Source organism: Sipha flava, unplaced genomic scaffold, assembly GCF_003268045.1.
Source record: "Sipha flava isolate LNK unplaced genomic scaffold, YSA_version1 104_pilon_pilon, whole genome shotgun sequence".
In the NCBI taxonomy this organism is placed as follows: Eukaryota; Metazoa; Arthropoda; class Insecta; order Hemiptera; family Aphididae; genus Sipha; species Sipha flava.
Genome location: NW_020271718.1, coordinates 1,751,202 through 1,814,557, shown reverse-complemented (window position 1 = coordinate 1,814,557; position 63,356 = coordinate 1,751,202). Strand labels below are relative to the sequence as shown.

At 29.1% G+C, this 63,356-nt stretch overlaps 5 protein-coding genes across 10 annotated transcripts; 2 read left to right on the top strand and 3 right to left on the bottom strand.

Moving 5' to 3' along the window:
• Window positions 1–5,280: 5,280 nt before the first annotated feature.
• LOC112683425 (G-protein coupled receptor Mth2-like) lies at window positions 5,281–25,148 on the top strand. Its single transcript, XM_025554475.1, has 7 exons — window positions 5,281–5,618; window positions 9,451–9,889; window positions 19,289–19,781; window positions 20,403–20,481; window positions 21,028–21,200; window positions 24,288–24,438; window positions 24,685–25,148. Exons 2-7 carry the CDS (start codon window positions 9,569–9,571, stop codon window positions 25,061–25,063), a joined length of 1,596 nt encoding a protein of 531 aa, XP_025410260.1. The 5' UTR covers window positions 5,281–5,618; window positions 9,451–9,568; the 3' UTR covers window positions 25,064–25,148.
• Window positions 25,149–26,023: 875 nt separating this feature from the next.
• Window positions 26,024–38,146, bottom strand: LOC112683322 (cysteine dioxygenase type 1). The gene is made up of 4 exons (XM_025554315.1): window positions 38,016–38,146; window positions 32,017–32,718; window positions 27,462–27,631; window positions 26,024–26,167 (listed from the first exon to the last, which is right to left on the bottom strand). The coding sequence occupies exons 2-4, from the start codon at window positions 32,675–32,677 to the stop codon at window positions 26,129–26,131; spliced, it is 870 nt and encodes a 289-aa protein (XP_025410100.1). The 5' UTR covers window positions 32,678–32,718; window positions 38,016–38,146; the 3' UTR covers window positions 26,024–26,128.
• Window positions 38,147–42,281: 4,135 nt separating this feature from the next.
• LOC112682782 lies at window positions 42,282–44,859 on the bottom strand. The gene is made up of 3 exons (XM_025553512.1): window positions 44,549–44,859; window positions 43,968–44,100; window positions 42,282–43,164 (listed from the first exon to the last, which is right to left on the bottom strand). Exons 1-3 carry the CDS (start codon window positions 44,679–44,681, stop codon window positions 42,843–42,845), a joined length of 588 nt encoding a protein of 195 aa, XP_025409297.1. The 5' UTR covers window positions 44,682–44,859; the 3' UTR covers window positions 42,282–42,842.
• A 105-nt stretch (window positions 44,860–44,964) lies between these two features.
• LOC112682774 (endoplasmic reticulum resident protein 29) lies at window positions 44,965–46,215 on the top strand. Its single transcript, XM_025553501.1, has 3 exons — window positions 44,965–45,195; window positions 45,428–45,603; window positions 45,679–46,215. Exons 1-3 carry the CDS (start codon window positions 45,091–45,093, stop codon window positions 46,142–46,144), a joined length of 747 nt encoding a protein of 248 aa, XP_025409286.1. The 5' UTR covers window positions 44,965–45,090; the 3' UTR covers window positions 46,145–46,215.
• Window positions 46,216–46,481: 266 nt separating this feature from the next.
• On the bottom strand, window positions 46,482–53,798 carry LOC112682750 (ubiquitin-protein ligase E3A). Of its 6 annotated transcripts, none has more exons than XM_025553474.1 (14): window positions 53,132–53,798; window positions 51,119–51,602; window positions 50,924–51,037; window positions 50,010–50,236; window positions 49,755–49,944; window positions 49,339–49,688; window positions 48,392–48,589; window positions 48,017–48,331; window positions 47,799–47,943; window positions 47,519–47,733; window positions 47,289–47,456; window positions 47,065–47,220; window positions 46,787–47,004; window positions 46,482–46,722 (listed from the first exon to the last, which is right to left on the bottom strand). In XM_025553474.1, exons 1-14 carry the CDS (start codon window positions 53,288–53,290, stop codon window positions 46,602–46,604), a joined length of 3,060 nt encoding a protein of 1,019 aa, XP_025409259.1. In that variant the 5' UTR covers window positions 53,291–53,798; the 3' UTR covers window positions 46,482–46,601. The 6 variants fall into 6 exon arrangements, with proteins under 6 accessions (XP_025409259.1, XP_025409250.1, XP_025409240.1 ...); XM_025553465.1 differs by having other exon boundaries at window positions 50,924–51,602; window positions 53,132–53,274; window positions 53,331–53,798; XM_025553455.1 differs by having other exon boundaries at window positions 50,924–51,602; window positions 53,132–53,274; window positions 53,346–53,798.
• Window positions 53,799–63,356: the final 9,558 nt, after the last annotated feature.

Sequence of the window (63,356 nt, the reverse complement as noted above, 5' to 3'; positions counted from 1 at the left end):
TTTTTGTATAAATAATAATAAATTAACCTATTATAATTATTTAATATGTGATTCAATAAATTTGTTATTCTTGTATACCTAGTATGTAAATTTTTCAGATTATGAGTGTAGCGAAAAATGAATTGATTTCATTATCATGCGTTTTTTCTACAAATACACCTATTGCTAAAGAAATTTAGGTTGGGGAGAGGGCGTTTTTTTTTCTTACCTGGGGCGCAAAATTCCTAAATGCGTTTCTGTTTATGGGCCATCTTAGCATAGAGGTTGGGAACCACTGTTCTATTGAATACATTTAACACTTTTCTTTTTATTAATATTGATTATATTTTTCTTAATAATACAAATCAATTTTGTAACCATGCTATAGGTATTTAATAATATAATCAAAGTATGAATATAATAATTTTTGCCATAGCCGGTTGGTTAAATAATTGCCTAAGACGGTTTACAAAGCATAATATATAATAGTGAATAGTATCATAATAAATTATTATAATACAAGGATAATGATATGTTAAATCCAAATATCTATGTTGGTTTATAAAATGCAATGATACAAATACACTGGGCTTTAATTACGAACAATACCTATTATACATTTGCCAAAGACAATGAATACAATGAAGACAGAAAATAATAATAAATAGTTATAAGAAAAATGACACGTTTATCTATTATTAATATTGTCCCTTAAGATGTAACACCTCGTATCTCATTTTTTTCAAATTTTTAGAAGAGCAACTGGTTTAAATAAATTTTATTTGACTTCCATTGATATTTTTATTTTTATTATAATCACGGAGATATATTTTAATTTTAGAAAATGTATGCACTGATTTTAATCAGTCGATTCTACACGATTTTTTGAATAAAACAGTGTTGCTAACTCAATTTGACCAAAATGTAAGATTTGTAGTGCTGCATTTTAAGTGGCGGTATATAATTATCCAATTAGCTGACTTTACCGATACGAGATATATATTTTATAAACAAATACAAATTAGAATATTACAATAATCTCGACCGGTGCAACAATAATGAATTACAATGCGTGGACCATATAGGACTCACCAGTGGCGTATACAGAAAATATTTTCGGGAGGGGCTACCATGGACAGAGTTAAATTGCCACTGCTATCTAAGACTTACTAACAAGACACTTGTACTTATCTACATTTCATTTACAGAATGTCCCAAAACTATTTGACAAAAGCAACAAGGGCGTATTTGAGTTGAGGCCATGGGGGGGGGGGGGGGAACTAATTTTTCTTCAATACAAACTTAAAAATAATTCACAGTTCATTATCTACAGCTCATGTTTCTGTTATAATGGCAACAAATTATAATGATGGACTAGTAATTTATATTCTTAATTATTTATAAATTACATTTTTTAAATAAATCAATGTATAATATTCAAAAAAAATACGAACCATGGGGGGGGGGTGAATGCTCTCTTTGACCCTCCCCTCAAAAACGCTCATGAAGGACAATAAAAATTGTCTCAACTGATCACATTATTTACGTATTTGACTACAGGTAGTCCACGTGATCATAAGTATTATAATAATTGATATTGAGTAAGGTTTTATGTAAAAAACATAAAAATCGTATGAAGATTGCGTTTATAAACAATAATCAATGTACCCAGAGGTGCTGAGTTTCTAAAAATATGTTCAGTCAAAAAATATTAATATCAAGGTTAAATTTTGTAATTTATTTATTTATTTGTTTACCTTTATTAACGAGCCCTATACAAAAATTTCAATAATTAATACAAATAAGACACGTGTATAAGTTAATAATGGTAATAATAATAATAAAAGCGTATAATATTAGTAGTAATGCCTAATTTTTTCAGTTTTGATAAATGATCCTCACATTAGACAACTGCATTGTACGGTCTAAAAGATTATTTCTACCATAATTGGTAGTGTTCACAGAAATACGATATCTAGTAGTACAAGAAGGAACTTTGAAATTGATCAACGAAAGAAGTGAGGGAGCATCAATACAACCTTCTACCAATGTTTTTAAGAACTTTCATTTAGCGTTAATTCTTTTGTAATGAAGCTTTTATACGGTTTGGCAACCACATTTCGGTCCTTATTAAGCGGCTCTATCGTACATTTTCAGAAGATGTCTGGCCAAAGCCCGACCTCAGTATAGGGTTTGGCGCCAATGACGCAACGCGTGATTGTGATAAGTCACATGTACGTGCAAGCAAGTTTATTAGCTAGATTGTATTCGCACAAGTCGGTCGTTCATTTGCGCGTGACTTTAATTGCTTATGAGCAGCGAGTAAATTCGCCTAATGTAAACGAGGTTTTAGAGACGTGTAGGAACTTAAAAAACCTTCTTAGAAATATTTTATTTATAATGGACTATTGTTAGTATTTGAGCGGTCAATAAAACAAAATTGTGAAGTTTAAATTACCTTTTTATAAAATGTTGTGTTTTTTAACGTTTTTTTTTTTTTGCTATTTATTTATGTTTAGTATATTAAAATACGTAAAATTGTGAGGTTATAATGAAATATTATACAATTAAGTTTGTTGATTTGAGTTATTGAATTTATAACATTTATCATTTATTTCGATATAATTAAATTAATTGATTTGTCACGACTTCGTCCGTGATCGGTTTTTTATTTTGCCTTTGGACGATGATTTGTAGAATTCTTTAATGTGATTCACAAGTAAATATAAAAAATGGTAAAATTATATTTTTATTAAAAAATTAATACAGATACAAAAAGAATATTAATTAATCTGTTGATACCAAAGATATAATAGAAATTTTATAAAACTTCTGAGTATATAACGTTTTTTGTTCTATCTCATATTGAAATCAAAATCATTAGATGATTTGGGTCTTCATTTCGAGAAAATCCCACGTATAATTGTCCATGTGAAAATCATAACCTGAACGAAGATTTACTCCTACGTACCTAAATGTTTGATCTTGAGTTTTGTTAATCGTAATTGCAAAAAAAAAAAAATTAACAAGTAATTGAAGCCGTTTGAATAAAAACGGCAAGTACAAGGTTTTGTAATAATGTAGGCGATTTAGACTTGTTTCTCTAACCATGAATATTCAAGAGTAAAATTGCACGCAGAAAACAGTTTTTGTTCGATTTTGGTTATTTTACTGTACAATATTAATGTGATAACCATCTTCACTTCTAATATACATTAACGGATATAGCAGTGATGTTTTATGTAGATTATAAGATCTATTCAATTTGGAAACTCGATGCAAATGTCCACCCCGACCGTGCAGAACTATGTCTCTGGGACCTTTATCTTTATTAACTAATAATACAGCTACTTCATCGGTTGTAGGTGCATTATATTGACCACTGTGTTCTTCTTGAGAAATTCGATCAGCGTGAATAATTAACTTAAAGTTTTGCAACTCAATAAAGGAACTTGACTCTAGATTAGATCTGAAACAAATGATCTATGAAAAACTGTTTGCAATGATTCAATGACACCTCTTTTTAAATTTGGAATCTTACTTGTTCTATTAGATATTTGATCCGACTCTGATATAAAATATATTTGTAAAAATTTAGCATAATTTCCAATTTCGGGTAATAAACTACCTATCAAATGGTGCACTTGACCCTGAATTTTAAAAGTGGGTATGAAGTTCCCTTCAGATATTTCGTTTGCTTCAAATAATGTCTTTTGAAACAGAGTATACATTCGAGTAGCATTTTACAAACAAAAGTGGTACTAAAACCTTTAGCAGACTATCAGGTAAACAGTAAAAAATTTCAACCAAATCGGTTCAGTAGTTTTTTTGGTTAGCGGAGTCGTAGAAAACCCCTTACAATTTTATATAGTAAGTAGAGAATTTGTTGGCTACATAAAAAAAAAAAGCCAGTTCTATTAACGAACAACGTAATCAGTTACTAGTTTAGTGATCGTAAATGTGCACGTAAATATTTGACAGATTTTGACGACATAGGTACTTATCTATGTTTTTATGGTAATACTTTAATCTGTGAAATATTTTGGGCCATTCATAGTAATTGTTTATGGAATATCTAAACGTGCGATAGTTAATATTTATTAAGATTTGAGCTGTTATTGAATAAATTTAAAAAAAACTCTTACCATTTTCTTGCCACGACTCAGCTGTTATAAAAAAATATTTGTATTAAAATGAATCTAGAAAATTTCAGTGATCTATAGTCCACGGTTATTGTGATCATTTTAACGGAGATAAAAATACTTTGGAAGGAGTTGTTTAATGTTTAGAAATCTATTACAATTCTGAGTATTTCTTTCAATTTTTTTGTTTGTCAAATTTCATCAAAAAATATAAGAGCGTTAAACTTTTTACTGTGGATAATAATTTATTAATTATTTACTATTATTTGCACCCATAATTTGACATGAAAAAAAAGTTCACTTGAAATAAAATTTAGTTGGTACAATCACACGATAAAATAAAATATTTTTTAATAACTTTTTTTTAACCATGTAATAGGCGTATACAGAATCAATTTTGTTTACATATTAAAGTGCTTCCTCCATTGTTTATATTCTTATTTCAAGTACAATGTCAATACTAGATATATTATAGAACCATGTCTTAGAGCGTTATTGATTCGACTATTTTATTTTTCTTTATTACTATTATAGTATTAATATAATATTTCTTAAAATTAAATTTATTAAATTGATTTAAGATATATTAAAATAAGAAATAAAATGTTTTTTTTGTTTAGTACAACTTTCGTTCCATGAATGTTAAATAGAATCCGATAGGATTATACTGTGGCTTTTTAAAATACTTGTTTTATTATTTTTTTCCAATTAAAGAATCTATATCGTTTTCGAGCAATAATTACTTTGATTATTGAATTTCACTGTGGAGCTTACCTGAGTATTATTTAAGTTATGTTTTCTTCGTCAACAAATTTAAAATTTAATCAATACCGAGACAAGTATAAAATGTTAGAAATTCAAAGAATTTCTTTAGATAATAATTCTCAAATTCTCAATAATTTTAAAAATATAATATTATTAGAGTGAACTTTACTACATAACTACCTACGTAAAATTACAAAAATAATCGCTATCGATGGGTTTCCAATAAAAAAAATTGGACTCTTAACAGAACACTTTGAGTGATGTTTTGCAGGCGTCCTTGATCGATCAACAGAAACGGATCGTACACGCCATCGTCGGGCACTTGTCATTGTCCGGTAGCGAATGAAGTATCACGGCGGGTTCTTCGGTCCACACGCACACTTTCTATAATTATAAAACATTTTTAAAACGATGCGCATTCTACTGTCGATGGGGTACGTAACTCTGTCGTCAGTTTGGAATCTCGCCTCGTGTCGTCGTGTCGCGGTCCGCGCTCGAGCTTAATTGTACTGTAAACACCTGATCGCGATTGTATAGTTACCGCGTGCGATGGCGCAGTCTAGCCGGTCACTACAGACTTCCGAATAATGATTTTAACGTTTCCTCACCAATCGATATTCCCGACGACAACCGTTTTCTGGTCGAAATAATTTTTAGAAATCGAATGAACTAAAGTCCGACCGTTTTTTGAATAATTGGCTTCCAAAGTCTTAATCATTATTGCATATGGCGGTAAGAAAACCTTATTATATGAGATAAATAGATATGAATGAATACCTTTCTCAATACAATGAGAAACTAGATTTCTCGAATTTAAAAGTTAATTAAGGTTACGGTTACTTTGGATGCGAGTTCTGACAAAAATGTATTCTGACGAGTTTTGACGGATTCGTCAGAACAAACGCCTGTTTTACATTGACTGCGACGAATACATCAGAACATACACGACTTCGTCAGAAACAGTTGATCGTTCAAATAAGTTTGATTTTTTCGTGCGACCTGTATCTGTATTCGATGTTTTCGTGTGTTGAATTTCGAGTGATTTGATTAATTAATTTGGCTAATTTGATCAATGATTATGATCAATTGATCATTCTTGTGTACGATAACAGGATTTTTTAGGATATGAGTGACAAAAATTACCATAACAAAGATATTTCTCGTCAAAAGTGGGAAAAAGTCTCTATAAAACTCGATCCCAGCATTTAGTAAAACACTAACTGTTGTAAATTAGCAACACTAACTTTTCCGGAATTTCCCTCAATTTTTGAAATAATATTTGAAACCCTCATTTGTCGTCTATTCTCGAAAATAATTGGTTAACAAGTTCTGTTTTCCAACATTTAACAGTGGTAACCTCATTAACGAAATTTCAAGAAAAATCGATTTCGTCCATATTTGCTGGACAGCAGATACGTACTCACTATTAGAATATCAAAAATGCGCACAGTATAACCGCCTTGATCTGACGAGAATTTCGGACGTACTCGCTAGAAAACATTTTCGTCATAACACACATTAATTCGATGTTCCGCACTCGTGATGTTTGCATTATCATTATTATTATTTTATTAAAAATCAAACCAAATATTTTATTGTTTTTGTTGTGAAAAGTGTTAATACAATTTCCTAAGTACTTTTTAACAAAAATATCACAATCTGACTGGTGTCCAAAAACCCTAGACAAGATTTTTGTAAGCATTTAAATTATTAAAACCCATGTTGGTACGTAAGACATATATCTTACAATCTGTGTTCAGTTACGTAACAACACCTTATTAAAATGAATACTAAATCAACTAAAATTATCTCTCCGATTAAATTTATAAGCTAAAACACCGTACAAAAAAAAAAAAAAATTAATAATAGCTAGTCGAGTGAACCTGATATGAATGATGTTTTCAATTACGACTGGACTGAGGTTGTTCCTTCCAAATCTCATAAACGTTTAAATTCCAATAAAAAAAAAAAACGTTATCAAAAGCAACTAAAACCATAACTAACACGCAATCTTCCATTCGTAATTTATTCAGTATTCTATCACAAAACGAAGACACGGAAATGGAAACTAATGAAGTAAACGAAATCGTCAAAAATTACCTCCACTAATATTTATTAGAACAAAAATCCAAAATTATCAAGAATTTTGTGAGAAAATAAAAAATATAAAACAACCGGTAGACGATTTAACTTGCAAAAGCTCTAACGATTCATTTTTTCATAACCTCGCTACTAAACCACTTAAATAATAATTTAAAAAAACCTTGAAGAACTCTCCAGTGACCACTCCTCAATTCTACTTTATTTAGGTTGTAAATCAGAAAACATTAACAATACTCTACACTTTGGACAGATTAATTTTAATATATTTCAAAAAAATTAGACGAACTTATTTCATTGAAAGTTCGATTAAAATTTCAAGAGGTTATAGAAAGCGCTTTATGAATTATATAGCAATAACGAACTAAACCTACTCACCACAAATTATAAATATACCAATAAAACCACACCAATATATTTATTTACCGCAGAATTTAAAAGAATTAATTAACAAAAAACGTCAAGCAAGAAAAATAATAATAAAAAAAAATAAATAATTTGGCAACAAACCCATTACTCAGACCATAAACACGAATTTAACAAAATTACAAATAAATTAAAAAAAAGAACTACAAACCAAATGCCAATCAATTACATTCATCACTTACACCAGTCGATGGTTCCTTATGGAAAACAATAAAAAACAAAACCAAAATAAAAGACATAGTTTCCTTTTTAATAAACCCTAACATCCTTTTAGCCATAACCGATAATGAAAAAGCAAATTGATTCAGTAACCACATATTCAAAATCTTCCAATCACATTCAGATATAAGCGCTAACATAAAAACACACATAGAAAATTTTCAAACTTTTTCGACAGTCTGCTACCTATGTCACTACCAGCAAAACCAAATACACCACAAGAAATAAAATAAAATATTACAAAACTATGCAACAACAAATCTCCAGGGTACGATATAATTAATAACAAAATACTCAAAAAAATAACAAACAAACCATCCTTCTTCTAACTCACATATGCAATGCAATGCTCATGTTAGAGCATTAGTTAGTCATATATTTCCCTAGTAGGTATGGAAATTCTCAACAATAATATTAATTCCCAAGCCAGAAAAACCAAAGCATTTAGTAACTTCATACCGTCCTATAAGTTTACTACCGCTGTTAGGCCTAACACACACGGACCACTTTTGTGCGTTTTTTTTGTGGTTGACGTGTGGTTGTGCGGTCGCTGGAACAACCACTTTTGAACCACTTTTTTGTGGTCGTTAGAAGTCCGAACCGACGTTAATATAACCACACCACAACCACAAATGTGGCGTACATATTGAACACAAAATACGTGAGCATGTACTACTGAACAACAACTGAACCAACTCAACTACTCGACAAATTTCATAACACTAGTCATAAAATAATATTGATAATAATATATGTATAGATTATACAGATACCTATCAATGATAGTTCTATAAATATAAAATAATAATGATTAATAATTATTAGTGCAGGTGACAAGTGGTCGGAAAGTGGTTGATGTGTCGTAACAAGTGTGTTACGCTCAACCACCGACGGACCACTATTTTTTGGGTGATACATGCGACACGATGAGACTGCCGTCGGAAAGTGGTCCGAAAGTGGTCCGTCTGTGTTCGACTGTGTTTTTCATATTAACTTACACGTAATTAATATATCACCCACGAACGACCACCGTTTTGTGGTTGTGGTGTGGTTTTAAAATGGCCCGTGTGTGTTTAGCCTTAGTGTAACGTTTCGAAAAATTACTTCTTATATGAATAACCCCTATTATCAATGAAAAAAATATAATTTCAATTAATCTATTTGGATTCCGATCATATCATTCAATAGTTCACCAAATTCATAGAATCACCAAAAAAATATTGTTTTCATTAAAAAAAAAAGAACATTATATAGGTGTATTCCTAGATATCGCGCAGGCATTCGATCATGTCTGGTACGACGGACTGTTATATATGTTATATATATACTTTTTTGTTTTGTTTTACGCGAAGAAAATTATCTGTGATGTAGCGTGTTTACCTATATTTTTTTCGCTAATAAAAATGGATTTAAATTTATTTACGTAACAAATTGTAAAATTATAAGTGTTTTGTGCTTATACTCGAAGGTCTCGATTGAAAACGCGAAAATGAAAATAATACGACTAAAATACGTGAATATACGTATACACGTGAATAATTACATGTACACACACGGAGTTTTCAAGTACACGTTTTTATATTTTCGAACGTTAATTATATGGGAATACTTGAAATCGTGTACTGATGACTAGAGTCTAGTTGATCCGTAAAGAACGATTGAAATAAGTTGTCGAAAAAACGAAAACGGTACATCATAGATAGTGTTCTCGTCTTTTAAAAGAAAGAAAAAAAGAGTCGTAATCGAATGCATTTCGTCCCGTGCAACAACATGCTTTTTCTGCCTAAAAATCGCAAATAAATGATCGACTGGTTCACAGATCCACATCCGCGCACCGTAGCCCACGTCACCGATCGAACATCGATCGAAGCATCAAGGCACCCGCGGGCATATTTTTGAGTACGTCGTGTCGTCCGCGCGCGGCATAGTTGCCGACGATGTGTCGCAGAACAGCGTTCGCGTGGCCAACGGCGTTGCTACTGTTGCTGGGGCTGTCCTTCGCGGCCACGGACGATAAGTGCCCGATGAACCTGAGCCAACCAGCACCGGAAGGCGCTCGCGTTGAAGACGGCCTGCTGCACGCCGGGCAACCGGAACGGACGTACGAGCCGTTCCAGTACCGGGCGACGACGGATGGCGACGGATACCGGTTGTGCACGTGCGAACTGAAGCAGTGCCTGGTCAAGTGCTGCGAGCCGGGCGAGGCGTTCATCGAGAATAAGTGCACGCCTTTCGACGAACTCCGTGGAGATATCAGGGTATTACGCGCGCACCTTGTCGCGGTGAAACTCGTCCAGGGGTGGGAGGGAGGCAGGGCGCATCGTGCATAAACGTGAACACGTTGATCTCTAAATAACGCTTTAACTATTTAAATTAAGTGCGTAGGCATATCTTCTCAGAGTTGTGTTGTAAACGGGGCCCTACGGTTTACGTCTAAGAGTAAGCGGCACGTATTTTGACCGATGTTGATCAGGTTAAATGTAATTTACCTATTCAAAAATATTTGGTAAAAAATGAATAACATTTGGTGTAGCAAAAATAAGATTCAATTTTCTAAATTTTCGTCCAAAAACTAATTATGATAATATAACAGCTATAGTTGACTACCAAAGTACAAACCATAAGTAATCGAAGCTATTTGAGAAAAATATCCGAGATTCAAAGAAAACATATTCATTGGTACTAATACACGACAATATTAAATGTTATGTTTATTTAATAATTTATACATTATAATCTATTAAATATACCTATACGTTTTGTTAAGATAGGGCCCAAAAGTATTGAAGGCACCCCTGAATCACAGGTTTGCGTACACCCAAAATGCGAGCTACTAGGAAATCCGTTAATGATAATACTAGCCTCTATCCTACATTTTCAAAATGTTATTCTTTTTTTTTTTTTAAGCCAGGAATGTTGAGTACTCCCTCTTGCACCCCCTTGCGGCGCTTATGGTCCTGTGTGTTAACAGTACGCATATTGGTAGTACATAATAATGAGGGCTTAACATCATCCAATTGTCATCATTACTTCAGCCAGTCGCGTGGTGGAGCTATATATATATATATATATATATTCGGCAACGATATGTTGCGGATTTAACAAGATCAACAGTTTCATAATAATATATATTATAATAAAAACATATATTACAAAAAAGTATGTAAAATTAAAATTATTTTCAAAATAAATTATTTTCTAAGATCATACAAAAAAAGGTTCTTCGATCCAATTTAAGTTATAGCTAGGTGTTTTTGGTTTCATGTTAATTGGGTAACACTACGCGTTGCAGAGGTCTTATACTAAGTGATATATATTTTATTTATGTTGTCGTTTTGACGATAGAAAGAAAATAAAACTGTTAGTAGAGTTTAAATAATCAATTTATTATAATGGTGAAAATGTGAAGAAAAAAATAGTTAGAGAACTGTGGATCAGCCTATTTCAAGAGGCCATTTTTTAGAACTGAAAGTGGATTATAAATGTATTCCTCGAAACAAAAAAAACAATATGATCATATAATATTTGTTTTTTTAGTTTATTCATAATTATAATTGTAAACATTTATCTTATTTTATGGAATCCGTCATGAGATCTGGCATAAAGATATTTTATTTTACTATATAATTCTATATAATCAAACCAGCAGTATCATTTGGGGGGAGGGTCGAAACTGAATTTGTCAGTTTAGTTTTAACTTCAATTTATAGTCAACACACTTAAAAAAAGAGGCCAATTTTGTCAAATAACAAATACATATCATTACCTATATATATTTATAATATCATTTAACAAATATTAATTGTGGATCAGCTGAACTCCTGAACCACTCCGAAATCCACCTCCGGACTAAAGCAACCACGCTAACATGAAAAATTATAGTAATAATCTTACAGAATTAAATTAAAATTATATTATTCTTATCTTAATCATGAAATATTGTTAACGCGATTTAGTAGAACTAGTTATAACCACTATACTTTTATACATTTTTGTTCTTTTGATCAAAATCGAACAAATATAAATACTTTGAACAATAATCTTTTATGTAACAATATTATCGAATTATCATTGTATTATTAACGGTCACATACACGAACACAATGATAATTCAATAATATTGACTTTGGAAAAATATAAAAACAAAAATAAATTAATATTTGTTGTAGAGTTCGAGCGTATTGATAAAAAAATGTTTTAAGTAGGTATTTATTGAATCTCACTCCAATATTATGTTGTTTATGGACTTATTGTAAATTTTTTTTCCAGAGGCCCAATCATGAGCTAAACCGAAACTGAGTACATACCTATTTACGTTGGCATTCGCACAGAATCATACAATTAATTTAAATACAATTTAAATATGATTTATTACTGCTTTTAAATGTATATAAATAAATATGACCAGTAGAACTAAGAGCAAGTGGTTTATTTGTATTGATTCATCAAAACTATAAAAAAATTGACAATTATAATATTATATAATAATGCAATAATTTTCAAACTGTTCACCATTTTATTTTACCCCTCTTGATTCTTTAATTGTAGGTTCATACATAGTTCATAATTTGAATCTTTCAGAATGTTTTTTTATAAACATGAGCGATATAAAAAATAAATGTTACCTTATTTCTATTAATTTAAGTAAAGCTTTTGTAATTAGATTGACAACATTCATTTTTTAAAAATATTTTAAAAGATGTATAAAACTATTATATTATATTATATTTGAAAATATGTACAAAATAAAGTTTTAAATCTAGAACGAAAAATTGTAAAAATGTGCTTTGTTTTACTATTACAGACTACAGTACTACAAATTAATACGTGTTTGTGGTCAATAAAAATTATAAATTATATAATTAAGTTATTATTTATTCCTCAACAACCTATTTTTTCGATATTACCTATTATTGAATAACGATTTATCTTTAATACAAAAATAAATGTACCTATATTAAACAACATTGAATATAATAATTAATATATCAGGTATTTCAAATGCCTATTTTCTCGTTTTCTAGTAAATAGTTAGTAGTAGTTAAGTAGATTAGGCGTCCCCCATTAATACGTTAGGACACATTAGGTAGGTAAGATCGAATCCCGGCGACAGACTACATTAGTGCGATAAAAGTTTTCTTTTTATTTAATTTTATAGTAGATTTAGCTCTTTAAATATCATATTACAATGTTGTAGTAATATCGCTTTGAAATTACATTCCTTCTCATGTTATTTTTGGTAATATTACTTTGATGTTATTTTAAAACATCTCTACCATATTGCCTGAATGACAGCGATTATGAGCATTAGCAATCACATACATATTTCAACCGTGTTAATACAACTTAAAATGTGATGTTACATGTTCCTATGGAACATCGCTTGAGTATCTACGGAATATGACATTGCGCAATGGGATCTCTACCAAAGCAGAAACCAGTATGACTGGCGAATTACTGTTAATCACGGACACACAGCACATAACGATAATATTTATTTATAAATTATAAACATGAATTTTTTTTTAAAAACATTTTTAGCGTTATTATTTAAGGTGAATACATTTGACACAACGTAAATTTTTACTAGTGTAGACGCGGCTTATTAAACATTTTATCATTTTAATAATCATAACACGTCATAACATCAATAATTTTGTTTAGATAGTTTAGGTTTACAATGGTCATTATCATGTCTTCTATATGCGTGGCTAACATTGTAGAATTCTTAATAGTTCTGATTTACAACAATTGATATTTGACTTTCCATCGATCATCATGCATTCATTATACGCTCATTTCACATTCATGCGTTATGCATACGTAATAGTAATATACTCGTATATGAGTAGGAGTGTATCAACTAAATATTTATGTTAATCAGTGATAGATGTAAACATTTTAATATTCAGACTTTTATGTTTACCAAACTATTTTTTCTTCTCATTTTCACCATTATAAATAATAAATTGTTTATTAAAACTCTACTAACAGTTTTATTTTCTTTCTATCGTCAAAACGACTAGAAAAAAAGTCTTCTTTTGGAGAAAATGAAACTTGAAATTATGTGGTATATTGACACAAAATGAAAAATAAACAATTTGCATTAACTGCTCGCGTCAATGTTTTGAGACCTCTTCGAGTAACCTAACTTTCGCGTACGTCAAAAATTGGCATAGGAACTGTTCACATTAATTACACTAGTAATTACAATGGTAAAGTGGTTTTTTTTTTAAACTGCTATGCCCTTTAAAAGCAAAATATTTTTCAACCACCATTAAAAAAAAAAAATAAAAAATATGCTGAGCTTGAAAACAATATACAGAATAATAATAATAATAATAAAATTCAACAATATACAAAATAATCACAGATAATCAAATGCATGTTGACCTGGCTAATAGGCAGGGGCGGATTTGCAATTATTTTTGGCCCAGGAAATATGAAACAAACCGACCCATGAACCACAAATTAAACTATTTTACCCCTCCCCCCTCCCAAAAATGTTTTGCATAAATTTCAAAAATTGTTTAGTTTCACTCCTAAATTAGTAAAATTTACAATAACTTTACTATAATTATAGCAATAATAGTTTTGGGTAAGTCACATATATAATCAGTTCCAACTTGAACTTGAATTTTGATCTTAATGCATCTTTAAATATATATTTATTTTTTTAATGATTTTTATTTATTTTATAAAATAAAACTATTTTTTGGTAATTATATAATAATATAGAGCGGCCCAAAAAGGACCGGTCAATCTGGAAGATTCCTGATTTCCCGATAGGCCAATCCACCCCTGCTAATAGGTATTCAAATTATATTACATTATATTATATTATTTTATAGATAAAAAGATGAAACCAGGCACGTACAAAAAATAAAACTTCGGGGGGGGGGGGTATAAAATATAGCAATACAAACTGTACAGCAATATAATAAAACAATTTATCCTTCCTTACTCATTATTTTTTAATGTGACAACTATTATGCTAAATATCCAAATTTTATGCGTCATTTGTTCAGAAGTATGTATTAAGAAATAATAATAATAATAATAATAATAATAAATAAAACTTAAAATAATAGCATGTGTTATGAATCGAACAGATATTTATTTGATTATTATGCACATAAAATTACATAGGTATATTATACTATTATGTAGATAGAAGAAAAAAAAATCAAATAATTTATAAAGTTTATATTAAAAAATTAATAACTTAAGTAAAAAATCTCATTTTCGTGGTAATCTAGCAAATCTATCGACATTTTTTTAAATTTAAATCAAAATTTCGTTATTTGTTTAGTAGGGCCAATCCAGTAAGTCTAATTTCTCCCATATTGTTTCGTAAGTATGTTTTAAATCTTCGTAGAGTTGAAAATGACCGTTCAGTAGTAGCAGTTGTAACAGGTAATGTGGCCAAAATAATCAAAAGACTATGAATGTTTGGGAAAAAATTATAAGAAATTGCAGATAAAGTAGTCAACGATGTAGCTGGACGGTCTCTCTCTGATACATTTTTCCATTTAACTAGCCATATTTTAATTTTCGCGTCAAATGTTTCATAATTAGGTAAAATATCTTTATAAAAAAGCACAATCTCTTGAAAATATTTTACATCAGTTGTATTTTTAAGAAAATTTGGAATAAGTGATTGTAATTTAGTCATAACATGATGATGATTAATAAATTTATCTTGCAATTGACAAATAAAATGATCGATAAAAGGTAAAAATATTGATCTTTTATAATATTGTTCCGGAGAATGGGCTGAAATATTGTTACGTGCAGTTTGCAGACCTACAGTTCTTGGTACCGCAATAATTCCTTCCAATTCCTTCAATCTTTTGAATTAGAAAATATTTGTTTAAACTCATCATCGGCATTTTTTCGTATTTCTTTAAATATTTGACAAACATCTGTTACTCGCTCATAACAATATGACAAATCAATATTAACTTTTTGTAGTGCTATAGATAATGGTAAATTAAAGAAAAAAGCTTCTCAATCATATGTAAAGCTATGATAGAAACTGAGTTATTAATAGAATTTGAAAGCTGAAAAGCTGTACGTGATGTTTCTATATTTTAACACTCTTCTAATTTTTTTAAAGCATAATAAATAGCTTTATATAATTCTTTAAATCGAATTAAACTTTCATGTCGATCCACGCATTGCGTTTCACACATTTTTATTAAAGTTTTTTTTTCGACTTTGTGGGATATATTCATTAATACATTCAGTCAGTGTTTTTGTTCTTTGTGATGAAGCTCGGAAAAATGTTATTATTAAAGATACAGTTCCAATACAGTTTAAAAGATACGATTTAACATGAACTTCCTCAGCCAAATTCAAAAGAATGAGAAGCACAATGTACATAAAGCGCATGTGGGACAGCCTCTAAAATATAAAAAAAAAAATTAGAAAACTATATATGTTATTTAGTGTTTATAAATACATACTATATTCATTTAATTTAAAATTTAAAAATTGTAAAAAAGGTCACTCTTTAAATTAATTGCTTCTTATACAATAAAAAAAGAAGAAAATATACAGAACTTAAAAATAATATGATATAAATCAGCGTTTCTCAAACTATGGGTCGCGAGTAAATTTTTGGGGGGTCGCTAGAAGTTTTTTTAATTATACAGATTGTAAGAAACAAGCACATTCATCACATATGCCTAATTATTAATTAAGTATTATATTATATTATATATATTATATTATATTATATTATTATTATTATAAATATATTATTGTAATTATTATTATTATTATTATTATTATTATAAAGTAGTAAATAAGTAATAAAATAGAAAAAATTTGTTTTTTGAAATTATTTTTATTGATTCTGTAAATGTAAAACTATGGTCGTGATAGATTTTTGGAAGAAAATTTGGGTCGCGGTCCTAAAAAGATTGAGAACCACTGATATAAATTATATTTTACTTGTGATATATTGCTGAACGCCTATGAATTGCCCACTCAATGATGCCGCGCCATCATAACCTTTTCCTACAAGAAACTTTTTTCAAGTCCGAATTTCTCTAGCAACTGAAGTATAGAATTAGATAATCCTTTACATATTGTGAACAATTGAAAATTCAAGAAAATCTTCCATAATACAGTTTCACATACCGTCAACATATTGGACACAAAAAGATATTTGTTCTAATCAAGATACGTCTTGTGTTTCGTCTACTAAAATAGAAAAATATTTTGCATATCTGATATTTTTTAATATATTTCCTTGTATTAAATTACCACAAATAGTAACGATTTCATTTTGAACATTAGGACTCGTATAAGATACAAAAGAAGTAGCGTTTTTTAAATGTTTGTCTAAAATAAAATCAGCCAATGATTTAAATCTTAATAAAGATTTAAAATTCCCGTCATTTGTTTCTATATTTTCATCATATATTTTTCCACTGTCATTATTACCCCTTAAAGCAATATTTTGTTTTCCACATAAAATTATTGTTTGAATTATTGGACGAAGAATGGCTCGATTTTCAATAACCTGTTTTTTTCGTGAAGTATCTATCTCATTTGCAATATTACTTTTTTTGTTTTCCATTACTTTAATAAATTCTTCAGAGCAAATGATTGAAAGCTTATGATATTCAGGTGTTGAATGGTGATTAAAACATTTAATGGCATCCTTCCATTTTGTAAAAGGTTTTATAATCAAAGCACCTAATTTTTTATGGGTCCCTTCACCAACAGTGTTATTGGCAAATATTACACAGTATTTACACAAGGCACCTTGCACTTTTTGGGAGTAAACAATCTAAGGAAAACGATTTAACCAATTTATTTAAAATTTCAGCAGCCTTTGTTCTTCAATGGGGAATTGGTAATTTTTGGGTGGTATCCATGTATTTTTTAATAAATCATATTTTTTTGCATCATTTATATTATTAGAAGTTGATAAAAATAATCCAATATCTTGAGAATAATTTTTTAACAATTCATTGTCTATATTTGTATCAAGTTGGGTCTGCAAAGCATCAACTTCGTTACATCAACTTCGGTTGCGATATTTTAAATATAACTCGATTTACTTTCAGTTTCTTCGTTGTTTTTAATTTTTTTTACACCAAAATTGAATAATGATGGTTGATCACTATTTCTTTTCATTATAAAAAAAAAAAATAAGTCAAATGTGTAATAATTAATAAATTTAGTTATTTAATCACTTTTCATAAAATACAACTCTCAAAAATAACCATCACACTATTGTACTCACAGATTATAACTGTTCAAATACCGAACACAGACTAAAACTGAACGATCGTTTATCATAGATATCATTTGAATAGGAATTTTTGGTGACCGATCGAGTACGGAAAATAAGATTATTGACAAAATGTGAGTTTACTAGGTACATTATATATATCGTAATGATACGGTTCTCACATGTGCGTATTTCTCAGTAATCACCTCAAATATCATTTGATCAATATTGAGTATCAATATTTAACCTAATCTAACCGGCTATGACCTATCAAGAGAACTCTGGTCAACGTTAAACCGAGTTAGAACCGAACAGGGCAAATGTGGCTACAATTTACATAGATGGGGTATGTCAGAGTCACCGTTCTGTGAATGCGGTGAGGAACAGACTGTACGCCACATCGTGGACACGTGCTCAAGAACTAGGTTCGAGGGAGGCATCGAAAAACTCCACAGGGCAGAACCAGAAGCGATCACCTGGATGAAAAACTTAAAATTGCGCCTTTAGATCAAGATATACTGAACTCGTCACTGTCACATCCAGTAATCGTAGTTCGACCACCTTGTTCATTGTCTCATCTTGTATTTATTAATTTTCTAAACTTGTGCAATTACTCATTCATTTCTATTTTTACCTAATTTTACCTAATTTTACCTATGTTATTGTGTTATTAATCTATTTCATTTATTCCATATACTTTTACTTTTAGTTACCTATTTATATACTTATATGCTATTAGCCGAAATTACGTCATAAGCAATAATAATAATAATAATCACCTCAATCATTCAACCATAATATAATATATAAACTTGTATTTCATACCCGACTAATAAACAAAGAAAACATTCAACAGCAAGTAATAAAAATATTTTATAATAATAGGTGTATAATTTGACTTAATTTTCAAAGAAATTATTTCGGGGGGGGACCCCCCTGTATACATGCCTGGAAGAAACTACATTGTTTGAAAAAAATTACCTATAAGTCATGGCGTGAAGCTCAGTATAATAGCTGTGTAGCTGTATTTCAGTTTTTATTTTTCTTTAGTTTTAATGTATATATATTATTTTTTGAGATTAAAACCACTCTACCACCCTAGATTTGATCAGCGCCTCTCTACCACCCATAACAAGTTCACCGCTCCTCAGAACTTCTTCATCACCCACGTTTAGAAACATTGCACTTAGTATTGATGCTAATGCCGCGATTAAAAAAAACCACATCTAATTTCCAATATAATGTTATTATTAACGTTATTATAACAAAGCACATCACATATCTTATGAAAACGTGTATTTACAATTATCATCATAAATAATTATTCATACTACATAAGTTATAATAATTATTTTTAACTTCTATAAAAATAAAATATTTCTTAAATTAATAAGTACTCGTGTTTTAGGTACCTAAAGGAATAATTGGAAACAAGACAGCTGAAGCGTCCGAAGCACATGATATAAACCAATTCCACATGCTTTATCAAATGCCACAATGCGATCAAATGTATTCTTTATTTCCATATCATGAAAATGATGATAGTTTCGAAATATCCCTAAACGGGCAGTTATTGCAAGAGGCAAATATTGATACATATGACCATTTTTGTTTCGAATTAATGCAGTTTGACTCAGGTTTTCAGTATGTAGCCATTGTGTGTTCACCTAATAACAACAATTCGAGTAATGGTTTAAAACCAATTATTAATGGTGCATTGATAATATCAATACCATTTTTGTTTATGACGTTACTCGTGTATGCATTTACCAAGAAATTACGAGATCTGCATGGAAAATGTATCATAGGTCATGTATTATCACTTTTAATAGCTTACATCAGCATAATAATTGGCAAACTGAAAACCATAGGAATTGATGACAAAGTTTGCGTTATTATAGGCAAGTAACTATAAATGTATTTTTTCAGAATTCACAAGAGATTTCGATGTTAATAATGTTGTAAGAGTATGTTATAAACAAATTATAATATTAACTAACGGAATTCCTAAATAAAAAACATTTTAACGATAAAATATATTTTTGAATATATCGATTTCCTAAGACTTCCATCACACTTTTTACAGAAATTAAACTATATCTTTAAACATTATTATGTATTGAGTGTATCTGGTCAAAAATATTATTTAACCTGAAATTTAGATTGGACATGATGTTAAACATTAACATTACGAATACTATCAAAATACCAATATTTCCTAGTGATTATGTAATGATGATTATTATACATCTATTTAAGGAAATTAATTAATGGATAAAACTACTTTTTTTATATGAACTATAGTTAACACTTATGTGAATCAGAAAAAATTACTTTATACAATTTATTTAAAGATATACAATATATTATGTATATATCACTATAAAGTTCAACAATAAAATAAACTATTTTATACATTGATATGAATTTTAGTAATATGTGATTAAGAAATTCTATGAAATGTTAAAATTACTTTTAGCTTTAAGCTATGTGAAATTAAATAAAATTATTTTTTGTTTCAGCTTACATTACTCAATTCTTTACTTTAGCAAGTTTTTTCTGGTTAAATTTAATGTGTTTTGATTTATGGTATATTTTTAGGTAGGTACAAACAATTAACTTTGGTACATAAAATAATTTAAGTACTGAATACTTTTGCTCTTCGTAAAAGATTAATGTTGGTTAAACATTACAAAACTTATTAAAGATCAGATTTACAATTTTAACATTTTTTTTACGCAAATACACAGGTTAAAATAAAACATTTTACACTATATAATATTTAAAAAAAAGGTTTGTAATGCTTGTTATTTGTTTATTTGGATATTGTTGAAAAATATAAAAGGATAAAACAGTGACAATTCTAACTATTTTTATCTGTTTTATAAGTCAATTAGTAAAAGATTATGCCTTAAATTTGATTAATTTATTTATAAATAAATATTAGTGCATGTATTACAAATATTATTTATAGTTATATTTTCGTGGAAAAAAAGGAAACAAAATAATATTTTTAATGAGCCTGGGCAAATTGTTTAGAATTTTAGTATTTTTATTGCACTGTAACTTATTAGAGTTAAAGTAGTGTTATTTATTAAATAAGTGTGTTCTTCAAATGTTTAAAATAATTATATGTATTTTCAACAGGTACGGCAAAAAATTAAAAAATGAACCAAAAATGATAAAAATATACTGCCTATATGCATGGGGATGTTCCAGTTTAATTTCAATAGTTACATATGTAGCAGATAAATGGCCTAAATTGATGACATTTTTACCTACTCCTAAAATTGGAGGGTTCAATTGTGGAATTAGTGATTGTGAGAATTAACATTAATAGCAGTTATTTGTTTAATGTTAATAAAATATTCAATTTTTTTGTACAGTCAAATAAAATATGATAGAATATTAACAATATTTTACAGCTTTGAATATTCTAGAATATTCAAATTTATTTTGATTATTTAGGTTAGCGTAATTGAGAAAAGTAGCAATGTGATGTTAAATATTTATGAGCTAAATAGAATCATTGGGGGTTTTATAAAAAAACTTTTTACAACCATTTTAAACTTTTAAAATATTATTTGTAAAATTCAATCACGAGCTTAATAATAAAATCACGTATTTTAATTGCAGTTCAAAACTCATTTAAAAATATTTTTTTCAAGAGGCATGTTTATGGGTGTGTCCTATATAGCCATATCTGATAAATAATCACCTCACAGATTTTTCAGATAATAATTGGATTGGAATTATTGGTTATTAATCGGATAAGAAAAATGCAATTTATTCGTTTTCCAATAGTTTGATTATTTTTAAATATCTTGTCAATTACATCGTAATCATCGTATGTAGTGCAATTCATTATAGGATTTGTCGTATTACGTGAGACAGTGGGACACGATGTTATCGTTAAGTATTACTACTTAAATTGTTTTACATATTTGTGTTATCAGGAAATTGTTCAGAACAGAATGACAATTTTATTCTGCTTATTTTGTAATTTTTAGTACTATTTATAGCGCTTATTTTGGTGTTTCACAGGCCTGTAAGCTTAAAGCAGAGGTCTTCAACCCGCGGCCCGCCTTGCCATAATATGCGGTCCGCGATCACATTTTAAATATTTTCACGTTAAAAATAAAGTAAAAAAAATTGTAATTAAAAAATAATGTTCATCTATTTATGTTTTAATAATAATAATTTGTAATTTTAAATATATCCAATTAATTTTAAAATTGTAAGAATAAAACTGAATTTTTTTATAAAATACATGTTTTTACATACGAATGCCCGCAATGTTTAAAAAAAATAATATGTGGCCCGCAGCATAAAAAGGTTGAAGACCCCTGGCTTAAAGTATAAATTCCAGCATATATAATTGGTTTTGTGAATCATTACATTTTAGTTAGGAATAAAATTGATAATTATAAATGTTGACATTTTCGTATAAAATTCAAAAATATTTCGTTTAGAAACGTTTTTCGAATGAAATTTTTTTTACTTTATTCAATCAAATATAATTTTTATATTAAATATTATAATGATAGAATATTTCCATGGTGTTTATTACATTACATTTACCTGTTTCTTGGCTATTTCTTACCAATCATAATACTTTTGCGTTATAGATTTGTCAGAATAATTTATTTTTATCAAATTCTCTTGAATATTTATTATACGTTTTTTATTTTACTGTAGCACTTCATACATCAGTACACTATATTGTAAATTCTCGACTAAACCTTTCTTATCTATTCAATTGGTCCTGGTCAGTGTTGGGCGTAATCATAGGCGTGCGCACGAGGCGAGCCGGGCGAGACCCAGCTCGACTAGAATTTGTTTGGGGTATAGTAAAATTTAAAGTATCCATACTAAAATATCTATATATATTTTAATATATTCGTGGAAATCAATAAATTGTATTTATATTATTTGATTTTAAAGAATTTAAAGTTTTACTTTTAACTTCAAAAATATATGTCTAAAAATTAGCAATATAATACTTGATTCTGTGTATAGATATAAATACTACATTGTTTTTAATTTACAACAGAATCTACTATATTGAAGTATTAGAAAAAATTAGGAGCACTGTCTAAAAATTAAGGCACTAAGTGTATCCAGGCTCGATCGGAAGTTGAAGTCTGCGCACGCCTATAAGCGTAATCGATTAATTTACGATTAAATTCTATAATTATTCGTTTAATCATTTTTTAAAGTAATAAGTAATTATACACTTGTCTAATCATTAACGCCAAAAATATCGCATAACTACAATCTTGTATTAGATTATCTTTATATATATATATATATATAAAAAACAGGCCTTTTTTACGTTCCAATTCTGTGACTACACCATTTAACATTTTTCTAACTCTTTTTTTCATAGAGTTATTCCAAATACTTTTTTGAGTGTTACCACATCGCCCGATTTTTTATATTATCTGTCGGAGGGGAAGGAGAGAGGGAATTGGAAAAATGTTGAATAATGTCGCCATAAAATCGGAATAATACAATCATTCTCCTTCCAAAACCAAAAAAAATAAAAATCAGGGGACGTGGTGACATGCAAGCGAGTATTTAGCACAACCCTGCAAAAACGAAAATCAGAAAAATGTTAAATAATGTCATAAAAAATTAGAACACAAAAAAGTCCTGTTATTTTATATATATATATATATATATATATATATAAGGATAAGGATTACAGAATCATTTTTAATAATAATATTTGTATAGGATCATTAGAATCATTTGTAAATATTATTATTATTTTTATTACTTATAATTCCTACTAATTCTAAATCCCTTTCCTTAAAGGGGTAATCTCCACTCATCCAACCTATTATTAACTTCTTCCAGATTTTCTTCTACCAAAACTATATCATCAGCAAACATCATACACTATGATATATTAAGCTGTATTACTTTTACTCCTACATTAAAATCTTCTGTTACAACCACATAAACACTCTTGATAACAGTCCTTGATCCTTCATAAATATCTTGAATGAAATTTATATACATTTTTGAGACTTTTTTCTCTCATTAATGTCCACTTTAAAATAAAACTATTGTGATTATTGATTACATTAATTTATCTTATGATTAAGAACTAAAATTTGTAATTGTAATCTTTAGTCATTAATCATATTACGATTTGCCTAACACTGATCCTAGTAATGTAGGAACAAAATTACCCTCAAGTTTCAAAAATTATTTATTAAATTATTAACGCGTGGATTTATCTGAACGACGTCTATTCAACTTGCACTATTAATTTTGTATGATTAAAGACTTTTAGTATTATTATCTAATTAAAAATTATTTTTTAAGAATTTTGAAATGTATGACAACTATTATTATTCAGGCAGTAAAAATAATTTAATCAAAATATTTATATTTAGCAGAGAAAGCGGTGGATATGTATTTCTACGGACCGATTGGTGTTATTTTATTTGTTAATGCATTAGTATTCATACATATTGCATTACACATTGCATTGTACATGGGGAAGAGACCAGAATCCTATAGAAATCTTACTAATTATAAAAAGAAGTATGTACCTACCTATAATGAACATTAATTATAAAATAAATATAATAACAATCTCTGTATAAAATGTACGTGGATGAAACGTCATTAGTTTTGGAAGTTAAAAAACGTGTTGAACAAAAATGTTGGATAAGAATTTAATAATGAACTTAGTATTATTGTTAAATTTAAACTATATACTAATATACTTATTAACTATTTAATTAAAAATTGTTTTCGAACTCTATTTTTAATTTTGAAATATTACAGAATGATTTTGTGCTTGGAATTATTTACTGTGATGGGACTGAATTGGACAGCAGAAATTATATCTTGGAAATTTCCAGATAAGCTGCAAAGTGTATGGTTCATCACGGATGTTGGGAATGCATTGCAAGGAGTGCTCATTTTTGTAATCTTCGTTTGCAGAAAACGTGTTTTAAAAATGTTTAACCTACAATGTTGTCCGAGATTAAGACTTTTTGAATCATCTAGTCCTGCTCCAAGACAACCTAATCCCGTTAACGACGTAACATCAAATCCCACTGTTATTTGTCAATTGTTAGACATTAATCCGACTAACGAAAATCAGAAAATAAACCAACAAAACCCGAATAGTCATCTATTGAACAGTTGTAATTCTGAATAAGTGCACAAAATGCTTTATTGAATAGTTATTTAAAATTAGTAGGTATTAATTTTTTATCAACATCAACAATAAACTTTAAACTTCACGAGCAGTTATTTTATTTTTCGGAATGGATTTTATAAGATTTTATAATTTTTTAAATAACAAATACAATATGTGCTTATCAGTCTTATAATACTAATATGCAAATAAGTTCAAAGATTATATTATATATGCTATATTAAATAAAATATAAATTTTTTAGTAAAGATTATTATGAATTCCTACACAGTTTATTATTATAATAATGATTAAAAATAAAGAGTTTCAAAATAATACGTGAGCCTCGGCTTGAGTAGGATTAAAATGTCGATTTCTGAATTAGAAACTGAAGCTGGAACCACCATCTGTACTTGTTTTAATCATCGACGAAACCCCGTAGCCCCAACCACCAAAATAAAAAATAAAATTTATAGAATTAAAAGATATATAGAATTTATAGAAATAATTTTAATATGAATAATTTTAAATAAAAATATAATTTAATTTTTTAAAATAATAATTCTAATAACCATTGGCTACGGTTCCGTTTACCCACTATACGAAATTCATATCTAGGTGACTTGAAGTTATTTGCTTTAGCGTGCATTTTAGATTAATTTAGTTCTAACATAACATTTCAATGATTAAGATTCAATAACAAAACTAAAAGGAAATTCGTACAATTACCCTCTTAAAGTACCAACTAGACAGCATTTCTTGTCAGAAATTTTTTAAAATTTTGAAGTTCAAAGCAATCCTGGTCAAAAGAATGTACATAGACATAAAAAAAAAACACACCGTAATTTCTTGTTTGATTAAAAATCTAAATATAGAGTATTATTATCATTATAATATAGTACTTACAATTATTAAATATTAATTATACGTACTTAATGTATTATAATATAATTAAGAAACAAATTTATTTCAGTTTAGTAAAATATATTAAAATATAGGATAATTAAGTATAACAAAATATTTATCGTTTAATAGTAATTTTACTAAGGCAAAACACGTATACTCGTATGACTTCACTGTTCACATTTAGTTATCATCTGGCATATGTTCTTCCAACACCCGTTTCTGAAAAAAAAACAATAGTATTAAAAACCGTATTAATATATACCTAATCAATAAATTACAATGTACACTTGTATAAAAAATATAAAAATGTTTGCAGTTATAATTGCCTAAAAAATTAAATGCTCTTTAAGGTATCGACTTCATTAGAAGTTAATACGCTGTATATATTTAATATCTTATATGTGAGAAAAAAAAATTCTATATTCGTAGAAGTTTTACATTTTACAATACTGTTGGTCTCAATTTCTCACATTTGTTCGTATAATATATCTTTTAATCTTATTTATGACTAAAATAAAGTCATTCAATTCTTTGGTCTATATCATCTTCCAATATAATTCATATTTTTTTCAAGACCATAATTTTAAACGAGATGACGAATCTATATATGAGGAAATGTACTCGTAACATGGAGTATGATGTTTTTAAACGATTTAAGACTAGTAAGATAGAGTCAAGACTCATAAAAGTAAAATATGAGCGACTAGAAGAGTAGATAACAACGCTTGAGAATATATGATTATAAAGATGAGGATAAAATAAAATTGTTTTGATTTTAAAAATGAATTGCTTAACTAGTTTAATTTAAAAAGTATTTGATATTATAAAAATTATTTTAACACTAGTAATCAAAACTTTTATACTTTACAGCACTGCATGTTCTACATCTCGTGTGTAATAAGTTTTCGAAATAATTTGAAATTAATGACTACAGGGTGTCAATGTTTGTTGATAATTCTTATGGTTTGTTTATGGTGAAAATATAGTTTTATTTCTTTTTGTTTTTAATTCTATTAAACTATAAAAAAAATTTAATTGACTAGTATTGCTTAATATAAACAAACCTTACAATTACAAACGGAAATACTTGATCCGTTTATATTTATAAATAGATGCATTGAATTTCTTTATTTATCTTATTTCATAGTTGATTATATTAATTTACTATATAAGTATTAAAAAAATAAAAATAAATATATTTTTTTTAACACAGCGAGGCATTATCAGGCAATATTGAATTTCAAAGAACCTTTAAACTTATTTTAAATTCATCGTTTAACTGCTATGAAGTGTACGCAGGCATATTAAATAAAAATGCGTATTTTATCAATAGCTTTGCCCTTTTGTACAAAATTGATGCTCGGTTTTGTCCCAGCAAAGACAAATGTCTTGAACTGTCCAGAATTTATGATGGAATACACATACGTATACTTTTTGTTAAAATATTACATATATATGTAAGGCGTAATATAATATACACGGTTATTCATGAACAGTATTTTGTATGTTATACCTTAGAAACCTTTTCGCCATAAATTGACCAAAACGTTGATTTGGCTTTCATCTCGTGACCCGTTTGCTGGTTGAACGTGGAGCACTCTTCGAACGGCGGACAATACAAGTGTAAACTTACGGCCTTGTCAGTATGACTGTCATTTTCCACGCGATGTAATCCCATCGAATCTAGAAAACATGAGGCAGTCGATCAAATTCCAATAAAACTGTACAACATAGCATATCTTTGTATACTATTATTATGTCTCAGTGTTGCATGCTCGTGTTTACAATGAACAATTATTCAGATCGAATGTTGAACTAGCAGAATTTCAAATATACATTTTTACCCAATGAAATTATGAGTGATGATCTATCGAAACAAATATCTATAACTAACGTCCTCATTTGTGTTAAATCGAAGTTTATTTTCGATTTTCTAACCGACCAAGTCGATAGAATAGAATTATAGAATATAGGGACTGATTACAAGCACAAGCCAGTGTTATATTGTAATACGATTTAATAACTATACTAAATTGAAAAACATCGAAATGATTATGGTTACAAAAATCAGCGTTTAATTATTATTATACACCAAAATTGAAAAACAAAGTACCGAGTTCAACGCAATTTAGTACTTCTATATTTTTTCATTCTTATTATTAAACAGGTTATAACTTTTGTCACATATTTAAGCGATTATTGTTGTTGAGTATAACAATCAGAATAGATAACAAATAATACTTAAAGCGTATTGATCGTCATGATTTTGGCACGTGTAAAAATATGTATGTGAATTTGTGTTATGTGTAAAACAATTTGTTAGCCTTAGGGTAATGCTTCTTTTTTCAAATGTAATCTAAGAATCAGAATATAAAATAAAAATAATCAAGTTTCGTTAATTTTAAGCTTAAACCAAAATAATTTATTAATCTATTCCCGAAAACAATTTTGATAGCAATATTTTGTACCTGTTATTCGACTTCTTTCGTGTTATCATACTCAATTCCATCCGAATACTATCTAGATTTTCTTCTTTCTCTGATCCTTTATACATTTATTTTCAGGAAACCTCTCACTACATCCGTCTCATTTCTCTTTGTAACATTTCCGAATCATTTCAATCTATTCTTTTTCATTTTTCTTACGATTGTTATTTACCCCAAACTATCTTTTAGTACTAATTTCTTATTCTTTCCATTTAAGTCACTCCACATATATCTTATACCAGTATCATATCTTCTAAGCTCATCCTAGATTTCGTTTTCTTGTCTACTGCCCAACATTATAATTCATACTAATTACCTGCATTAAAACTGTTTTATAAAACGTAGGTATTAATGGATTACATGAATTCAATTATATTTTATGCTGTTCACCGTTATTATACTTTACATATGTGATATAGTATTAACATTAAACCATAACATATTATAGTATAATGTTCACCATATTATGGTATAATGCTTAATAAGACGTAAAAAACCAGTTTTCACAAACAATTCTACGAAGATCAACAAAATTCAATTTATTGAATTTCATTTGAAAATTTAAAGATTAAAAATATCTCCAAATCGATTTTGAAAAATTATTTGAAGTAAAACTGTGACATTAATATTGTTAGTGATGTTTTATATACGTAATTTGTTAAGATTTTTACAAAAATTATAGGTAAATCAATAACGGTCCAGAAAAAAGAACAGGATTAATATTTTGTAAGTATACACATTTTTTTTATTGCCTTATTATTAAATAAATAATAATTTTTGTCGCCTATTTAAGCAATTATTGTTGCTGAGTATTCCGATTAGAACCGATAACAAAAAATACTTAATGTGTATTGATTGTCATGATTTTCGCACGTGTAAAAGTATGTAGGTATGTGAATGTGCATTACGCGTAAAACAAGTTGTTCGAGTGTTAGAGTCATGCTATTTATATTTTTATATTGTTCAAATTGATTTTAAAAATCATAGTATAGAATAAAAATAGTTTTGTTGATTTTAACCTTAACCGAAAAAATGTATAGGTATATAAAATCGTCTTATAAAACGTACGTTTCAATAGATTATATTGAATTTAATGATATTCGATGATGTTAACTGTTAAGTATATTATGCACTTGTATTTATAGATATTACTATATTTGGTATTATTTGTGTATTACAGAAATAATATTTAAGTCACAACCTATTAGTACAAACTGATAAAATTAAAATTAAGAACTTCTGTGAACTTAAGCCTTGGAAAAATTGTTGATAATATCGTTTATAGCAAGGAGTTACGGTGCTCATACTCCATGGAAAATAAGGCTGAATTGATCGCTCGATGGAAATTTATTATAAAATCATTCATTTGTGCAGGGACATTAGAAAATACATTAGTACGCAGTTGCATCGATTATTATTATAAATAATATTATTCAATGATAGTGGGTAGGAAGAAGAAAACTTTGATTTACGTATACAGTACTCGAATTGGAGGAGGGGTGCGCAGATGAACGGATTCATCTACTATTTTTTTTTCTTGTGCACCCCGTCTATATTTTTTCACTGGAACAAGAGGATGCCACGAATGTTCACTTTAACTAATGTCCAAAATAATTTTTATTAAAATGTGGATTTCAATTTACGTAAATTTTATAACGAATATTACGATTAACACATCGAAGATGGACATAGGTTTTATTGTTAAAACGTAGCAGACGATGGACTCGTTTAATAACATCAAAAAATATTATTTTTTTCCGTTTATTAACACGTTGAGCTCCGCTAGTACTATCACTTATCAGTGTCTAGCCTATGGTAGCCGAAATAACGTTCGGTCGACTAGTGACTACGCAGCACGGTTGTAAATAGAATCGTGCTATGCAGACACGGAGTACGCGTTGTCCTGGCGACCGGCGCTTAGCAATATACAAATATATGTATGTATAATTGGCTGAAAATTAATTCGAATGTGTGGTAAATATAATCGTATTTACGCTCAGTACCTATATAGGTGCACGGGAAAATATATTTACATAATAAAAGATTATATGGTAGTTATGATAAGCAATGGAATCTTCATTTCAGGAAAAATATAAATAGTATTGTCCAAGTACGCCCATGTTGGAGGGGGCAAGGGAGGGACATGTCCCCCCTGAAAAATGTCAAAAATAATGGAAAATTGTTTATTATGATCAGAAAATATTTATTTAAACAGAACTTAAAAATTTAATTTAATATATGAAAATCTATAATTGATTTATGAAAAATATATTTATTTAATTTGGAAAATCAGGTTATCAGCTATAAATAACAGTACGCTTTTTTGTTTCTATTTTATGGATAATTATCAAATCTTAAAATATTGTATATCTCCAGAAATACGGTAATATATGTGTGTATGTACAACCATAATATTTATATAATATTTGTAAATTAATATTTTAATAAATATAACTAATGTTTTAAGTGTCGAATTTATATTATTAATTAAATAAAAATTTCAATAAATTACTTTTATGGTAAATTGGTTAAATAATAATTATTTTATAGTCTTCCAGTTTGATACATATAATGTAATAGTATAATGTAAAATTGTAAACTCTTTCCTATATCATGGGTCATTCCTATTTATGAATAGATTGATAAATTAAAATGCCCCCCCCCCTCCTTGAGAGTTTTCTTATAGGTGCTCTTGGTAATGTGTGGTATATACAGAGATAATTTGGTATTATCGATATTAATATTGTGAATTTAAATATTCGTGTAGCTGAAAAGTGGTATTCAAAATATTTGTAAGGTTTGTAGTTGGGGGATGAAGCCCTCTAGGAGTTTGTGTTAAATAATTGCGCACTTGGAACACAGTTTTTAAATTGTATGACTGAGCTCCTCTATTTTATTTTTTTCAATTCGACAACTACGTAAACAAGTTATTTGTTCGACGTTTTCTAGTTAGTTTAACTATAACATTTTCTACTTGTGAAATATTCCTATGTATTAAAAGTATTTAATAATATTTAAAGCAATGGTAAATTAACTACCTGTTAGCATTATAATTATTTTTTTGTGGTCAAAATTTAAAAAAAAAACTATATTATATAGATGGTTATCAGTACACAATTTAGGACCTTATCGGCATTCGCCGAATAAGTAATCTGATTGTTAGAGTAAGTGAACTGCACAAAAAAAAAGTCTCGTCGGTCACATCCTATGAAAATTTCGTTTCGAGTATTTCTGAAACGTGTGTTTCATTGTGTTAAAAAGGAAATCATTACATTTCGTATACAATTACGATGAGATAAAATGAAGAATATAATATCAATGGGTTCGTGAAGGATTAGTCAAAACGACTTTACTACCTGTCATGGTACAAATTGACCGCAGGAGACACATTTTAACAATAGACAGCGTACAAAGTGACGGGGTGGCGAGTGCACAGGCCGATCGTGTAGGTGCCACCTTCCCCTTGGGGATGACACCACTACGGGTTGTTCGAAACAACCGTATCGAACCGCGAAACAGGTTAGGTATGTTACGCCACGCAGGTATTGCAACAATGAAATTATAAGGTAAAACCACACTAACCGTTAATGTGACAAACGCTGTCAGTTTCCAGTACCGTTCGTCCTAACTCACACATAGGCTGAAGCTGCTGGTCGTAGTCGTAATCGTGTTCGTGGTCGCGTTCGGCCGTCGAAGACTTTTCGGGCCACGCGAACCGCACCTCAGTCAAGTTGCCTGCGAGCACTTTCATGATGCAGTCTGACTGGGGGTGGTTGTGTATGGACGACCCGTGGGCCTCGCCCCAGCACAGCACCATCAGGTTGAACTTTCCGTTGCCCGCGTCCACCAGGTTCCTAGTGTACCGAAACTTGTTGAACTTCGCGTACTTGAGCCACTCGGCCGGGTCGCTCTTGTACGACTCCATCAGATACTGCACGTACTCGACGTTGACGCGGTCCTCCGCGAACACCCTGTGCAGCTCATCCACCAGATCGCTCAGCCGGAACTTGGTCGCATTCCCGCCGCCACCACACCCCACCGGCCGATACACGTTGGTGGGCAGGTTCCGGTCCACGCAATATCCCTTTATGGCGCTCACGGCCGAACCGCAGTCGTCTGCGTCCCGCGGTCGCAGCCGATCGCACTGCGACACCTTCGCGGGCCACGGGAGACGCGCATTCGTCACCGTCCCGTCCCCGTCCCCGGCCGTCGCGTCCTTCCTTTTGGTGCACGGGCGTTCCATGGTCTAGTGCGCAATACTGTAACTGCGGTGCACGGACGTCCCTGCAACGGTCGAATTTTCACGTGAACGTTCCGATAATATTCGCAGAAAATGTCCGAATTTATTATATCTGGCGTATCACGTTTCGGTATACCACTCGACACGATCGCGCGTCCGAGCCACGCGCGCGGTGGCACCGGTTGCGATGTTTCACGTGTACTACACGCCGTGTGACGACAACGATATCGCACGTGTACGGCACGTTCTTGCGACGACCATGGCGATAATATGATAGTGTAGTAACAGTGCTAAGATGATGATGATAATAATAGTGGTGGTGCAGTATATCGGCCGCGCGTGCACTTCGCTGCGGCGGCGTAGCGGTTGTTATCGGATCGGCGGCAAAGCGCACTAGTTTTTATATCACGTTCGTTCTGTACCGCCCTGTGGGTCATTTTTCAGATGACCATCCCCTCTCCCGTACTGGTTCGACCCCCTCCCTTGATAGTTGTGGGAATCGTTGGACGCGCGAACTGCAGCAAAAACGTGATGGACGCTAGTGTTAACGGGTTGGATGATACACAATTAGGAACGCGATTTCGGTGAAAAATCCGTTCATGATGAACCACCCGCGAAAAAATACAATTTCAGAAACTCGTGGGCTGTCGCATAGACAAGGAAGGATTAAAGAGGTTAAGCCCCCCCCCTCCGAAATGCAGGAAAGTTATTAATGTTTTTTATTTAGAGTAAAAGTAGTTTATAGATAATAAAATATAAAAAAATGTACAACCTAAAACTTCCTCCAAAATATTTTTTGTGCACGCACCTGTTCGTAGGGTCCATTGCCCTTCTCACTATAATGTTTTACAAAGATATAGATTTAAAACCGTTTCGATGGTTGAGCAATTACTAATAAAATATTTATTATTGTTGATAAGAAAATCATGTACCCTACCAAAGCTCGTTAATTATATTCATTATTTTGACTCTAGTGAATAATCATAAAACATAAATAATATGGGATGAATAGTAGTGGGTGTACAAATAGTCAAAATTGTAAAATTTTTCATACATGCCTACAACGGGCGTCAGTGCCGAGTCAGTGGGACAGTGTCGCAGTAGTAATGCGCGAATCGGTCAAATACTTACGTATGTCTGCACTGTTCGAATTGGAAAGGTATAATAGAAAAGGGACGTCGAAAATATTGCACATTTGCAATTTTTTTTATTCGGAAAGAAATTCAAAACCTTATCCCATTAGTGAATAGGTTAACCAACATTTTTCAAAAGTTTTTGGGATATACAGTGATTCTCAAAAACGGCGGTATAAATAATGGATGGACCTAAATTTAGACATTGAATTCCTTTTGGCACTCCTGCTACAAAAAAATTTAAGAACGTGTGATAAATTATATTTTGTTAATCGCAGATTTGGGTTAGAATAATTATCCCCGCTCGCATTGCGAAAATACTCCACCCAAAGAAAAACATAAAAATTTCTCGTAATGTGTAGTTGTACACCCATACGCGAGTGTGTTTTCTTGTTTTTTAACGCGCGTATAATTAACGTGATCAATAACATTTATAATAAAACTAGTTGCAAGCTTTCACCCGGATATTTCTGCAATTTTGCCGTATAATTCAACACCACTTTCAAGCCGAGCATGCTCTTTAAATACTATAATAAGCGCGACCGTTAAATGGAAATTCATTTCTTCGTCTCAAATTGTTATTATTGAAGAGGTTTTTTTTTTTTATAAACGATAAAGTATATATTTCTGTAGCGCACTGGATGCAAACGGCATAGAAAATCACCTCACATCATAAATGTGTACAAATCATATCAAAAAATAGGTCGTGTGTTTCGTTGTTCGAGTTAATGATTGGGTGCCCATGTAGTACTCACAATAATATAGTCTTTAAATAATTGTTTAACGAAAATTATAATTTTATATAACGTTTATAAATGATTATTTACGTTTATTATTTATAACATTTATAAACATTTAAAAGTGTTTACAACATAATATTATATTGATGCGTTATTATTTATAGATAGTATATTCAAGTCAACGATCCTTTTTGTGTGCGATCAGATAAATTTAATTTATTGAGACGTAATATTTAATACTTAAAATCTCCTTCTTTGCACACAAACTAAACATTTAGATCTTGCAATTATACTTTGTAAACTGTATTGCATTTGCATAGAATTATAGAACTTGAGAGGGGCTAAAGCTTCTTTATATATTTTAAACATACGGTGTCAACGTTTTTCTCCTCACGATCATAATTTGTTTATAAATTAAAATTAACAACACATTTAAATTTTACATACTGTGAATTATGAATGAAATTAATTGTTATCATTGAGACGGTTTTAAGTAGGGGGAAGTATTGAATTCACACTGATAAAGGTCTAAGTCCCCTCTCTATGTTGTAATGCGATGTGCTTTTTTTGAATTCATGTTTAGTACTCGTATTTTCCTGGAATGTGAAAGTATAAAATGATTTTGTGAATTTGATACAGGTACTGAATGAAATTAAAATACATTTTTATTAATACAAAATACATAAATATAATACAATTATAACACCCAAGTGTTATAATTATCATATCGTGCATGTTCTAAAGTCATGAAATATAAATTGATTATTACTTGAAGTTTGCTAACCTATAAATGAACCATTTTAATCTGCAAAAGTCTACATCTTATCTTCTCATCTCAAGAAGCAATAATTATTGCCAGCAAATTTTTATGAATACACATACCTATACACTGAGTGTCCTACGAAGATATGGTTTTGCTCGGTTTTATTAGCAATGTTTATGTCTTCGCAGGACACTCTGTTTAACATGGGCATCATGATAATAAAGGTACTATTATAGCCTAGGTATCCAGTTAACGAGAATGGCTACATTTTTATATGTCTCGACCTTTATTGATCTCTATTATTAAAAATATATTTTATTAAAAATAAACACAATCGACAAAGATAAAAACTATTTAACAAGTAAACCGGCACACTTTTAAAATGTTAACAATATTTTATTTTATAAAAACATACTTTGTTGATTATTTTGACTTACCTATAATAAAAACATGATGCATACAAAATATTAGTAAATAAATATAAATTATATATAAATGTATGAAACATAAATATTGGTCTACCTATGTGTGTTATAATTATTAAATTTATTGCACATTTGATTTAAAAAACATATATGTTTTGAAATCCATAAATGAACAAATGGAATAATTACATAATGTTGGTATTAAATAATATGCTTTTGATTAATAAGACTACAAATGTAAAATGACCTAATCGTATAAAATTCAAACAGAAGCTTCTGTAACATAATATGATGCACGTTGCTCGGACTACCAGTATTCAACCCAAAGTGAAATATTGCACTAAAAATCAACCTGACGTTCTATTAAACAAAATGGTTTCTGGCATTCATATTTAAAATAAACAAGTATATTACACCTGTTGGTTGCCAGCGTGTTATTAAACGCATTTTATCATACATCCCGCACGTGGAATGATCAAGATGAAACACTTCCCAGAGTGTTGTATGCAATAATCATTATTACTTTTTCAGTACAGTATTTTTTAATCACTTTAGTTTTCTTATTTTATACACCTTTATATTAGCAAACATATACATTTTTTTTTTTTATTAATTTCGAAAAAAAACCGTCAACTATGGCCATTGGTTACAATTAGATTAATTACAAAAACGAATAAATATATCCATATGAAGAGTACTACATTAACAGAGAACAGTAGGAAGAAATTAATTGTATGTTAGTAATAAGTGTCTTAGAGCTATGTTTGGAGGTTTGAAGATTTTAGGAAAATTATCACAAACATATAAATTATATAATAATAGAAATAGTAGTAAAGTAATATTTAATCTTATCTGCGCGGCCTTTGAGCGCTGGATCGACTTTTTAAGATTGCTATTATTAGTCGTAAGTATATTTTGTTACTGAGCCTTACATTTACTAATTAGATGATATTATTGTAAAAATGATAGTCACGTAGTTCTTCTAATAAGGGCAATAATAAAATAAGCAACAAAATGGTGTCGGCGTGAATGTTCGTCTTACGTCATTATAAATATAAATTGTATAGGTAGTTGGATAACGCAATTTAACAATAACATTTTATAAATTGTATACAATTGTCTCGTAAATATACGTAATAATTATTTATTATATTATTTAATCTATATTTTGTAATTTTTATTTATAAAATTAAATATAATTTACCTACAAAAGCAACATAGTACAAATATAATACATTGTTAAACTTATGCGACATTATATAAATAAAATAAAATGAATGAAGTTCATATTTTGTGAAATAAAAAACAAATTGTTTATTTGTATAAATACATTCTACTATTATATTTTCTAAAAAAATATTTAAGAAATATAATAAATATTAGATGTAGGTTATGTTATTGCTGGAAATTGTTGAATGCTTTCAAGTCTGGGTTCATATATACCTGTACATAAGAACTGAATCACCGGGATAAGAGAATATTGAAAATATTGGTTTTTCATACGTCTTTAAAAGAACTCTCTAGTATAGTCATTTTTATATAAAAATAAATACCCACTATAAAGATGTACAATATGATTGAATTAGTTTTATACTTTTTGAGTTTTCATATGTTTAAAAATATACCTCATTTTTTATGTCTTCGTTTTTTTAATGATTGATAAATAATACCTCTATGGTTTACACTCTATAACTGTTATAGAGAATAAATTATAGAACTATGAGGTAAACAAAATTCCTCAATAATAAAAAAATATTATTATTATTATTATTCATTTATAATTTTTTAGATACTATTATATGGTTCTTAAAATTTGAGTTGAATACAAGTTATGAGCCACTGTCATTGGTAGAAATACAAATTTTATCTACAACAGTGTGAATGTTTAAATCCTTGTAAATTTACTGTCAATTCTACTAATTAATTATTATAAATATATCAACATTAAATCAGTTTATATTATAATTATTATTTTCTGCTTGGAAATAAATATATTATAAAAAAGTCATGAGAACAAAATCTATACATTTGCAAAAAAATTTTAAATCAATAATATCATTCTAAATATTGTAGGTACTAAATAAAATATATTATATTTTCCCGTGCAGTGTATGTCATCGACCAATTCTCATAAGCATAGAATAACTATCAAAAATATTATCGATTTATCTCTTATACATTTTTATTACTAGTCGACACAAATAAAAACATAATTATTTAATAAAATTATTGTTGCTAGAAGTAAGATCAGTAAAAATTATAAATTAAAAATAAAATTACCTTTAAAATTGTTATATACGAATGGAACTTCTGCGTTTATTGAATATACGAGAATACCGTTGAGTTCTACAATTTAAATTCTTGGTTAACCTTATTCGTTTGATTGCTTACGCGTAACTACACACTCGTATTCATATAATTGTATGGTCATTCATTCCGATCATGTTTTTATCAAATCTGTAAACCAATTTTATGATACTAATTACGAGTACCTTATGATTAATTTCAAGTATCAAATACGTCACTATAAAACTTGGTTATTTGTTTAACCAATAATATGTTCATAAAAAATCTTACGTAATATCATTGCAGATTTATTTGAATATTGAAAAAATGCTCAATAATAACATAATTGTTTTAAAATACATTTGCATACAATAAATTAGAATTAAATTCTAGGAACCTACCCAATCTCTTCAAAAGCGTAGTTGAGTCTTTTGAAATAACTGTCGAAGTATAATAGCCAAATAGCCAAGTTTCTGACATTTCTAAGATAAAAGAAAAAAATATTTTTTAACATTACCTATAGGCTTTCATCTACGCTTATCTTATAATTACTATTCTTAACACATTCAGAAAAAAAACTGTTTGACTGAAATATAAAATATTTATATTATTAATTGATGTTTGAGTTGAAAGTATAAAGCGATAAATATGTGATTAAATTAGTAAGAGACCGGTGTACCAATTTAACCCGAAAGAATTATTTTTCTTTTAATTATTTTTTACCGAAAAGTCTATAGATGAGATCTATTAACATTTTTTTTATGGGTCTAGGACATTTATTATTCCTTCTGTGTATGCAACTGATGACTAGGAATATTGGGAATTTTAAGGAGTGGTGCGAACATGATAAATCACTTACAAACCAGATACACTTAGATACCAGGAGACAGTTGCAAATTTCGGAAACCTCTTTTTCGGACGAAATATTGGTTTGCAAATGTCTACGACTGGCTTGCTAATCGTTGCTAATTGGCTGCTAAATGATGGCCAAAGAAAAATTTCAAAATGTATTTTTATGTTATGGGTGAGGCTGGGGACACGTGTTTCCAGGCCCACCCATGGTTTTTTGCGTTTTATGATAAAACTAAAGCCTTGTTAATTGTTGCTGATTGATTGCTAAATACTAACATGAAGAAAATGTAAATCTTTTTATTGGATGGGGTTGGCGACACGTACGTTCATATTCACTTTAAATCGGAATAGCCAGGTGTACCTATATTGTTGTTCGTGGTATTATCTATTATATTGTTATTATATTTATAAGACCGTTTTTGAAGATTACCTATCCTATTATGTAGTCATCAGTTAAAAAAATACTTTAATGAAAGGTTTGGAAATTATCAATTAACATCTTTTAATCTTTACAATAAGTACTATTTAATATTATTCGTATAGGTACCTATTAGGTACTTACATATTGTGATTAAATTAAGAATTATTATCAATACTGACAATATACAGTAAAGAATATTCCATTTGTACCCAGATAAAAAAAAATATTTATAAATATCGACCAATTAAATTCATGAAAATACTTATTTAAACGGAGTGTGATTGCAGCGGATGAGTACATTTTTTTTAATAATCAAATATGTCATATAAATTGATAATAAACATAACAATAAGTAATTTTTTTTTTTTAAAGAATTCCTATTATTATTGTGAAGTATTTTAATTGTTGGAATAAGTATTTAAATCAATGCAATCTTGAAAGCTGGGGTCACCTTGATAAAACTAATTTCGTAACTATCTGTTTTGATCTATTATTACTTAAAAAAAGTTTAATTTAAACGAAAAAAGTGTAGTTCATGACTAGCGAAGAAACAAATATGAAATCATTATTAATCATCACTACTATAATCATTTGAAATTATGAATAAAATAATAAAAAAATTAAATTTAAATTAAACATTATTAAATGGTTATAAAAATATTATAATGATGACTAATATTTGAATAGTTAGGTTAAAAAGATTTTTGTTCCTAATGAATACATACAGGTACGTATATTTAAATTTAATTAAGTTTAAAATACATTGCACGAATTCGAAGAAAAGTTTAAATAACGAAAAATGTTTCAAACTAGTGTATCTTTTAACTTTATTACATACTTAAGGTGCTAAGTTGGAGTCACCATAACCTTTTTTAAAACGAAAATGATTATTGAGTGTTCGTGAGAGAGTCAAGTATATTATTAGCCCTATTGTATAATTATAATTGATTAAAAATAACAACATCTCTATATACCTACATTTTAATAAAGGCTAATTTTTTTACAGGCTCGAATTGATTCTCGTCTATGCACGTTCAGCATGACTTTCAGATTTGTTTACCTACCTACACTTAGAAAATTGAAGATTCTCTGTGGTATTGAGTAAATTCTGGCTGGGTCTTCTTACAGACATACGAGTATGTGATGAATGCTACTATTGACTTTCTCTGTGATGCTAATAACTTTCCTATTCTGTTAGTTAATCATGATTTCCAACTTATTCCGGCCTCCATACTATTATCATTTATAAGGCCCAGTTATTAAAACTACCCTGAATCGTATTACATGATGCCAACTTTGATTTCGCAGCCTCCTCTCTCTTACTTAGAATAATGTACCTATTTAATATTATATTTTGCTTTCTGTATTGAACTACAATAATGTACAGGAGTACATTATAATTTAAATAATTATAGATTTCTGTACTATCACTGAATGGTCTCCTGTTACTATTATATCTCATTTTCTCATTGTGTACATAGTAAAATTGGAAATTTTACCAACAAAATAAAAATAAAAAATTCTAATGTTAAGATTTATCTTTGTTATTTTGGACTTTGAGTAAAATCTGTTACTAGTTAATATATTTATAATAAGCAACTAAAAATGATATTAATAATAATCGAAATAGAGTTGTGTAAATAATTATTAGTTTACGTGTTTAATTAGTTTATTTTAATCATATTTTATGATCATATAGTACAGGAGTGGCCAAACCGCGGCTCGCGTCATAGACTTTTGCGCTCGCATCTCATCGTAACATTTTTAAAAAAAATTTTTTTTAGTTAGAGTTTAATATTGGAGTTTAATATTTAATATTTAATATATATATAATATATATTTAATATTAATCCATTTTCAATAACATTGATTACAATAGGATTTTCTAAAAATGCAATTACTGGTTTAAGTAATTTAAAGTCTTTAAATCGATCTTCAAAGTGAATTGATAAACACTAATTTTTGTACATAATTACAATTCGATTTTGTTGCTATTCTAACCAAAAAATCCTTATTTTATTTTAAGTACGGAAAATGGTTTAAATTATTTATTCTTAAGTTTCTTTGAAAATCGTTATCGTGTTCTTCACATTTTATTAAATTCGATACCTTATCTTATTTACAATATACATATATATATAAATCGTATAATAATAAGACCTTTTTTTTTTTACATTTTTTGCTCTTCTATATATTTGGTGGCTCACGAGTCTCATTGGCCACTCTTGATATCTCGTAGTATGCTAATATTTCAACATTAATCTTCTGTGTGATTTCTAATCGTCAGTGTAAATAATATGTCCATTTCAAGTCATTATATAATAATTATATTAAAGATAATATTAATAATTACTCAAGTTAGGAAAAATTGATGTACATAAGCATAAGCATCAATACGGTGTAGCGAGGGGTAGCAGTTGCTACCCCACCATTTTTATTAAGGTTAAGAATTACGGTTAAGAGTTATATCCCGAAAAAATAGTGCGATACGAATTGTTTCTTTAAAAGTGGGGTAAATTTAAATCGATATTATACACAAGGATATAATATGTTGTTTCGTAAATTTAAATAAAAATGTTTTTATTAATTCAAATCCAGAATTGTGTCCATTATATTGTTATATAAATACTTAAGTATATTTATTCTCGCGAGAAAAAAAAATGTAATATTGTAATTTAATTTCACGATTTAAACTTATAAAAATAGTATAATTTACATTTTTTATTTTTATTATCATATTTTAAATTAATTATGTTTTATGACACACATTGTATATTTATAACATTGATCATTATTATTTACAAATTCATACTTTTTTAGATATTATTATTTTCGCAAATACTTACATTATTATATATTATATATATATATATATATATTATAATTATAATATACAGATACAATAATTATTATTAGAAATTAATATAACAGAACAACTTTTATTTTTGTGTAAATGTTATATACATTATATATGTGTAATATTTTAATTAAAAAATATATCAATTTGTCCATACAACTTATCTTGGTACCTGTATATTTTATTCTTCAGGGCATAATTCTTGTAACCCAAAAAAATCCACTGGACAAAACTCGTTGTAGCCGTGAATTATTAATTAGTTATGGGTGTTATTATGAGTAATTAATAAAAAAATCTAAATTCTTGTTTTTTTTTTTTTTTCATAATTGATAACATTAAAAACCATGTTATTCATACTATAACCACTTAAACAATACAGTACACCAGTGTCTTTGCATGCAGTGAAGGGTTAACTGTAGGTATGTTAAAGTAGGCTGAATAATATACAGTTGATTATAGTTGAACTTTAATTAATATAAAATAACTGTGTTCTTAAAAATCAAGATTTGTAAAAATAATTTATTATTTGTGGTTATATTTTAGATTATGTGCATATTGGGCTCATAGTTAAAGAAATTTAGTATGACTTTAATTCCATCAAAAAAAAAAAAAAAATAAATAAAATAAAACAAAAATGGTACAATATTAATACATTACTTATTCATAATTAGCTTAAATAAATAAACCAACCCTAAACTTCATCACTTATAATATCAAATGAACCTTCTTTGTTACTTTTAACTTTCATAATTTTTCCTTTTGTTATTTTGGCCCAGCCTTGAACAGAATCTTTCTTTAATATCCATTCTGGTGTTACAGCTGTCTCTGAAGCACGTTGCAATATAACTTCATCACTAGTAAATTTATGATGTCGTTTTCTATTCATCGTAGGTTCATTAGTAATGGAATTAAGTAATTTTGAAGATCCCTTGAATAAATAAATACCTTTTGAATGATCTTCGATACCATCTTTTAGATATGTTTTTTGTTTTGATTTTTTTTCAATTATTTGGCTAAAAAATAGATAATACTTTAATTCATTGATTAATTATTATTTGTTAATTGTATAATTATTAGATATAGACATAGGTGCCTGCATAGATTTTTCTAGGGGGGCAATGTTAAGAGCTGAGGATAAATCTCATAATTTTACTATTTTAAAACAAGAACCTTTTTTATTAAATTATTCAATTTAAAAATTGTTTTGAAAAAGCCTAGGGAGCAAATTCCCCAGCTTGCTCTTCCCCTCTGAGCGCCTATGTTTATAGACAATACTTTAGTGGATTTTTTGATACAATAAGTACTTATATCCAAGTAGTCAGCATACAATTTTTTTTTGTTTTTGTTATTCAATGAGTGTATAATATATTAAACTAAATCTTCAAGATAATAAATAGTAAAACATTATTACGACTGGACTAAAATGAAATATAAAATAATACTTAATGATTTTATCATAAATAAGTAAATATTAAAAATAAATGTACTACAAATGTGTTTAGTATGATCTAATGAAGTATTGAATTAATATGAGTACACATTTTAAGTATTGTCTATCTTTAATTATTATAATGTAAATATTATACTGAAAATAAACAATTGAAATTTAGTATAACCAGTATTTATTTTAGACATTGGTGTATTCTTAATGTATGATAAGGGAGGTATGTGAGATACCAAAAGAGTAAATAATTAATATATAAATACAGTTTTTTAGGGAGGGTATACATTTTTTCTTTGAAATAATATCCCTCCACGTTCAACCACCTGAAATAAATACTTCATTATTATGAAAGTATAATATATTTTTAATTACTTTTCTAAATGTTTGCATAAGTGTTTAGCAACAAATTCCTGAAATTCTGGAGTAACTTTGATAAAATTATGATCATGTCCATCATCTTCAAGTATATACCGCAGAGATGGTTTAGATGAAACAGAACTAGAACCTAAAACAAAAATATGTATTAAGTAATGATAAAATAAAAATTTATTTAAAAAACAATAAATATGAAATTGGAACTGACACAATAAACTCATTTGTTCATAGAAATTTTTTTTTTTTTTAATTTAGATGGAGATGAAACAAATACCTAAAAGAAAATATCTAAATTTAAAGTAGCTAGTTATTTGATGTTCACTTTGGTTTAAATAAAAATTTGTAATTGCTACTGGGCAAGATAGTTGTCGCAGACATGTAAATATCCCGAAGACCATAGACAGTAATGACGTCCTTAGACCCTTTTGAAGGAGAAAAGAGCGAACTACATACATGTATTCACATTTATGTATTTTCTTAGTATGATATAATAAACAACAAACATTCGAAGGGAAAAAAAGGCCCTCCCACCATAGAACTTCTCTGATACACAGTTAGCGGTTAATGGCACCACTTGCTTTTTATTTCCTCTGTCGGTTCCTGACCGATGCCGCTGCCTTTGTACAAATCGTTGGTCATTAAATCAGTGTCGATCGAATCTTTGAGTAACCGTTTCGTGATCTCGTCCTCGGACGACGAATCGTCTGACATGTTCGTGGAACCCGACGGAAATCGTATCGTTCAGAGCGGGTAGTCACGTTAATTAGAACTTCTCTTGCATGAGGATTAATTTGTCTTTCTCGCCAACAACGGTGGGCCGGTGGGCCGGTGAGCCGATAGCCAATGGCGGACGAGTGGGCAAGAACTATATTAGAAAATTTGAATATCGCGAAAATCACGTTCTTATCATGTTCACAGGTACAGCCGGGCGTTATCACCAAACACGGATCGCGGTACACGGTGCGTGATATCAATATAATTGTTTTCGGTCAACGTCGTCGGTTGGAGTTGTACGTGGTCGAATTACCGTGTACGAATAATTATGGAATTATTGTCGTCCGTGTAACTGTTCCGTCTCGGTGCTTTTTGTTTTTTTTGCTGGTGACAAAGAAAAATTACGATGTATCGTTTTTTATCAGTCGTTTTTGCGTCGTGTCTCTTTTGCGCGTGCGGCGCCACGCAATCCAAAGGCGTAGTGTCTCTAGACTCATTGACTTTCGACAAGGTAAATGCAGACTCGGATCCCAGTCTTTGCGGCCCCAAGAATATTTCTTCTTACCTGCTGCCCGTTTGATGAACGTACTAATACATCAATATTCCCATTAAACTTTTACCACTAATTTTCACACGCATATTCGGTCACCGGTTTGAGAAGATCTTGGTTGCTCTACCGATCAAGCTCTGTTCTCGGCTTGTTTTTTGTTGTTATTTACTGGTTGATGATTTGATTCTCTCAGGTTCTTTCAAAATTTAAAGTTTCAATAGTCAAATTTGATGTTGCGTATCCGTATGGCGATAAACATGAAGAGTTTGTTAAACTTGGTTCTGGTTATCAGTCCGTTGATGACTTGCTTGTAGCGGAAGTACCCATCAAAGATTATGGAGATAAAGATAATGAAGATTTGGCTATTAGGTTTGACCTGTTTACTTGTGCACCACGTCTAATGTTACAGTTGACTGTCATGTGTTCCATTTTATTTTTATTTAGGTACGGCTTGACGAAAAATGATTTCCCTGTCGTGAAATTATTTGTGACCGGCCAACCAGAGCCTTACACTTATAATGACGAAGATTTCAGCCGCGAAAAATTGCAGACCTTTGTTGTTAAACATTGCAAATCAATTTTGTACATTGGACTTCCTGGTACATTAGAAAAGTTTGATGGTCTCGCAGCAGCGTTTGCCAAAGAAAATGTTGTTGACAAGCGCAAAGAAATTTTGTTAAGAGCTGAGAAATTGTGGGATGAAACTGAAGGGAAGCAGAAACAAAAATCAGCCGAAGTATATGTGAAGACTATGAGAAAAGCTTTAGAGAAAGGTGACGAGTTCTTCCATTCAGAAACTGTACGCATTAACAGTATACTTAAAGGTTCAATGACCAAAGAAAAAAAAGCAGACTTGGTTGTTCGTTTGAATATATTGGAGTCTTTCAAAGTTCAGCATGACGAGCTATAAAAATTTTGTTTGGATTATATATAATACTTATTTATATAGAGGGTTATGAATTATATTTTTTATTATCTCTTTTAAATAAAAAATGGAAATATTTTTTTATCATTTCATTGAAAGAATTACATATTAATATATATTTTTTTATTATATACTTACTATTGTTTCAAAAGTTAATAAAAAAAAAATAAAAAAAAATGGTAAATTTAATTGTTTTCTAAATTAATTTGTGAAATAGGATGTTTTCTTCATAAATAATTACAATAACTTTTTATAGTTCAACATAATTTATTAAAATGAATAATCCAACATAGTATTATACTTATTTATACGTATAATAAAAATTACAATGAACATTATTCAGGTATTAAAAACAAAACAAAATAACATCTAAACATTTTCGTTCGCACTCAAAATTAAATTTCTAGTGCAATTCGTAGGTGGATTGACTGGTTAACTGAATTTAAATCATGCCAAACCCTTCGGCATAATTTATAGCTTTCGATAGTCGTTCATCAAGTTTTTCTTGACTACTGTATTCAGGTAACAATAACACATTGAAACAAGTATGTGCAGTTGGTAGCCTATATAAAAAAGTATTATTGTAAGTTACATTGTACAAGTAAGAGCAGGTATAATGATACAAACCTATCGGAGTCTGAACCATTTCTTGTGATAGTCAATTTCAATTTACCAAGACCACCAACAGGAACTCTATCACTCCCTGTTGTAAATTGTAATAACTTTTGCTGCGAAACTCGAGGTAGTGCATGGGCGAAATTCCAAAAATATCTAACAACTGGTGTATTTTTTCTATAACCCCCTTCGTAGAGTGTAGTTTCCTCCAAATCGGTCATATCAAATACCTGAAAAAATATACTTATGACAGCAGGCATTTAAGAAAAAACAAACAAAAATGATATTACTTTACTACCGCACACTATTTGCTCAAGTTCTTCAGGCCAAAATAGGTATTGTAATGGAGATTCTTCCATAACATTTTGGAAACCACGATAAAATGCATTAAACTGCACACCTATTGATTGATTTAGCAAGAAATCAGCATATTTATCCACAAATTCCTATGATAAATAAATAATGTATCAAATATATTTTCATATTTCATAGATAATGTTAATTGGATTCTTACTCTTTTATTAAAATGGTTTACAGTAATTTGATCTCCATTATCTATAAGATCGTGATATACTAGTTCACCAAATGCATCTTTATAGCAAATTCTAAAAGTTTGCATGAACATTTCTTCAATATCATCTTCTTCATAATCCAATAAATTCTTAAGCCCATTGTACAATTCCTATAAAAAAAATTTAAGAGTACAATTTGCTCAACACTTCCTTAAAAGTTACTACTTTTTACCTGATTCCAATCCTGCAGATCGTTGAATGTACATTGTTTACCTAATAATTTACGATAGACAACCATTGGGAAGTTGATGTTTAGTATGACATTGTTGTAAATTGCCAAACCCACTATAAGACCAATTAATGAGTATTGAGCAGCAGTTTCAAATGAGAATGAGTTAAACCAATAAGTAGGATTACCATTTTCAGAATCAATTATCACAAACATACCTTAATATACAAAAACATAATTATATTATATAATTAAAAACAATAAAATTTATTCAAATATTAACCATAGTCTGGATTGAATAGTTCTTCAACAATAAGATGGAAAAATTCTTTAGACACTCCACCTTCATCAACACCTTGTTCACCATCAAATTCAACCGCCAACTGTTTTTTGAGATCTGACGGATTTTGCATAGCTACCATTTCGAGCTATAAGTAAAACAAAACATAAATACATATTTTATAACCGTGAGATAATAAAATTATATATATTTATACTTACTTCAACTAGAGCATCTTGAACAACGTGTTCTCTCCTTACTTTAAGTTTAAGGTAAGGGTGTGTAGGTTGACCTATTAATGTCTGTATTAAGCAGAAACGTCTATTTTCATACATGCGTATTCGATTATCATAGTACAGTCCAAGGGTTTTAGTAGATGGAGTAAGTATAAACGAATGGGACATGAAAGAAAATTTATCATTGCCATTTTCTCTCCATGTTTGATAATCGTCATCCATCTCAAGTGCATCGCTCAATAGTTCATTATAAAATTTTGATATGGGTATTAAAGGGGCACGGCATGCCAAAATATTTATCTACATTAAATATTTAGGGTCAAATACAATTTTCTATTATTTAAATAATTATGTACTTACATTCAAAATATCAGCCAAAGAATCAGTTTTGTAAATTTTATTCTTTGAATGTGGATGTTGATTAACAAGAATATCTTCAAGTAAATTTTCATCCCTAATATCATCAGATTTTTTCTCAGTTTTATCAGTTGGTTTTATTTCTTCTCTGATAACATCTTTGTCACATTCACCAGCCATAATACTAGCGTAATATAAAATCTATATAGTTTAAATAAATTATTATTAATTTGTATAATTTTTTTTCGTAGTTTTGGTTAAATATACTACATTTTAATGAGATTTCTTCCCCCTCCCCTTCTCATAGAGAAACTTATTTGTTCATAAAAACACAAAAATTGTCTCTTTAATTGTGATGAAATTATATATATTATGGTGTGTTAAAAATAATTTAATATACAGTCGAGTCTCTATAACTCATATTTTTTTTTATCCCTAGGAAATTCCTATACACTTAATGCAATATTTGTCACGATAAGTCAAATGTAAAAATAGTTGAGAGCATAGATAACTCAAAATCATTTATTACATTTCATCATTAGAATAACTAGTTTAAAATCATAAATATACAAATTAAATTATCACTATGTTCTATTGTACTGTAAAATAATCAATACATAGATACATAGGAAATGAGTTTAAAATTAATTTTTTTAATTGTTATTGTAGTTAATAAATATACATATATATAATAATATTTCTGATAAAAGCAAATTAAATAAATAAAAAATAATATGTAACTCGAAAAAAACAAAAGTCAAATTAATTTTTATCTCCCTTGACATTTGAGTTATCAAGACTCAACTGTAATTTATTAATCCTTGAATTCAGTAGAATGTATCTTTTATACAAAATTATACTTATAAACATACATATTAATAAAAAAATAAAATTAACTGTGTAGTATATGTTTATAGTTTTAGAATTTAAATAATAATTATTTGTTGTACCTTCATAGTTTTTGTAGCAAATGTAACAGCAGTCTCATCTTGAAAAGTTGGATCATATTCAGTTGATATTAGTTGGAACGTTATGGCTTCTTGAAGACAATGTAATATTCGTCTTAATGTATTTTCAGATGACATTTCACACCAAAATTTAGCAAGCTTAGCTTGTTCAACGATCGGAAGTACACATGTAGCAGCTACAAGTCTAGGAACGATGCGTTCCACAAACACTAAGTCGTCTAACCATGGTATCTCATAGATAATTTTAAGTGAATGAAGTACATCCTTTAAATATTTATCACTGATGGGAAAAGATTTTGACTTGAAAAATTGTAATTCTACAGTGATTTTTGCTACAGAAAAGAAGTGTGAATATTTACTTTTGATAAGTAATAAATGTTTATAATCAAGATATTTACCACATAAGGAACTAATGGCTATGGATAAAGCATTTTTATAGAGTCCATAATTGTTAGAAGAACTAATTTTTTTATATGCTCGAGCTAATCCTGGAACATCTAATCGTCTTTCACAATTTTCTTCCTCTACCACATTTTCAGTGTCCATAAAGTTATCATCCAATTCTTTTTCAATTTCCATTTCACGTATCTACAAGAAAAAAAAATATATATAAAATATAAGTGAGTAAATTAAAATTATTACAATGTACTTACTTTTTCTTTGGTCATACTTGAAGAGGAAGTTGTATTAAGGTTATAACGTTTAAGTAAATCTTTTTTATGATCTTGTGGACGATTTATGAAACTGTTACCCAATGCTTCTGGTGTAGAGAATACTTGATAGAGAACACAAAGCAACTCATTATGATCATTAGATGGATCAGGACCTTTACATCGGTTTATCAGTTCAAACACATTGGTTTCATTAAGATATTTAATACCTGAAAACATTAAAAAACATTGCCTACTAACATTTAAAATACACATTATATGTTATTACATTTACATGATACACCAAAAGAAATCGTAGCATGGGCAGGCATAACATTATATGAATGAAAACAATAGGTAGGAGATAATCTTCACAAAAGTTAAATTCAAGACAAAGCACATACAAAAAAACACATATTTTCTGTTGCCAAAATTTGTAAAATAACGCGCTAAATAATTGACACGCATGTGTTGGATTAATGCCATATGGTGAAAGGACCTTCAATATTTATAAACAAATCACATTATGTATACTTTGCCTACTATTGTATGAAATAGTTATAGCATATTGACCAATACAATTAAAAAGGTACAATATCGGTTGTTCAATTTTGTTTTATACCTATTGTGTAAGTAAATTTGATGATAGATGATGAATGCAACATGCCGTTTTATAATATAATAACAATAATAATAATGATAATAATAATAATCTGACACGGTGCCAGCCTATGCTATTAAAAGACTGTCTGTTGACCTTTTGCGTTGTATTTTTGAATTTTTTTTCAGATTTTGCATAAAGAATATTAATTAAGATTTGAAAAACATTATCCAAATTGTTTAATAAATGATTCAAAATATTTTTAATTTCTAACATAAATATTTTAACAGACATTAATTAAATAAAATGGAATTACCAGTTTGAAAAGAAGCAATTTGTTCCAAAGGCAAATTTACAGAGTCCATAAGGGCCTTGTTTATATCTTGAAGATCATGCATTAAACTATCTGGTACACTCAATGAAGCAACATCTAAATTATTCAAAATATTGTTGATAATTGGTTGTTCAGTAGAACCATTTTGATCACTAGATTTTGCTTGATCATTTATACTTTTTAAAACATCTTCATTAATTTCTTCCTTAGAAACTTGAGCAGATGTATCTTCTTGTTTTTGTGCCATGGATTCTATTGGTATAATGGAGGGATTTTTATGTTCTTTGGTCATAGGCTCAGTATTGGCTAATTTAAATGATGATGAATTACTTTCACAGTCTGTTTGAGAGCAAGTACTAGTAGTTTGAGTAATCTGAGCATCTGATAATGATCTAGACAAGTCAGTCGTATGTATAGGATTTACTTGGAATACAGTACATGGATTTGTTTGTACACTTGCATCATGAGACAATCGGGTATCTGGGGCATTGCTACAACAGGCCAATGAGGTCGTTGCTTCATGTAAAGTATTCCCTGAAACTGACGGGTTATTGGTAGTTCTTGCTACTTTCATAGGATGTTGATCACATAGTCTGGCATCAAGGCGAAATAATTGAATAGCAATAGCGGCTGCATCATTTGCAGATACCACATTAGTACACTGAAAAATAAAAAAAATTTAAAATAACAAATATTTTTAGTTGCACTTTGGATTATAGAATTATATATTATAAAATAATGATTGTATAGTATATTAATATACATACATATATATATATATATATATATATATATATGATTAAATTGTAAAGTTTTATACCAAATAAATAAATTAATCATACCTTAAATAATTTTTTTAATGTATTAAAAACATTTTAGATAAGATATTCTTTACAGGTTTTTCATTTAGTTTTATAATGAGGGAAAGACTAATATAAAATTTTATATTTGTTAATAAACGTTTGTATGGCTAAATATACACGTATTACCAAATTTTTTGCACACTAATCTATAATTTACATTATTTATGTTTAAGAGCTAGAAAATATAAATCATTAATTAAATTTTTTTTTTTATAACATAAACTAAAGCATACAAAATTAACTACCTAAGTGAGTATATTAAACATTACTATATTCATCATGTTATTATAATTCTAAATGTATTTATAAAATCAAAAATATTATATATTTATAGAAAAAAATCAAAGAATTTTATTTCATAAAATGAATTAATCTAAATAGAATGATTTAAATATAGTAGAAGTAATGTTAAAAATGCGTGTTTTTCATTTCAATAAAATGTTAACAAAATTTTCATATACTACAACTTCATGCATTTAAGATGAAAATGTTAATTATGTATGTTAGACTAACTAGAACTTTATGAGTATACAAATTTACCAAACAGTTACTTAATGATAATTCAGGTAGCCGATGATCTATGAAGAACTAAAACTCTCAAAGGTTGATTGAACGAGTGTTTCACAAATTAACTGACTTACTGTGGTATGTAAGCCTAACAATGATAAAAAATAAAATAAAAATTTTACATAATTTCTTGAATATGACAAAAATGATTATTTTTTAGATGAAATATACACATAAAAGTACTAAAATACAATAAGACATTTTTAAAATTTAATCATATTTTAAATAAGAAAATATAATAAAATTACTGATGTTTACAACTTTAGATGGAATAAGTAATAGATAAATTTAAATTTTTTTATTTAAAGTTAAAATGAAATTTATCAGATTTTGAAAGAGTGGATGAAATATAATTTAAATGATTAATTAGTACAATTAAGTACATCAAATAATATAAATTAATTATTATTTGACTGATATATAAATAAAAACAAGTCAGACCAATTACAATTTAAAGTATTTATTTATAAACAAATAATAATAAACCAAACAATCCTTATCGTACCAAGTCGAACCACAGAATAAATGGAAGTACCTACTAGATTTTACATTATCTACTGTCTAGTAGTAAAACTTCATGGGTCAAGAACAAATAACCAAATAATGCGATAAAATAATCGTGATATTGTAAAAAAACGTACAGAAACAATGCCTTTGTAACTGCCAGTATGTGTATATTGTAAGACATACATGATAAAAATAATATAAACACACACACACATACATACACGGCAAAAAAGAGGTTGACGATTACACTTACCCTTTTGCTGGAGGCACAGTAATCGTTTACACATTGGTCATTGCCACAGCCTTCGGTGATCAAATAGAAATAACGTTCGATTAATTTCTTGGCCAAGTCTCTTTTCATATTGACATCGACTTCGGTATTTTTTGCTGCAAAACCTGCGCAAATAGTCATCCACAGTCTTTAAGTGTGCACAGGTTGTCCCGGTGCATACAATTTTAGCTCTTACGAAACGACGAGCGGCGCGGCTCAAAGAAGGCGACTCGAATACTCGTGTCGTGGCACCTGGCGATGTGGGCCTACTGCTGCTGTTCCGGCGACGAACCATTCGATTTCCGTGACATGGTCTTACTTATTGCAATCAACCGCGGCCGACAGTAATAGTGAAATTCAACAGGATCACGAGGAGCGAGCTCAACAATCAGATGTACGCTAATCAACCGACACACGAGACTGGAGAACTGGACAAGATCACTAGGAATCAATAGCCGAGCGTGTGCGTGCGTGGGTGCACGGTATGTAATCACTGTTATTTTTATTCCGTTTTGTTTTTAGTTTACTTTTTTCTGCGCGCACAAAACAAAGAAAAGCGAGTATCAGATGTTGTTGGCAAAATTACCGTAAAACGGGTATACACTGCGCGTCGTTACTACTGTGGTGGCGGTCGAGAATGATACGACGAATCGAGCGCAGACGTGCGCGCGCACGCGCGATATGAAAAAATCGCGGGCTCAACGACGATGCGGGCGGGGGTGGTGGTGTTCACGATGGAAGGAGGGGACGAATCCATGGCGGAAAGAAAAACCCTCAGGTCGGGGCGATTTGGCGCGTGTGGTCTTCGTCGTTTGTTACAGCTGTGCGCGCTACTCCCACGCGATAAGTATCACAACAGCTGATGCTGCTGTTCCGACGGCGGCCGGTGATAACGGTATAATGAGCGCATGAGTTCGTCCGGGGCCATGGGTCGGTAACTAATTATAACTAATTATAGGAAAGAGTTGTATTTTAATAAAATAAAATTTAACGAACCGCAGTAGGACAGGATTAGAAAAAACATGCCATTAGAATCGTAGCGTAGCAATAAATTTAGAGTAGAATCATACGTTTCTGGTCCAATTTGTAAACATTTCGAATTTTAAACTCGCCCTACATTCGTTATTAAAATTGAAGTAAACATTAGAGATGTCGCGGGTAGAAAATTGATCATAAACCGGGTACCCAGTATTAGCTGAGTAAAAATTTCAATACTATACCGAGTAACGGGTAAGGGCCGAGTAAATATTCAGTTACGCCGCGTACCGAGTAAGGGCCCATGGGCGCCGCAATAATGGGGTAATGGGAGCAAATGCCCCCACGAAAATATCAGTGAGGACATAGCCCCCACGGACATCCTAGAATTTACACTCCCATGACTAAAATGCATAGGCAGTCTTTTATATTAATTTTTATGTTGAATATAGAAACAAAACTCAAATATACATATTGAATAAACTGTCTGTTTTTTAAGTATTAACATACACATACAGTAAACCAATTAAGGGCGTACCCAAGGGGGGAGAGGGTTTCCGAGTCCGGACCCCTCCATTGAAATTTCTACAGACTCAACGGTTTAATAGTAAATAGTATAATAATAGTATATAGTGTATTTTAATTTCCCATTATCTTCAATTCACAAAATGTATAGACTATATAATATACTTATAATGTATAAACTGTACTATAGTATATTAATAGTAATTTGTTGGTATTGAGTTAAACTATAATTATAGTTAAAGAAGAGATAAAATAACAATTTTGGACTCCCCCCCCCCATAAAAAGTTCCTGGGTACGTGCCTGAAACCAATAATTTTATTTAGAAAACTTGCATTTACTATGTACGTGGTAGTTAATATTATATGTAGTATATGAGATATGTGTATAAGAATAAGATAACATGGAGACAATAACTATTAATTTTTTTTTTTTTTTTTATTAATAAAATTTATTTACAATCTATATTTAATAAAATACAATAAGTAAATTTGAGTAATAACTACTAATTTAAAAAAATGGAAACGATTATTTAACGATTATTTATATATATATATTTTACGATATTTATCCGCAACACCCAAAATATAATAGCTTTCAGAATAGGAAATCCATTATCGGGCCAAGTGACACTTGAGTTCAGTACACGATCTACTTGGCAGGCGGTTTAGATACGCCGAGTACAGTCAACTTTGGTAGTGAGGGGGGTATTTGCTCGGCCGAGTACTGAATCCTTAAGTTTACACGGGACAGTGCTCGTCACGTGTAAACGAGGTATAAGCCGCGTCTACACTAAGTCGAATGGTGTCGATCAACAATATCGAACAAATGTGAACGTATCTTCCGACTTTGTTGAACCATGTCGGGTCGAGTCGAACGCAACCAGTGGCGTCCACGTAAGATACCAAGTGATAGGATTGCACTGATTTCTCGTGGGTCCTGGAGCATGCATACATTTGAGAGCCCCACTTTGGTCTATGGAGCAAAGTGTCTATATATTTTCCTGTTATATTCATAGATGTATATAGTTTTATGGATAGATTATCAGCTGATCACCGAGTAGAGGTCGAGTAAAAAAGTATCAATAGGTAGGGCCATGGGCGTCTTCAGAAATTTTTTTATGGATGGGGAAATAATTTAAAAAATAAATGAAAATTTTTTTATACATTTTATACTAACATTTTTTTTATAGTACATTATTACAATCAGTTAAATAAGTTTTCATATATAACATTTTAATTTATAAAATGATTTCAATAAATATTTAATTAAACATCAGCATTTTTATTTATCAACCAAAACAATCAATTATTTAATTTCCACGGGAAATTTAGGTAAAAATATTAGCGTAGAGAGAAATTCAGTTGGAAAATCCATATAACTAAATTATTTTCGCCAAAAAAGTTTCCATACACTAATTTTTTCCGTCAGCCACAACCGCGTTTTTTTTGACGCGGTTTTTTCAAATAAACCAATGAAAACAGCGTATTTGTATACGATGCTGGGCTTTGTATACGGCCTCTAGCCGGTTTGGTAATACGTAACCGGTCCACCCGATAACGCTGCCGATCGAGTAAGTTCTCGAAATTTCTATTGGTGCATTATCGCGGTGTGACAATCGCGCGCCTACGGCTCCTTCCTCCAGGGTTTTCTGATTTTCTTTTTGATGCAGTCGGTCAACGGGCATCGGGCGGAACGTTGTTTGCGCGTTTTCTCTTTTTTTGCGCTTTTGTTCGAGTACGGAGTCTCGTCGCTGTAAAGCCATTGTCTTGAGCCACAATGTCAAGTTTCAAGTCGTCAATCGGTTTTAGTGTTTGTCGCACGTGTTGCACGGTCGCGTGGGCATAACCAAATAAACGCTAGGCCCTTCAAGGTACGGACGCGAGCACACAGTGATGCCCGGCTTTGTCATCATTATTATACTATTTTTTTGAATAAATTTATTAATTTTGTAATATCATTGAATATTGTGTGTGCGGGGGCATAAATCACTTTTACATCACAATTACTTATAATTATTTAACAACATCTAACAACACACAAGCGTTGAACAAACTGAGCGATACTGAATACGGTCAATTGGTTGGCACGCAACAGTATCTTTTTACAGATCTTGAAGTATAAATTTAATAAAAACATCGTTTAGTAGTTTACCTGTTTTCTATAAGACTGACTCTTAAGCATTATTATTATAATGTGTTCTTAACACTGTGCTCCCTTATTTTTTTTTTCAAAAGTTAATATATAATTTTTCAGCAGTTACGAGATGCCATTTCGAACGTGAATGTTCGCATAAGTCACTAATAGTATATATTAATATCAATGACAACATTTTTTGTTCGTTATTCGTCACATATTTATATGTAATTGGAAAAAATATAGGTAATCATAATTAAACAAAAAAATCAGCATTTATTAATCTAATGTACGAAAAAAAATTGAAAAATTACACTTTTTAAAATAATATATATTTAATGGTTAATGTTCTTAATAATAAAACTTTTTTCATACAGTATAAATTAAATTAAAAATAAAATATTTTTATAATGCATGTAAATAAATTAAAACTTTTTCCAACTTATACGAGTATATATGATAAATGAATGTGACAGAGTTTTATATTAAAACTGCATTTGATGTAGGTCAATTTCTTTAAAATTATGAAGAGAAAAAGTTTGTTGTTGATTTTCAAAAAAAAAAAAAAAAACCAAAAGAAGGGAGTTGAAGGTGTTTTGTGGGATTGAAGCTTAGTCCAAAGAAACTAAATAAATTTATTCAATGATATATTAACTATTTACAAGTATATAAATAAGTAATAATTATACTTTATATAAACAAATGATATATTTTATGAGAACAGGAAATAGTGAAGGTTTTGTTGTTCAAATGAAGTTGTAAAGCAAATTTTGTGTGAGTAATACAAAACGTATGTTAGCTAATTGGTTTTAGTTATTATTAGTATAACATGAAAAATGTTCTAAGTCAAATTTGTACTTGTAAGTATCATATATTATGAATAATGAACTATTATAGAGGTAATTATATTATTAGTATAATCAAATTTTACTTATAAGTTAATAGTTACTATCAATTATCTAATGTACATTGATAATCAAGGCTATAGTCATTAAAGTATTTGGGGGGGGGGGTAGTGATTAAATATGTTTTTTGACTAGCAAAGTTTAAAATTTCAAATGTAATAGGCATTTAAAACCATTTTGTTTTATTATGAGAAAAAAATGTGGGAGGGGTCTGAGCCAGTGGTGTAACTTCAAAATTTGAGCCCGGGAGTGAAGTTTTCAGCGAGCCCCCCTCATTCAGGTGTAAATATTAAGAATATCTGAGGGGGGTGCATTCATCTTTTTAAAATTACTAAAATTTTTTTTTTAAATTATTGCATATATTATTAAATAGTAAATACACATCTTATTATTTTAGAATCATAATATTATCGATGTACAAAAAAATCAATAAATAGTTACCGTTGTAATGAATGAAAATTAAGACTATACTCTTAAAACATTTTTCTGGACTTTTTATTTGTTATAGTAGAAATTATATCTGACATTAATTTCTTTGATAATTTTCTTTTGTATTGATAGCATAGGTAAACTTGACAAATGAATTTGGGAAATCGTCTTTTCAAGATAGTTTTTAATTATTTTAAATTTTGAAAAACTTCTTTCTGAATTTGCCACCGTTATCTGTATTTTCAAAAAAAAAAGAAAACAATCTGTACATAAATCTGGAAAATTAAGCCATACATTTTACCAAGTTATGTACAGAATTTAGTTTTGAAATTTGATTTTCGAATGATTATTTTAGTTGAATAATTTGGTTGTTTAAATATATTGTTAAATCATTTTAATAGTTGCTTACTAAAAAGGTAGTTGAATGTTCATTTTCATTCATTGAATATACTCGTATATTAATTGGTATTATTGAAGCAAAATGTTTTATTATTTGGTTCATATCATTAAAACTGTGTTTGAGTTGTTCAATAATTATATCCAGAGTATGATAGTAAATTTGTGTTTTAAAGTATTGTTCAGGATCAAGGAGACGTTCATCACTACTTAATTCATCAAAATATTTAGTAGTTTTTTTTCCTTATATTATTGACTTCCCCACGAAGTTGCTATTTGTTCAGCTTTCTCAAACACTTCTTTAAAATTATCACGCATTTCTTTCATTTTATTTAAGGCCGTTTGAAGCAGTTCAAAAGTTTTAAGTAATTCTATATCCGATTTTTGTAACAATAATGATACAATTTGTAATAAGTTAAGAATTTTGGTTTTGATGACAATAATTAAAATTACATCAAATTTTTGAAAATAGTTTTGAAGAACTAACGTTTTATCTTTTTCATCTTTATTTCGGCCCATATGTGAAATATATGCGAAAGATTTTAAAATATCTGTGTAAAGCAAACTAAATGCTTTTAAGCAATAATTTCGTAAATACTATCGAGTAGTACATATTCTTTTGAGTGAAACAGCCATAGAAATCACGGATTTTAATTATGCCCTCCTTTTAATATTATTTGCAAAGTATGAATAAAAGCATTTTAATTTTTCGTAAAAATTTTGAATTTCATTAATATTTTAATCAAATCATTAATTACAAGATTTACATTATGAGCAGCGCAATGTACGTATAATACAAGTGACTGAGTGTGTTTGATACGTGCTTGTAATCCATTATAAACACCACTCATGTTAGTAGCTTCATTAAATCCAATCCCTCTAAACTTTTTAATATCAATTTTTTTTTTCAAAAGATTGTATAGTTGATCTTCCATTTCACTACTCGTTTGGCCCTCCATAATTTCAAATTAAATGAAACTTTCATGGATAATAATGTCAACTGGTTTATTTTCTTTATCATACATCACATTTACAGAACGAAATATATGACTTTGTTGATAAATTTTGGAAATGTCTTGTGTTGAGTCAGAAATATAACTGAAAAACGGAGCTTTTCTTATTTTTAGTGAAATATTTAATTTAACTTTTTCTCCTAGTGCTGTAATTATTTGATTTTTAATTGCTTGACTTAAATATTTTATGGTTCCTTTAAGTCTGGAATAATACTGTGAGTATTGAACCGTATTTATCAATTCGATTATCACTAAAAATGTACTCTAATCTACTTAAATTGCAAGTATTAATGATGTAGTTATAATTCTATCTTATACCATGGTAACTGCAGTTTTCAATAATTGTCTTCATTCCTGATTTGCTTTTCATGATTTCCGTTGATTGTGTTATGATTTTGAAACGAATAAAATTTTATGTGGTATAGATTTTTCATGTCTTTCAATACCTCGTAATGTATGAGCTCAATCATTAAATCTTTGTATCCATTCTTAGTGTTTAATATTATTATCTCCAAAAAGGCAACAAGATTGGCAGTAACATTTATGGAGTTCCGGTGAATAACAAAGCCAGGGTCATAAAATACGTAGTCCAGCTTTTGATACGGTGTAATAAAATGAATTATCAAAACATCGTCCACTCGTGTTATGATTAAAAGGACCACTTGGGCTACAAGGACCATGTTCAAGGATAAATTTGTCACCTACACTCAAAACTGATTTTTGTATATAATTAGTTATATCAGTAAAATACTGTTTTGTGCAAACGTTTTCCATATTTTGAACTTAACAATATATCACAAGCATCAGTATTGACAGTATTATTAATATTTAGATAAATATTAGTAACGTTATTTTTTTTCAGGATTTTCGTATAGTATTTTAAGAACAGATGTAACTATAGGAGTATTTTCTGAAGTAAATTCAGCGGGTATTGTAAAATAACTATCCAATTTTGGATGTTTACCATCTTTTAATTGTTGTTCTATTATTTTTTTTATCTTTTTGTGCTCCACTCATAGATTTTCTCATTTTAAAACATAAATTATTAAAAATTACAACTATCAAATTTCAAATAAAATTGAATACGACTGCACGAAAATGAATTTAAACTTATGCGATTGTTACCGACTGACCTAATACTACGAACTTTACGAACTAACTGCTTAATATAACCAGTAAACAGATTACTACCTTCTGTATTGTAGATTTTTGATAAAACATATAACGGTTTTTGACAGTCGGTCAGTTGATAGCCGATACATTAATAAATATATGCTAGGCATAAAACCCGACATATAAAAGAAATAATTAAACTATAAAACTGATATTGTATTCTCTGTAGTACCATACTCATGAACATTACGTATTATAATAATATTTACACTCCTATAGGCTACTACATAGTATAATAATAATAATTTATAATAATTTTGAATTATTAAAAAAAAAAAAAAAATATTTAGTTATTATATTATAATAGAAAAAAAAATAGTTTTTATTAATAAAAAACTAAAAATTTATTATTTCGGGCCACTCTGGGAACGGGCTCGGGCACTTTCTGATCCCTCTTAGTTACGCTACTGGTTTGAACCTTAAAACCTCTCCTGGCTACGGCTTTATTGGTAATATTAATTAAATATTTAGTATTTATTATGGTAGCTACTGTAAAAATGAGATAGGAATATTTTCCAATGAAATTATATTTAATATTATGTTGCAATGAGCATCTCATTACTTACTCATCACTTACAGATATTGCAGCAAACATTATCTATTATTCTTAATTTGTAATTCTATTATATAATAATATGTATTCTCTACATATAAATTTGGTCAATTTTAATCCATTATTGACGGATTATTGATTAGGACATATTCTAATAATTCTTACAAATAAGTGTATTATGTGTTATAATTTCGTAAAAAATAGTAAATTACGTATTTTTTATAGTATGAATAACTGGTATAATATGTATATCCTGGCATCTAAAATCATACATGCTGTGAATTTGCATATACCGAGCGCCGTCTAATTATGTATTTGCAATAAAAAAGCACAGTTATAATGTAATAATATATAATATATATAATATATTTTTTATATATGTTCAAGGTGGTTTTGAACATAAATATATAGTATGTATTCATTTTAGTTACTGTGAAATTAAGTATACAATTAACGAAGGCTAAAATATTTGATTTTCTTATATTCCTAAAATATTATTGTTATATAAATGTGGTAATGGTAGAAATACTATAAATTGGTACTTAAGAAGTTTAACATTGGCCTATTATTAAAATATTAAGGGAAATTAACTAATTATTTTTTGATAGTTGTTATGTATTTTCCCATCAAAATAGAAAATAGAAAGCTTTTCCTTTTTTTTTGTTAATTTTTTTTTTTTTTTTACTTATGAGTGTCATATCGGTTCAACTTCGAGTATAAGTGTATTAAAGTATTGCTATGTCGGAAAATGATTAAAAAACCTAGAGTTTTCAAGCAGTTGAAGTAAATCTATTTGATATTTTAGTATATTATATGAAATTGTATTGAAGTGCAATCAAAAAAATACAGTGTAAGTACTACAAAAATAAAAATTTAAAATATGGTGGCTCAAAAACTAAACGCTTCAACGTTTAACATTATAATTGATTAAGTAATTTATTAAATCTGTTCGATGACAACCGTTTTTATAATTAGTATACTCGTATTAGTATGTTTGATGTCGCTTCCTTTATCATTTTAAAATATTAAACATTTTTATCCTTATTTATAGGATTATAAAAAAAAAAAAAAATGTATCATTACTGTTGCATTATAAAATTAAAATTCTTAAAATATTCAAAATAAACTGTATGCTAGTCATAATGGTCACACAAAAAATTATTGTTTTCACACTTTGCGTTGTGACAAATGCGGGGAAAACAATCATATCTGAGTGTACCTAAAATTGTAAAGCCACGTACACACTCGTAACATTTGCGCGTAACAAAACTCTGTAACGCAACTTAGGCGCGTAACAGCAATCGATGTATGGACGTGAAGGCGTAACACTGTCGCGTAAAAAAAGTTGATACGCGACGAAGTTACGCGGCGTCCCACGAGAAATAACATGTAACACTACAAATTCACGTTACGGCGTTTCGTTACGCGCGAATGTTACAAGTGTGTACGCGGCTTAATACTCCTGATAAATGTACCCTTTCCACAATGTACTACACGGTTCATTACAGAGGACGCACATATTTAAAAAAAAAATGTTCTAAAAAACCTTCGCAAAGGTTTCATCAGTCAAGGCTAATGACTACCATAGTCAACCCAAGATTAAAACTTATGCGGAAGCCCCAATAAATCAAAACACATTCGCGGAATATTTCTCTAGTATTCTTTCCCAATTGATCATTAATCTAAATGCCTTTATCAGTCCACAGATTAGTCCAGTTAGTCCATATTCCTTTTCTCTATTCTAAATACACTCATCATCAAAAATACTAACTTAAATTGTTTATTTTGTTCAAATCTCTTTATATAACCTTATCTTTAAATATTATACGTATAATTAACGTATATAATTTATATTATTACGTATTATATTCGAGTTTTAGTTAATATCATAGCATTAAAATATTCTTGTAATATTTTGCTTTTATGACCTTCACTAGTTATTAATTATATCTATCTATATATTTCATTTTACGAATTGTTTATTATAAATAATAATTGTTGAGGAATTATAGTTTATACTGGAAGTTATGTAAAAAAAAAAAATACTTACCAATGACGCTGTTAGTTGATTTTGTTCAATGATATACTTCCTTTTTAAGTTTAA

What these genes read in the sequence shown, in the direction of transcription:
- LOC112683425 (XM_025554475.1), top strand. Translation starts at nt 9,569, where the DNA reads ATGTGTCGCAGAACAGCGTTCGCGTGGCCAACGGCGTTGCTACTGTTG. An exon ending in CAAAGTTTGCGTTATTATAG is followed by an intron (nt 19,782 to 20,402) that starts GCAAGTAACTAT and finishes TTTTTGTTTCAG; the next exon opens with CTTACATTACTCAATTCTTT. An exon ending in CAATTGTGGAATTAGTGATT is followed by an intron (nt 21,201 to 24,287) that starts GTGAGAATTAAC and finishes ATTTATATTTAG; the next exon opens with CAGAGAAAGCGGTGGATATG.
- LOC112683322 (XM_025554315.1), bottom strand. Translation starts at nt 32,677, where the DNA reads ATGGAACGCCCGTGCACCAAAAGGAAGGACGCGACGGCCGGGGACGGG. An exon ending in CAGCGTTTGTCACATTAACG is followed by an intron (nt 27,632 to 32,016) that starts GTTAGTGTGGTT and finishes CATGTTTTCTAG; the next exon opens with ATTCGATGGGATTACATCGC. An exon ending in ATGGCGAAAAGGTTTCTAAG is followed by an intron (nt 26,168 to 27,461) that starts GTATAACATACA and finishes TTTTTTTTTCAG; the next exon opens with AAACGGGTGTTGGAAGAACA.
- LOC112682782 (XM_025553512.1), bottom strand. Translation starts at nt 44,681, where the DNA reads ATGTCAGACGATTCGTCGTCCGAGGACGAGATCACGAAACGGTTACTC. An exon ending in ACCGACAGAGGAAATAAAAA is followed by an intron (nt 44,101 to 44,548) that starts GCAAGTGGTGCC and finishes TTTTTGTTTTAG; the next exon opens with GTTCTAGTTCTGTTTCATCT. An exon ending in TTATGCAAACATTTAGAAAA is followed by an intron (nt 43,165 to 43,967) that starts GTAATTAAAAAT and finishes TCTATTTTTTAG; the next exon opens with CCAAATAATTGAAAAAAAAT.
- LOC112682774 (XM_025553501.1), top strand. Translation starts at nt 45,091, where the DNA reads ATGTATCGTTTTTTATCAGTCGTTTTTGCGTCGTGTCTCTTTTGCGCG. An exon ending in ACTCATTGACTTTCGACAAG is followed by an intron (nt 45,196 to 45,427) that starts GTAAATGCAGAC and finishes TGATTCTCTCAG; the next exon opens with GTTCTTTCAAAATTTAAAGT. An exon ending in AATGAAGATTTGGCTATTAG is followed by an intron (nt 45,604 to 45,678) that starts GTTTGACCTGTT and finishes ATTTTTATTTAG; the next exon opens with GTACGGCTTGACGAAAAATG.
- LOC112682750 (XM_025553445.1), bottom strand. Translation starts at nt 53,290, where the DNA reads ATGACTATTTGCGCAGGTTTTGCAGCAAAAAATACCGAAGTCGATGTC. An exon ending in TTCAAGATGCTCTAGTTGAA is followed by an intron (nt 47,944 to 48,016) that starts GTAAGTATAAAT and finishes TTTTACTTATAG; the next exon opens with CTCGAAATGGTAGCTATGCA. An exon ending in AAATAGTGTGCGGTAGTAAA is followed by an intron (nt 47,005 to 47,064) that starts GTAATATCATTT and finishes ATATTTTTTCAG; the next exon opens with GTATTTGATATGACCGATTT.